The sequence below is a fragment of the Harpia harpyja genome, chromosome 23, assembly GCF_026419915.1.
Source record: "Harpia harpyja isolate bHarHar1 chromosome 23, bHarHar1 primary haplotype, whole genome shotgun sequence".
NCBI classification, from domain to species: domain Eukaryota; kingdom Metazoa; phylum Chordata; class Aves; order Accipitriformes; family Accipitridae; genus Harpia; species Harpia harpyja.
The window spans coordinates 13192649-13264737 of record NC_068962.1 but is presented as its reverse complement, the minus strand read 5'-3'; the positions used below and the strand labels follow the sequence as shown (position 1 = coordinate 13264737).

General features: G+C 43.5%; 2 protein-coding genes and 1 long non-coding RNA gene across 4 annotated transcripts; 1 reads left to right on the top strand and 2 right to left on the bottom strand.

The window, feature by feature from the left end:
* Positions 1-14218: 14218 nt before the first annotated feature.
* Positions 14219-19463, bottom strand: PHLDA1 (pleckstrin homology like domain family A member 1). Its single transcript, XM_052774309.1, has 2 exons — positions 18786-19463; positions 14219-17933 (listed from the first exon to the last, which is right to left on the bottom strand). Exon 1 carries the CDS (start codon positions 19232-19234, stop codon positions 18791-18793), a length of 444 nt encoding a protein of 147 aa, XP_052630269.1. The 5' UTR covers positions 19235-19463; the 3' UTR covers positions 14219-17933; positions 18786-18790.
* Positions 19464-27188: 7725 nt separating this feature from the next.
* On the bottom strand, positions 27189-57994 carry NAP1L1 (nucleosome assembly protein 1 like 1). Of its 2 annotated transcripts, none has more exons than XM_052774308.1 (15): positions 57858-57994; positions 45018-45052; positions 44236-44324; positions 41538-41640; positions 38147-38288; positions 37602-37682; positions 37219-37344; positions 36648-36719; positions 35848-35987; positions 33889-34034; positions 33784-33803; positions 32386-32508; positions 31340-31372; positions 30886-30936; positions 27189-27912 (listed from the first exon to the last, which is right to left on the bottom strand). In XM_052774308.1, the coding sequence occupies exons 2-15, from the start codon at positions 45032-45034 to the stop codon at positions 27877-27879; spliced, it is 1179 nt and encodes a 392-aa protein (XP_052630268.1). In that variant the 5' UTR covers positions 45035-45052; positions 57858-57994; the 3' UTR covers positions 27189-27876. The 2 variants fall into 2 exon arrangements, with proteins under 2 accessions (XP_052630268.1, XP_052630267.1); XM_052774307.1 differs by having other exon boundaries at positions 37219-37347; positions 57858-57991.
* A 1362-nt stretch (positions 57995-59356) lies between these two features.
* Positions 59357-61515, top strand: LOC128135402 (uncharacterized). Its single transcript, XR_008233073.1, has 2 exons — positions 59357-59628; positions 60805-61515. It is a non-coding gene; the product is annotated as an uncharacterized LOC128135402 (long non-coding RNA).
* The last annotated feature ends 10574 nt before the right edge of the window (positions 61516-72089 follow it).

The following is a 72089-nucleotide window of genomic DNA, read 5'->3' as shown; positions in this document are numbered from 1 at the left end:
TGCACAACTTCAAAATTATCTTATATCCCTTTCTCAGTTATTGCTGGTCGGCTCAGTAAGATAAGCCTGCTGCCTTTCAGTAGGCACAAAGGAAGCAAAACCTCTAAGAGTTACTGCATACCTGAACAACAGTATCGGTAAGCTCCTGAGGGAAACAAAAAGCAGAGTCTCCAGCCAAATGTTGACTGTAAGGATTTAAAACTCTGCTGAAACATGTGTTTCACGTTCAAGCTTTTCCTGTGAATTACGGTTAGCTGTTCTGAGTATACTGAAGATATACGAGAAAGTCTTAAAGTCCTAAACTGAATGGAGGGATTATATTCATTAATACTGTGCCAGAAAGCTCTAAATCCCTGAGGATGAGCAATACCTTCCTGCATACGTGACAATTGCCATTGCGATTTGGGGTGCCTCTTTGCTAATCGCAACGCAGCCGTCGGCACTAAAAGCATCCAGCCCAGGACGTTACGTCGTTAAGGCAACCTTTGTCTTTCTGCGGTGATTGGAGGTGGCTACGGATTGCTTTCAGAGGAAACGATCTGGCCTTCAGATGCGTGAAACGCTGAGACTTCGTGCTGCCGGTTATTTTAAAACCAAGGACGCGTCAGTCACCATCAGCAGGGCGGCAGCGAGACCCCCTCAGCTGGGGGAACCGCTCTCGCGTCGCCCGCTGCGCTCGCAGGAGGCCACGCGTGGCTACTTCATTTCGTGCTTTCCGCTCTTAAATAAAACCTCCTCTCCCCGCTAACCCCTCGCAACCACAGGCAGGATCGCACCACCCGCCGCCCGCCTCGGCGGGGAGATGCTGCGGAAGATGCCCAGCAAAGCCCCGCTGCGGTGGGAAGACCGTAACGCGCAAGCACAAAGCTTTCCCGGGCAGCACCCGGCATCGCCGGCTGCCAGGGCAGGTGGGATCCCCGGGGAGGTGGGATCCCCAGGGAAGGTTCAACCGTCAGCATCCCATCGGTAGCAGCGCAGCCCCTCCGCTGCCGGGGTCCGACCGCTGGCCGGCAGCCCTCGGGGTCCCTCGAAACGGAGCCGCTTTGGCCGAAAAGAAGTTATTTTGCCGCAGGGTGTACCGCAGCACAATTTCTCAAGGGCAGCCGGGGCGGAGGGTGTTTTGCCGGCCGCGGAGCACGGTTTGGCCTGTCGCTACCTCTGCAGTGGAGAGAGGGCTGCCGGTTTGCCCCGCGCTCGCTGTGTTTGGAAGCAGCAGCCTTGGCAGGAGGTCCGAGGCTCCCAGCCCTCCCGCGCCCTGGAGCGAGCCCCCGGCAGCGAGCCCTCCCCTCGCCTGCCTCTTCTGCCTGCTGCAAATGAACGCGCCATATGCTATCCCCTTGTAGCTCATCTTCCTTTTAATTAGATTTCCTGTCTTACGCTGACAATTACCGCTGTAGGGCCGTGGCCTCGTGGCAGCGGCGCAAAAGGCCGAGCAGAAAGCCCCGCGCGGCTCTGGGACGATGCTCAGATGGATGCCCCGTCAGAGAAACAGCTGGGAACATTATTTGGAAGCGGCTCACCCAGGAACCACAGTCAGCAGACACGCTCCCCTTCTACTTTTAGCCCCTCAAACCTCTGCCCATCATCTCGACACGCGGAGAGATATGACTCCAGCTTCTGCGGGAGCACTCCCACGCCAGGGTGGGGATGGGATGGGCGCGCTTCCCTCGCAGATGTCCGACAGCCGAGAGGGACCAGGCAGCCGCAGCACGGGCAGTGCCGGGGCCGGCCGGGCTCTGCTCTGCCAAACGTGGCCGGATCCTGCCGAGTGCCCGAGAAAGCCCCAGCCCGGCTCGTTCCACCTGTCCCGGCGCTGGCGGCTGCACACGCGCCGGGACGAAGGGGCGCGCTGGAAATCTCGGAGTGGTCTGGCAAACAAAGAGCCTGACTCACCACCGCAGCTCCTAATGGCAGCAACTGAGAGCACGGGGGAAACAGGGCAGCGAAAATAAATAGCTCTGCTCTGGAGGAAGTTTTGAACGTTTTAGAGCTTGCAGCTGGGCAGCTCTTCTGGAAAACATTTTAATACAGGGAATTAAATGTTTTCCCTGAAAGCCTGCACTAAAACTGGATCTCTTGAGGGAGAGGATGCATCCTTCGGGTGGTAATTTGCTGATGCTATTTCAAAAGTGTTGAGGTGGGTCACGTACAACCTCTCTTAGCCTCTCAGTCCTTTTAGTTTTTATGCTCTGCACTGTGGGGATGGGCTTACTCCAAGTTTTTGCAGCTCGTAACACAGCAGTACCATATTGGCTCCTCGATGTTAAAGCATAGACAAGACCCTGCGGCAACATCACTTCTCCACTAACATGGAAATTTAATTCCAAGGGGTAGTCAGTCCAGCCTCAACCACTCTGTTTTATCGAGTTACTCCCTCTTTGGGAAACCTTTCCCCTTCCGTAACAAACAGGCATTTCAGACACACGCCCATCTTCCTAACAGAGGAAGGCATCCTAGGCTTCCCTCCACCTTTTCGCTATGCAATACTTGATTTGCCATCCAGGCAGTCATACCTGTGAGAACTTGCAATACTTCCAGGAGAAGCAGGGTTCCTCACATACATGGTACACGATACCTACAGAACCTACAATTTTAAGTAAACAAAGATATTTGTGACCAGGGATGTGAAATGAAGATGGTAACTCGGCTGCAATGTCCAAGGGTCACTTAGGACCTCAAGGTCTTTTGCTTGGATATCATTGCCTCTCTGGGCTGCTCTTCCATGACTCACTCTGCAAACCAACTTCGTTGCCACAGCCAGGAGGAAATGATTCATAAATATTGACCTTTCCCCTTGCCACCCCTGCAAAATGAGGTCTGTGTATAAGCACTCACGGAGCTGGAGCCATGGGAATTACAACTAGATAAACCATCCACTGACAACAACATCACGCAACCGCTTCCCTGCCTGTGCTAATGGTGGAGATGTTTGCTGTGAGCCAGACACACTCACAGAAGAAGAGATTTGGGGCAAAAGAGAACAATTGGGCAAGGAGAAGGTGAGTCAGAACAGGGGAGGCTGAGAGGGAAGGGTCAGAGCTGGATGAAATCTCTTGGTCTTCTCTTTGCAAATACTATGAAGCCAACGTCTCATAGAAAAATAGACACGCTTAAAGTTAATAAAACCAATATCCTTCATGCCACACTCAGTCTGTGGGATTCACAGTGGCAGATCAGCAGCCATTAAAGAATAATACTGCTTTGTTATTATTTGCAACATCCTCAGGACATAGGATGCCCAGTCCTGGGCGACCAGCCTGCCGTCGACGTGCTGCCCAAACACAAGGTGATGAGGGGTTGTGACCCAAAGCGCTCTCAGCCCGCGCTCCTGTCTCCAGGGGTGGGTGCAGCAGATGGGAGGCAAAGGCGAGGGGGAAGGACAGATTCCTCTTTGTCTCCCTTGTGAACCACCCTCACGACCTAGGAGGTCCTTACCGCTTCCAGGCAGACCTCTCATCGAAACTTCCCAGTTTAAACATCCAAGAATTGCTTTCAGTCTGAAGACAAAGACAACCAAAATGAACCAAGATTTCCATTTCTTTACCACACCCTGTTGGGCTTGACCCCTGCCCAGCAGAGTGGTGTTCCCAGGGCTTGCAGCATCCCTCATACAGCTATAACCAGAAACGGCTAATTAAACTGGCAGGAATGTCACCAGGACCTGGCAAACGAGACTTGTTCCTTAGTTTTAAGTCCGTACTCCTATGAAGAGCTGCCAGAGAGGAAGACAGTAATGTCAAACCGTTCACTCTCCTTTAGTGAGCGTTGCCTCGAACGACTAGGCGTCTGGGTACAGGTCACTCTTCGCCTACCAGATAGAGCGGACCCTCCACCTTTGGACTCGGTGATGGTGGATGGAGCGTAGAACAGCCAACATGCGCTCGCAGGGAAAGCGTCCGTCTTTAGAGGTGGGAATTTTCTTCACGCCAAAACATTAGGGCCGGACACAGCTCCGGCACAAAGCTGTGGCTAGCCTGCGGTGGGGTGGGTAGCCAGCATTTGGGACGGCAGCCCCCCGCACCGCATCGCCCTGGCACACCCCCAGGCAGCCAGCTCCCCGACCAACCAGCCCCACAGCCACCGGCGTGGGGACGGAGACTTGCAGCGAGGGCAGGGAGAGTAGGACCATGGGGAAACCTCACCCCATACGAAGGCGGATTAAGCGCCCGCTCCTGCTCCCAGCACCCCACGATGAATTTGGACCGTCACTTGTTTCCCCCAGCACTGGCAATGTCTTTGCAAAGGAGAAGGTGGCTGTGAAACCACCCTAAATGTGCTGCGTGGGACAGGGCTTGCGGGCAGCCTTGGGGATAAACAGCCTAAACGCGACCCTGGTAGCAGGGGCTGGCTCAGAGGCAGGGTAAGCAACAGCTCGGTAATTATTTAGACTGCATAGAGAAAAGACTTATTAGGCAGCTGTTGGCAAGCAGGCGGAGGTACCAAGATGAGCCAGGCTTTGCGCTTTAAGAGCAGCTCCGGGGATCCAGCGACCGAGAGCAGCGTTTCGGCCACTTGGTGCCATACGGCACCCGGCTCTGCCAGCGCGACAGCGGTTTACCTTCCCCTCCGCTGCCCTCGAGAAGCATGTTCCCAACTGCAGCATCCCGCTGCCGGGTGAGGGAGGCCAGCGGGGCCAGAGCTGGGCTACCGGCAGCCGGGGAAGCTCAGGCTGGGACAAACGTGCCCCTTCGGACACGGTGCTCAGAGCAGCCACGAGTGCTGACGAGGGCAACCCTGGGCTTCGCGCCTGCAGGCACGCGCGGCAGCTTTGCAACGCGAAAGCAAACGGGCTGGAGCAGGGATGAAGGTATGCCACAGTTGGGGCTGGGGAGCCGATTCCCACCCTTGGGACAAATTTTGAGCAAGTGTTGGCACATCAGGGTTTGCACAGTTTTCACGTGAGCAGGAGCAGCCTGGGTCTGTTGTTGCAGACTGCCCATTCCCTTTGGTATGTGCCCTCTCGTAGGATGCTATCTAATGCTGCCACGCTTGTTTTTCCTCACATTTTTATTATCGGTATCATGAGAAACAACTCATAAAACTCTGTCATTTCTAGATTGTTGTTGAGAAGAGGCCAATAGCTGTTCTGCCTGCAGAGGAATGTAAGTAATGAAAAAGATGGCAGAATTTAATCATTACTGAGCAACACCTATTTTGTTATCACTGACCGATTTTGAATTCCCAAAGACAATCAGGAAAGCGCAACCATGTCGAAATGGCTGCTACAGACTCGGGCCCAGCCCAGATGTCCCGTCAAGTGTACACAAGTGGGGTCTATGTGTCAAACAAGCTCTTTCTTCAACATCTAAACAAGCACTGGAACGCCTTCCAGGACCTGCAAGACTCGACTGTCAGAAACCACCCTATCAGAAGGTGAATACCCAAATATCTGATGCTTTTCTTTTTTGGTGCCTGCCCCTCCTTCTCCCGATAACCGAGCAGCTAAAACAAATTATGACAAATGCAACTGAATTATTTTTCAATGTCTCTTTCATATTGGCAATTGAACAGGATCTGTAAACTTCCTATTTTGATCCCAGAATTTCTAAAGGGACAAATCCTTCACTGAAGTCAATGAAATTTTGTCATAGATTTCAGGGGTTCCATAATTTCACCTGCAGAGCTTTCCTCTTTATTTTCCTGAATGCCCCGTTCACTTTAGCTGTTCCTTCTAAATTTTTGGAAAGGTTTCATCAGTGCTGTTACCACGGCAAAGGCGGCCGCACCAGAAGCCCCAGGAGCGCGTCCACTCCCGGTGGAAGGGGTCTTCGCGAGGTTGGGTGGCATTCAGCCAAGGAAAGCCAGGTCTGGTCTTTGCTAAATCTTCCACCAGCATGTTTTGAAGTCTATTAGAAAGACTCCCTTGGATATGGGCGCAGGATCCGATTACAAGGCCGGGAAGGGGCAGGGAGAGGCCCTGGCATCCCGTATCCTCAAGACCTTTACGTGGAGCTGCTGCTTTTAGAGGTCACCGTGCTTCTTAAGCCATTTCACCAATGCGTCGCTCCCACTGAGGGACCGAGGCTCTCCATATGCCCCTGGTAATGCTTAGGCTGAAGGGCAAACGTTAAGGGATGGCGTGCCCTTCCCTCTGGGGCAGCCCGCGTGATTAGGAGATCGTATTGCCAAGGAGGCCGCGCAGTTAATCAGAGGAAAGAGTGTGAATTATGCAGGGTCCTCCGCTGTTCGCTTTCCACTGACGCGCAAAATGACCGCCAGCAGCAAACCCATCTTCCGCAGAAAAGCCTCGGAGGGTGCCAGGGGACCACAGAGGAGGAATCTGAGCTATTTCTCAATGTCTCCATCAGGGACTCGTCTCCTTTGTGGGCACCTGGGCTCTGGTACCTGCCAGGGAGCCCCCAGTGCCCCCCCACTCCCATGACCCCCCAGGGGGTGGGCGTATTTCCACTTCTGCGCACGCCTCCGTGCACACAGACCTACAGGCTTTAACTTCACAAGCTGAGCAGAGCCCAGAGCTTTACAATCCTCAAATATAAAAAAATTGTGGTAAGAAACGCTCCCCGCCATCCTGAGCTGCAAGAAGATGTGGGAGCATGACAGCTTCTCGAGGGTGGGCAGTTATTGAACATCTCTGGCTGCTCCATAGACTAATTTTTCATCATTCCTGGCACATGTCTGTGAACATGCAGGGTTTGAACAGCCTGAGTAGGCGGCGTGCAAACCTGGGGGCTGGAGATCCCTTTGAAGCTACTGACAAATTTAAGAGCAAGGTTTCTTGGAGGAGGGAGGAGAAGTACACAACAATTGAGCTTTCCTCATCAAAAAGCCATTAAAGGATGCAAAGGGAGAACAGCGACAGGGTTCGTAAAAGCTGAGGATTTTTATGGGCTGGGAGCAGGCAGCAATTAAAAGAGCTGACTGCAGTTCTGAGCTATTTAGCCTACTGACATTGTAGCATCTATAGCAACACTGTTAAACAGACCAACAGCAGTAAATTGCAGATATAGCTTTCCAGTGTCATGTAGTCAACATCTGGGAGCTGAAAGCAGCTGTATCCCCGTGCGCAGGAACAGGGGTGTGACTCACAAGGGTCCCTAAATCCAGGCTAACCCTGCCAGCTCCAGAGAAAGCTACGCTATTAGGACTTCGGCACTCGCATAAGAATCACACTGAACGAGGTCCTGGCCCTCTGACATGCATTTCTCCATAAACTGGGAATTCTTTAGGTTATAAAAGCATTTTCTTTTCCCAGTGGTACATACAAACCTTGCCACCCCAAGCCTGCCTCTCCCAGGTGGTGGGTCAGGGAGCTACTGGATTTTACAGCAGCTGTGTAAAGTCAAGGTTAAAGAAAGGCCACAAGGGCACAGGACTGGAAGACCTGTCAAGAGCATCACATAAATAAACCATGCTTTTAGATCCATCCCTGCTTTCAGCACACCTTAACTCTTGCCTGCCACAGAAAGACAGCAACGACAGCAGCAAAGGCAAACCAGATTTTACCTTAATCAATCAATGTGCGGGAAGCAACGTTAGCAGCTGCGAGAGGGGAAGCACAATCCCATCACCTTAATGTCTGCGAATGCTTTTTTTCAATGACTGCAGCAAAGGTATGGTAATAAAAAAAGACACCCCTGAAGGACATCGGTGCAGGATCGCTGTTGTGGGGCTTTGCCTACCCAGTACCCCCGGGCCGGTTCAGGGCAGGCTGAGACAGCCGAATTAAGAGCCAGCCCCAGCTCTGCCGGAGTCTCATTTTACAAGGGCAAACCTAATAGATGATGGCTGCGTAGGGACTGAGCAGAGGACATACGTGTGGCCGCTCAAGGGCTACCGTATCTTTGCAAGGCACTAGCCTCATCAGCGAGGCACACAAAATGGATGGCGGAGCAGCTGCTGGCATCGTGGTTTGCAAACCTCTCCCACTGAACGCTGCGTGCTCCGCTCAGAGATGAGGCAGGGAAAAGAGGGCTGGAGAAGGACTAAGCATATCCAGAGCTCAGCAAAACTACATAACTTCTCCCGAATTCAGCTTGATTTAAGGTTTCGACTTCACATTGAGTGAATGCTTTGAAAAAAATCCTTAAGTGAATGCTCTGAAAATTAACCATTAAATCCGCTCAGATTCAGTTAAATTAAAACATTAGGAAATCAAAGCCAGCAAAATGATCTTTGTACCCATGCCAGCTTTGCAGATATATATATATAATTTTTCCTTTTATGCAAGCTTTGCATTGTGTTAGAGCCCTGCCATTGCCCAGAACAACAATTAAATACTACATTAAGTCTACCTGCGTAAGCACTTACCCTTGCTTGCTGAGCTTCAGCAGCAAAAGAGATTGCTGCAGACTTTCAGCTAACAGGAAAGTGACCGAATCGTTTAGAATTACCTTTGGAAAAAGAAAATACCTTTTGGCAGGTGGCTCTGTGGCTGAAACACGCAGAATTAGGGAAAACCTAGGAAGAAAAGACGACCCCAACCCTGCAAACGAAGGTGCCGAGCATGGATGCTACACTCCCGCATCTGGGATGGCCAGCACCCTGCTCACGGGGCGAGAGGACTTCTGTTCTCGGGGTACGTTTATCTCGCACGTTCAGCTCAGGGGACCTTCCCCCCCAGCCCCAGTTCAAGACAGGTCAGCGGAGCTGTTTCTGAGGTTACTAGCGGCAGAAGCGCAGGGTCGAAGGTGCTTTGGAGATCCCCGTTACACTTTCCGGAGAAGCCCCCGTTCAGCTCCTCATCCTCGGCGCCAGCGCTCGCGCACGACCGCGACGAGGAACGGCACCTCCGCCGAATTCGCCGGCAAGGCGACGACACGGCGCACCCCTGGGAAGGGCAGCGAGCGCCTTCGACGTCGTTTACGACAAAGCCCGTTCCTCTTTCGCCTGCACAGAAGCCTTGGGAGCTGGGGCATGGCCCAGGAAGGCTTCTCCCATGGGAGACAACCAGCACCAGCAGGACAGAGACAAGCCCCGAGCCGCCCCGGCTGCCTGCCCTGAGTCACCCCTGCCCGGCGGAGCCCTCCTCGCCCTCCCTGCCCGATGACTAAGGGCGACGGGGAGGACGGCAGGGAGCTCGTCGCCCCATGGCTGCAGTTTCACAACCGCCAGACGTCTGCGGGCCGCGACTGCGAGCTCCTTAAGCCCTCGGGAAAACACGGAGGGACAATTTCCAAATTGTTCGGGAGCGATTGTAGCAGCTTCCCTGGGGCGGCAGCTAAGGGCTCCTTTGCAGCTGCTGCTCTCGGCTCTCTCTGGGCTAATTCTTAAACACGGGAGCGGGCCCACGGATTAGCTGCAGAAACGATCTGGGTTTCATCCCAGACATACCCACCTAGCGAGCCGTCAGCCTCCCTTTTACGCAAGCTACTGTCTTTTCTCTAACAATGAGAATGGGGGGGGAAGAATGGCTTATTGTTGATAATTATCACCATTTTATAATGTCTTACTGCCTTCTCGGCCATCACATACCCCTCTCCCTTCACACCCGACCACCCAGCTTGTGCCCGCAGAACCGTAGCAGTCACTTTGGGCTCTGCAGCTTCGTTCGTCTGACTCCACCTCTGCTCAGAAAGAGATCCGAGGCCGACCATCCTTCATCTTCCTCAGCTCTGGAAAGACAGCCGGTCTATTTTAGAGTGTGTGTGTGTCCCCCAAAAAAACCAACCCGGCAGTCTTTTCCCAGGCCGGCTGGGTGCCCTGGTGAGGAATGCTGACAATCTGCCGTCCGGGAGCGGAGCTGTCAGCGTTACTTCCCTACCGCCGAGCCCTCAGTCATCACTTGCACGAAGGATAAGTATGCAGCCCGCTGCCTTGTGACAAGAGCTGTGACTTTGTTTAGGAGCCAAGCACTAGGAACGAGTACCAGGGAAATGGGGCTTAGTGGAACAGGAAATATTAACAATCGGTGATAAAAATGAAAAAAGGGGCCAGCACACATCTAACTTGGCTGGAGGCAGCACTCTATGACTGGCTAAGAGTAGTGACAGCCCCCCAAAAAGCCAATAAAGAAAGAGCTTTTCCACTTCAAGGCTGACTTTTAAAAGAACGGGGTAATTTTTCTCATGTTCATCTGTGTGCAAGAAAAGCCTTTAAGCAAGGTCATCTGCATATTGCAGTAACTGCTGGCACAGGAAAGGGCACGGAGGAGTTTTCAGCGCCACAGACAGTGTAAGGGGCTGTTGCGAAAGCCCACAAAGATAGACTCACACAGCTCCAGCACCCTCCAGCAGCGGGTTAGGATAAGCCGGTTGTCTATGAGCTACTACAGCTCTGTACATCAATCCTTTTTTTTTTTTTCTAGTAGAAAAACACGTGATTCGGATAAGTGTTTCTGGCTAAAAGGTTTTCTCTCAAAACTCCTTATTTCTGACTGAAATGGTCAAGTGATAGTGGAATTGTAGAGAGAAGAAAGTTATTTCCCTCTTTTTTTTTTTTTTTCTTCTATGTGTGTTTTAGTTAAGGCAGTTAGCAGGCTGGAAAAACTGCATTAACACCGGATTCATATCTATACAGTCCTTTCAAGTTATTATGGGGCTGATAACCTCTCTTTGTCCTTGTAATCCACAGTAAATAGAGGAGCTTAACCGCTCCGGAAACGGGTAACAACTCGCAGATCCCTTTGCTCCTCGTAGGCTGTTTGCACAACGCCTAGTGCTGGGAATAACCAGAAGCTGATTTAATAATCCAAAGTCATCCAAAGACTCTGCTAAATCCCATGTGAAACCTAAGCGTTTTGTCTTGCTCTTATCTCCACCAGGCAAGTAGCTGCACCACGATGATTTATTTTTTTTTTTAAGGCTGGAACTTACCTGCCAGGGCAGTCACTCATTTGGGTGCCCACCCAAGGACCTGTGGCACTGGTGGGGGGCTTGGAAGTTCCTTACCATGCACAGAAAATGAAGTAGCCTCTGCTGCGAGAAGCAGCGTTTCTCAGGCAGGGACAGGGACCCTGCCTGCAGAGGGAACGCTGCTCTCCATCTCCCCAGGCACGACCTTGGGCAGGCGGGACAGGCTCTCCGGTCCCGAGTTTCCTCTTCTCCAAACCAGAGATATGATATACAAGTGGGCTGAGGGCCTTGCAGAGAGGTGCTATTGCCGGTACAGGGAGTTATCGTCCCCAGGCCCAGGTCCAAAGCACAGAGCAACATGAAGGAGAACCGTTCCCTCAGAAGACCCTGGCTCTGGCACCCACGCCAAGAACAGGCTGCATTTGTTCTCCGAGTCGCAGGTTCACTGCTGTTACTACATACCGTACTTTTACCTTTATAAATGGCAGTAGGTGCAAAAGATCCCAAAGGCTGAGCGACAAAATCCAACAAAAATTACAGTTCATGAAATAATCCCCTCCTAAACAGTATATGACCCAATTCTTGAGCATCCTGCCGGTTATAATCAAAGCCATATGTACAGTCATAAATATGAGAAGTATTTACAAAACACTGACAAGATCTTAAAAACAAAAGCAGTGATTTCCTCATCTCACTGGAAGCCTTACAAAAAGTGGGGTAGATTGTCTCGTTTAAAATATTCTGCTGACCACAGAGAGCTGTATGCTTCAGTGTAATGGTTAGTCATTCTATACGTATTTACTGGTTCTGTTCATCTGCTGTGGCCGGTTACAAACTATTCCAAGACAAAGATTATGAAGCAGGGTCAATAAAAATTTTGTTTATGCGAAACCCACTGTTGTCATAGCACCATTTTACACAAAAGGTAAATCAAACCCCCATCCAAACAAGCACTTCCCCTGCACTGGTGGCTGGCATCGCTAGAGACATCTAGCAGAATGACTGGGAAGGGCTGGAAAATTGGCCAATTTAAAGTTTCTGTGATGAGTCTATACTGGGGAAAATGCCTCTGCTTTGATGTTTTTCTAAATACCTAAAGAAAACAAAAAAATCCCAAGCACTTCGGCACAGAAGCCTCACCTCTGGCTTTCCCTACAAGTCTCCCAAGGAAAACCTGTAGGTGCTGCAACCAAACCAGGCTCTTGACACGGAGCGCGAGCTTCACGTGGGTGCCAGCTAGCAATACCACCTCATCCCCCAGCACCTCACCCAGCAGCTGATGCCCCTTTCCTTGTAAATTCAGCATGTAGCATTAGGCCAAGACCCCACAAGGAGCTGAGCCCCATCGTGAGGTCCCAAGCAGCTCCCAAGTCCTTTGGGTGTCAGGACACCTTGAGGGGGTTTCAGTTCTTAGCAGGACCAAAGTCACCCTCTTCTGCTCTGCCCATCTTCAGCAGGGAAGGCACAAAGCAACGCTGTGAGCAGGGTGTAACAGCTGTGCGGTGTTTCCAGGGTCCTTACCTCACACATCAAAAATTCCCCAGTGGAAAGACAGAAAAAACATTATCACATAAGCTTTTTTTAAAAGACTTGACAGTCTTCACAACAGTTGATTAAAAAAAAAAAAAGAAAAAAAAGGCAAAAAAACACATGGGTAGGTGAGGAAAATCATTTAGGCACTTTCTAGGAAGGACCGAGATGTTCTTGCTTAGAAACTGGCAGTCAAAGAAGTAAAGGCTTTGGTTTGGTTCTGATTTGGGTTCAGTTACAAAGAAAATTGTTCCATTTCAGCTGTGCTGTGAATTCAATGAAATTGCAAGAAACCGTTCTAGTCTAGATTTCATTTCAGAGGGGAAGAAAACATTTAGATTGGTCGTCTTTCACATTTTATTTTGCTCAGAAAACATAGGTGTTATTCCCTGTTCTTATTCCTCTCGCCCTCATTTCATTGGAAAAGATGAAACACCAGAATGTCAGTGTTATCCTGATCACACCCCATCACTTCTGGCACAGATTATGGGGTTTCATTCCTGGGTTTTCTAAACAGAAAAAAGAGAAGCAGCCACCAGTTTTGCAAAAGGTCAAAATCTGTCTTAGTCTGGAATAATTCCTGTTGATTTCAGTGGATTTTGAATCAGGCCCAGATTTTATCTCTGTACCTCACATTGATCCCCGAGTTTCAGCATTCTTCCTATCCTACTTTGGATCAGAGAAAACTTTTGAGAAAACCCTATTAAGACAATATTGCCCACTAGGAAAACAACAGCCCAGTTTCTAGGACCATTTCATATGTACCACGAATACACGAGCAGCCTTATTTTATACCCTCTTAGTCAAAACTTAAAGCAGAGAAACATGTTTTCGATGCACCTTTACAAAGATAACACCATTGATGCAGGAGCAGAAACAACGACAAATTATTAAATTCTTGTTCTACGGCATTTATGCCCTTACAGAGATACTTATTTATCACTGTTATTAAAAGTTCATAAGGGACATCTCTAAAAGCTGTAAGCAACAGTGGGCCCTTGAATAGACAATAAATCCACAAATGCTTAATTGGCTTTTCAAAGCTGCCGAGCACCAGCGCTTGTGAGAGGTCAGCTCTTTAAGCCATCGTTTGCCTATCAAATATTAAGTTCAAATGCCTACATTCTGGATGGTTACTATTGAAAAGAGAACCTGTACTTGTTACAGCAATAGCCTTCTTACAGAAGAGGTTACTGACAGCTCTCCGGTGAAGGCAAACGGCACCGGTAAGTCTAAGTCAACGCACACTGTGCCACGAAAGTCAATACGCTATCAGAAGATGCTTAAAAATGAGGACCTGCTGCAATACAAATACACCTCGGGAGTTCAAGGCATGCGAAGGGCTGCAGTTCTGCGGAGACCCCAGAGCAGCAGAAGCCATTGCACATTTTTCTTGTCATACCTCATTTCTTTTCCCACTGAGCTAGAAGAGAACGGGTCGGAGGATACGCCGAATGGTGGAAGTGTTCTTTTTGGAGTACTTTCAGGTTGCTTGAAATTCAATCACAGTGCTTCAGGTACATAAAAAAGAGCAACAAGGCACATTTAATGCTGCATTTTATATTCCTAATGTCACACAGAGCGAGGCATTCACAGGTAAAGATTATGAGCCTGAAGTCTGTGTCCCAAAGATCTGTTGCATGTGGACTGTGACGCCCAGCAGAGTATTCCTGGAATTAGTAGGACTCTGTGGGTGCTCACACATCGCACCCAGCAAGGAGCAAAACTGAGAACTCTGAGCCTTGTAATTGTGCTATGTATAAAGATTAATTGGAGCATCTAAGTGGGTCTTTCTTTCCTTCAGAAGGTATCTACACAGGTTCAAGGTGTTCCTCTTAGGCCCTTAGACTGCCCTTAAGACATTGGAAAAGCTTAGAGCAGGCTTTAATCATAACAGATAACCCACCAACCAACCATTCCTTCAACATAGAGAGCTCTTTCAATAGATACCTCTTTATTTGAAATGGAATGCATCTTGAAAAATATGAAAAATAAATCACATCTCTCAGAAATCATTTATGAGTCATATTTACACACAATTTTTTTTTGACGACACCGATATTTCTGCTCACAATAGGATATGCTAGAAAACATTTGGTACATCACTGCAGCTATAATTCAGAAGCTGGCATTTGCATATCATGAACCTTAAAAAAGAGGAATTACTTCAGGATGTCACAGAGACAACATCCACTTGATCTTCCTTTTCCCCCAATTTCTAAATTTTCTTGGTCACCACAGCTTGAATTTTCTTGCTGAATCTGCCCCTTAATTGCCTTTTTTTTTTTTTTTAAGACATGTAATTTTGACCTCTTTATGAACAGACTGTCCACACTTTTGCTACCTATACCAAGCATTTGCCTGTGTGTGTTTTGCTGGCATTTTTGTTTATTCTCTAATGAATTTACTCCAGCCACATGCTGTTGGCTTTTTCTTTTTTGGTAAGAGGAAGGACGACCCGGTTTCTTTACTTGCAAAGTTCCAGTAAGATGGAGCATAATCTGCTGGACCTACTTTCATAGCCATCCCTTACAAGGCAGTGATGACAGTATTTAATCAAGTAGCTCCAACGAAGACTATGCAGTAGTAGAGGGGCAAGCCAAAAAAAGCCCAGAACTACCTCATTTATAACATCAAAGAATTTCTTGGTCTAAAATTACTATCAATCAAAAAAAAAAAAAACCCCAAAACCCCAACCAAACCAAAACCACCATGGAATTTAGAGCGTGAGAAAGTTGTCGGATCGTCCACGTCAAGACAATTTAGCCTTATTTATACTGACATGGCATGAGCCACACGGTCCGACTGTCCCCAGGGGACCCCAGCCAATTTGTTCCCATTCAGTTTCCAGGAGACAGTCCAGCAGTACAAGGGGGAGGTTTGATCCTTACCCCCATCCCACCAACTCAGGCTGCAGGCCCAGGAACAGCTCAAGGTGGATTTTGTGACGCGACCATCTCCCACGCTATGAATTTGCCTGACACCAACGTTTTTAAAGAGGTGACACAGCAGGCAACGACAACTGGCAAGAGTTTGCTGGTGAGCTACGTCAGACCAAATGGTTTTGAGAGCATCCTTCAGACGAACTTAAAACAAGAAACGTAAGGTGCAAGTGGGACATTGACCTTGAACCGGTGAAAAAGACCAGCAAATTCAAAACGAAAGCTGTTTTCTCAAACCTTAATGTCAATTATATCACTAAAATTGTCATCTTTCATTTTCAAAGTACAAATTCTTCCAGAAGAGCAGTAAAATTTCAGCTTTGGACTAGATCCATAGACTTGTGTGGCATTCAGGGGCTTGCATCCACTGAGGAGAGGAATATCTGCCTCTCCTAGAGAAATACGTGTGTCTCTGATCACATAGGAATTAATTTTCATCAATTACATTTATCCTTCAGTAGGCTAAAACGTATTTTAGTAGGTGAGATATCAGCGATACGTCTGTATATCTGAAAAGGTGTATTAGTTACTCAGTAAACTGTAATTAATGACTCTAAAGAGAGGAGCCAAATTACAAATTACTGTCTATTTTGTGAGTCTTTGACTAGCTCATTAGAGAATCCCCTTGCAGCTCTAACATCCAAGCGTTAGCAGAATGATAATGGCAGATGTACAGAGATGTGGAAATTGGCTATTATGATTGCCAAGACAGCGAATCTAATCCTAGAAGATGCAGGGCACCTTCGATTTCAATTAGTCTCAAAGTAATAACTTTGTTAGGACAGCTGCAGTCTACCACCCCAAGCTCGTCACGCAACCTCGTCAAGGGCCAGATCGGAAAGAAGCGCTTGGCAGTAACCGCAGAGGACCGCCGAGGTCCGGGCTTTAGTTCTGCACCACGACGCGTTTTGCACCTCTGGGTACGTGACCCCGACGCCCGGGGACAAGGAACAAAAGCGGAGGGCTAAAAGAGATCTCGACTTATTCCTTACAGGCCTGAGCTTAAGCTTAAGGTGCAGGGGAAGGGACAGTCATGTGCAGCAGCCAATTCCGAGATCTTCCTTTGAGCGTCACTTCAGGTTTTTTGCTTTAAACACTTCGAGAAACAGCTTGAACCGAGAATGCGGGGCTTTCACAGTCAAGCTACACCTCGGTTACACAAACAGAAAAGTCCTGGATGTGTGGCTTTAAAACATTTTGTTTACTTTCCTGTAACTTGTAAAGGGGCCAAAAGCTGTTTTCACCACTACGCTAGTTAAAATAAATAGCTCCGCGGCTGCAACTTTTTACCTTTAACCAGAGATAACGGGCCGCATCGCTCCGTCCGGCTCACAACCTCCCCGCTTCACTGAAGCCAGCGGAGCCGGGCCGTAGCGGCACACGAGGGGAAATCACCCGTCGCCCGAAGAGCCCGGTCCTCGAAAGCCCGCGGGGCTGCGCCTGGCTCCCTCCTCTGCTCCGGGGCGAAGAGCTCCCAGCCGCGCTCGCCAGCACCGACAGCCGGACTCCCACTGACTTTTAAGAGGCAGAGGAAGACACACCAGCTGTGCAATTAGCCCTTTGTTTTCCAACTTCACGGCTTCGTCAACGTTTTTAGAGGCGAGATCGCACGCCTCTCTCGACATCTGACAGTGCTAAAACACCAAAATTCATCTAGTTTATCTCAGCTAGAGAGCAACTTTCAGCTTATGAAAACTGTGACCAAAATAACCCATTTGCACACTAAGACATACGTAAAATGGATTTTAAACTAGGGGCTACTTTAATGCAAGACATTTAAAAACCGCCGTGAAAATTCGATGCAGGTTGAGAGCCCAGATCGCTTACAAACCGACCGTGCAGAGGGAGCCCTGAACTCGGACGCTAAGAAATGTTCACAAACACTTCTTGGCTCCGGCCCTCCAGCCTAGGAGCAAGCACATCCAAGGGGTAACCGGAATCCAACTGCGATTCTGTATCGCAAAAGAAGTTGGTCGGGTTCCCCTCCACTCATACATTAAAACAGATGGGTTTTAATCTCAGAATGACAATCAACGTTACCTTTTCGAATAACCAAGCGTGAATAAATTTTATCATCTTCCACCACGTGTGGCATTTTAAAAGAAAATCATTTAAAACCCAGACTATAATTGTTATTCTCACTTGAGAGAATAGTTTTCAATACGCAGTATGGGCTTCAGCCAAATTCCAAACCTCACATCACATTTTCCATGTTAGTGTAATACAGTGTGTTTTGGGTAAAAAATGAAAAACTCTTTTGTCAAATTGCACACAGCTGAACTACCCAGAACTTTTTAGTTCCTTTAGGAAGCTAACATACATGCTGGTTTTTCCCCTCTGCTTTTTAGATATGGCCTACATTCAGAAATGTCTTGCAAAATAAGCCTTTAAAAAAACAAAACGAAACCAACCAACCAACCCTAATAAATAAAATAAAATACATTAAAATAAAGTTACGGTACATCATGTCTCCTAGAAGTCCCATCACACCAAAGGATCCTTTCCAAGGTTCATAAATAATCGATTTGAAATGCTTGTCGGCACCGAGGGCGGCAAAGCAGCAGCAGCAGCTAGCTGGGGTTCAGGATGTCGAGCCGCTTCTCTCCAGCCTACCCCCATCTCCGGCGTTTGCCCAGTTTTTGACCAACTCAAGTACGTCCGCGACGAACGCGCTCAGTCCCGCTTCCCCGAAGCGCTTCCTTAGCTTCACCTGCAATTAAGAGGGCACAGCACGAAGGGCAGGCGGTGAGTGGAAGAAGCGATGCCCACAGAAGGTTCTCCCCCTTCCCCGGCAAACGCACCCGCGGGGTCGGCTCCAGCCCCGGGGGCACCCGGTCCCGGAGCGGGGTGCCGGAGCAAAGGGGGATCCCGGAGGGTGGCAGAACAAGGTGCCGGAGGGAAGGGGGTCCCGGAGGGCTGCGGAGTGCTGGGTGCTGGAGGGAAGGGGGATCCTGGAGGGTTGTGGAGCGGGGTGCCGGGTGCTGGAGGGAGGGGGTCTTGGAGCGAGGTGCCGGAGGGATGGGGAGGTCCCGGAGGGTTATGGAGCAGGGTGCCGGAGGGAGTGAGGCTCCCGGAGCGCTGCAGAGTGGGGTGCGGGGCGCTGGGTGCCAGAGGGAGGGGGGTCCCGGAGGGTTGCAAAGTGGGGTGCTGCAGGGAGGGGGTCCCGGAGGAAGGGAGGGGGGTCTCGGAGCGGGGTGCCGGAGGGAAGAGGGCGTCCCGGAGGGCCCCGGAGCGGGATGCTGGAGGGAGGGGGTGTCCCAGAGGGTTGCGGAGCAAGGTGCTGGAGGGAGAGGGGTCCCAGAGGGCTGCAAAGTGGGGTGCTGCAGGGAGAGCGTCCCGGAGCGGGGTACCGGAGGGAGGGAGGGGTGTCCCGGGGGGCCCCGGAGCGGGGTGCCGGAGGAAGGGGAGTCCCGGAGCGGGGTGCCGGAGGGAGGGAGGGGGGTCCCGGAGGGCCCCGGAGCGGGGTGCCGGAGGGCAGAGGCGGTCCCGGAGGGAGGGGGTGTCCCGGAGCGGGGTGCCGGAGGGAAGAGCGGGTCCCGGAGCGGGGTGCCGGGGTCCGTACCTGCCCTAGGCGGAGTTGGAGGCGCTGCGGAGGCGGGGGCCGTGGGGCTGCGCCAGGTGCTGCTGCTTCTGCCGGGTGGAGCGGACGGCGAGGATGGCCTGGCGGTTCTTGTACTGCACCATCTGCAGCGTGATCGCCGCGTTCCAGCCCTGCTCCTGCGCGCACCGAAAGTCGATCTCCTTCCCCTCGGCCATCACCACCGTGAAGTACACGTACTTGCCCTTCCGCTCCACGCAGTCCACCGTCTTCATGTTGGAGAAGTGCAGCTCCTTGATCTTGGCCGCCGGCTCGGCCGGCAGCGGCTGCTGCGGCGGCGGCTGCTTGGGGGGGATGAGGAGCAGCCCCTCCTCGGTGAGGATGCAGCGCTTCTTCTTCCAGAGCTGCAGGAGCCCGTCGCTCCTCTTCTCCAGCACGCCCTCCTTCACCGCCTTGCAGCCGCTCTCCAGCATCCTTCTCGCATGGGCCGGCGGGGCCGGGAGCCTCCGCCCGCAGGGGCTGGGGTCGGGGGGCAACCGGCACCACCCGATGACTCTCCGCCCCGCACCGGCTCCGAGGCGGAGGGCCGGGACCGCCCCGGCCCGCAAGAAGCGGAGCGGCTGCCGCCCGTACCGCGGCGTGGCGGGGCGGTGCGGCGCGGCTGTGGCTGCGGGCTTTTTTTTTTCCCTCCCCTCGGCTTTTGAAGGCTCTTTTTTTTTTTTTTTTTTTTCCTCCTCTTCTTTTTCCCCTTTCCCACCCCGGAGTGACACCCAGCGGAAAAGGCGGCTCCTCCCGCCCAGCAGCGGGGATGCCCGGCGCTGCCGACGGCGCGGCCGCGGAGCGGAGCAGAACGGCTGCCCGGCCCCCCCCCGCCTCCTCCTGAAGAGCGATGGGAGGAGGAAGGCGCTGGGGGAAGGCTTTATATTTTCTTTATATCTTCCCCCGCTCTTCTATTTGCCCATTTTGCGCGGCAGCCTGCCTTTGCTTTCCCCGGGGCGTTCCAGCGGTCGTTGTTCGGAACAAACGTCCTCAGCCTCCTTCCCCCGTGGGGAAGGACACCCCGCCCGGTCGTGACTCAAGCCCAATGAAAGCGGTGTCAGTTTTCGGCAACACCCCGGTATTTGAGCGATCGCCGCTCCCTTGAACAAAGGAGAGAGCCCGACACACAGCCCGGGGCAACAGCCCTGGCCCCACGCTGTCGCGACTGTGCCGCGGAGAAGCAGCTTCTTACCGTATATATCAAATACATCTTCTTCACCCGCGGCAGCAGTCTGAGTAACGGCTGAAGGAAGCAACAAGCCATATCACTTCCCCAAGGAAACCCTAGAACCTCAGTACCTGGAAATTTTAAAAGTAGACTAGGAAAAAAAAAAACAAAACAAAAACCCAAACCCCAAACCCAAACAAACTGGCAAACAGCTAAGACCATTTTTCTTGTTAATCTGCTTTGTTGCCACACATTTGCTTATTGTTTGGATTCTGCCCTGAGGTTAGCTTTTGAATTCATTTATTTGAGTAGAAAAGTGACCTAAGGTTAACATTAAACTATTTTAAGCCCTTTCATGTATTAGGTGTAAATCAAAAGCCCACAGAACTGAATTTGGCTGACAATGCCAATGTAAACTGAATGCTGGAAGTTTCATACTATGTTTGAGAGCACTGGTTTTTTGAACATGTATTTAACATGGCCATAAAAAACCCCCAAACTCCCCTCACAGTAATCTTGGCAGCTAGGAAGCAAGTCATGTGCTGTAGCATAGGTCAGTGGGAGGACGTTAGAAAAAAAAAAAAATCAATATTAATGATAGCTTTAAAGGAGTTTCTCTCTGATAACATTTTAAAAAGGATTTCCTCCTATAATCTTTTCCTCTTGAAGTTCAAAGTTGATTTTGATAAATCATTGAAAGGTAAACAATTAAGGTAATAACAGCAATTAGAATTATTTAGCTGTTTTACCTTTCCTGAGGTAACTGGAAGACACTCAAATCAATAACAAAGGCAACTTGCTAGCCACAAACCGAACAAAAAAAGGAGATGAACACTCATTTATCTAAAGAATAGTCCCTTCTCCTTAGAGCTTAATATATACCCTAGAAGATACAGGTCATTCTCACAAACATCTTATGCCTGTTTTAACAGGGGCACATGCTAATTTTCAAGAGATCTGAACACCATTCACGATTATCTCAATCTGCAGTTCATCGCCATTTGAACCTAAATTCCCCAGCGCAAATATTTGCATCTTCAGCTGCTGCTGCACGTACAAGGAGCCTCACACACAGCTCCAGCGAGGTAAGAGAATCTCCTGCCTTTTCACCTGACGTGTTTTGCATCCAATTCACTGCTGATTAAGTGCGTCACATGAGCAGAGATGTAATTTTGAAGTTGTCAAACTAAAACATAAACTGGTTAAAATGTATTCATCTATACCAAACAACTTAATTAAAATACTGAGTTTATGTAAGGCATAGGACATTGAACTAAACCTAGAGAAGACTAATTTCTAATAATTCACCTGTTCAGTTTTGGTTCCTGCTCCGTTGCTGTAAGAGAATAGCTGTTTGCTTCCAAGTAAACGCACTAGCCAGTAGTATGGAAACTTGCATTACACTTAGGAGTCCCACACGTTATTCTGCAACAAGCATTCAAGAACTCCCCCCCCCCCCAAACACTGCACTGTAACACTTAAAGACATTAACATGTAATCTGTATCTGTATGTTTTAATGTGAGCTTTTTTGCTGGTTCTCAGTGCCAACAGTAATTAATCAAAGGAAAAGTGAGACTAGTGTGGAAGGCCAAAGATTTTCATCAAATATACAGGAAAAAGGGACTATATTCATTCTACTTTGGCCCCATGGCATAAAGCTCTCCGAAGTGTTGAATGTCAGATTTTTAACCCAGCTCTAAACACTGACGGACATACTCTGCTAATGTATAGACTCACAACAACAACTGTTTATTCCTGGTGAAATTCACCTAAGCATGTGATCAGAAGTAAACATGCAAAACATCCATTTAACACTTGTACTCTGTAAGCCAACAAATATTAACAGCCATTTAAAATACACTACATTTGACCAAAACCACCCGATCAGCCAAAAGCTAGGAGACTAGGGTAAGATGAAATACTGACAGTTTCATGGCAAAAGAACAAGATAACCCAATTTAATTGTGCAGAATTTGGCAGTAAAGGATAACAAACTTCATTTTCCTAGATGGAAGTCAAAACTGAACTTCTGGAAATGTTTCTTACATTAGTGTTTTGTAAAACCACATTCAACACAGTTAAGCACACTACATTATCCCACTGAGATTTTACCTTACTTTTCTTTAAATATATATTTAAACCATTGCAATTATATTAAATGTTCCATGCCCGCTACCTTTACTGAAGTTTCACTAAATACAACGCATGTTCTGCATCCCTTCCTCCTGAAATATCTGATGTACAGATGCCTCCTACTGTCAAATCTGAAATACTACAACCTGAAAAAACAGAATCTCATCCCTGAAAGTCTCTACACCAAAGATGCATTTATCCCTTACTGAATTTTTCCTTTTCCATGTTCAAAGTTGATACTGGTGGCAACAGAAATGTTTGGCTGTTAAATACACTGGTCTCCTATATCATAACCTCCCTAACTTAGACTCAAGTAGTTGAAATTTTGTATGTGTAACCTTAATTAAAGAATAATTAAGCTAAGAGTAATTAAAGTGTTCTTTTTAAACCCTGAGGCAAGCTAAACATTGTTTGGGGAAGCCACCATGAAAGACCAAAAAGCCCATAATTTTACCAGTGTTCTCCTGGGCAATGCATCTGCAGACAGCAGCTTGACACCAACTATCAACTACTAGTTTCAAAGGGTCCTAAACCCATCCAGAGTGACAATCCGTAAGCATCAACATTTCTTCCATTACTGAGAAATGGCTAAAACAGGAAAAGGTCTAAGAGGGAAACCTAAGGCAAATATGAGCTGGTCATTGCTAGACAGAAGGAAAATTAGGAAAAAAAATAGCCAAGGGTTGAGAAATACATGACAAATAGACATGCTGCAATGCGTGATTAAAGCAATTAGTCAATAAGTGGTTACTTCTTAAAGTATTTTCTTGACCTTTACCATCTCCCAGTAATTTCACTGGAACCTGCTGCTGACCGAACACTGAAGCACTCACTGAACCTGTGATCTGGGGGGCAGATGTTTCCTTTTATAAACTCCATCTCACAGACACCTGTATATACCCCACAGTAAACCAGGCATAAATAGATGAAAGATTTACCATAACTATCAACCACGTTGCCCTGGGCCTTAGCATTCCCTATAACCAACCCATGGCAGTACCAAACAAAGGAACTGTGTGCAATGCACAGACTATTGGCTTTGCAGCTGCTCCAGCCCGGCTTTTTCAAAGTCCCTTGCACTTCAGAGATAGCAGTCTTCCAAAAACATCAAAAAGCACTTAAGCACACATTGTAGAGCAAAGCCAGCCTGTAAGAGGGTTTAAAAGTTTCTCAGCTTTGACCACCAGAGTAAAACATGCTGCGAGTTCTGAATATACCGACTGCTTCTCACCAACTGCAGGGTAAACATAAGTTTGGGCAGATATTTGCAACACTCGGAGCATACAGAAGCCAAGCTCACAACAGCAAAGTTCAGGAGCTAAGCCCTCTGCAGCTGCAGACAGCTCTTCTTGTCAACCCAGCACTCTTTAGCTAGACACCTGTGAAAACAAGAAGAGCCCTTCTGCCACATCCCCACACTCCTTGTGCACCCACTACTGGTATACACCAAGCAGACCCAAATGTGGAATAGCTTACCTTTTGCTTGGTGTGCTCTGCCTTGCCTGCTTTACTTGCTCTAATTTTCCTACAAAACCTGAGACACAGGCCACATGGAAGACTACTAGGTCTGAGCAGAGGTCTAACAGGAGGATTTGATGAGTGATGAGAAATCTTATCCGACATGCCATGTGGACAAACTTCCAACTCCTCTCGATAGCATACAGAAGGCTTACTATTTCCAGCAGATGGATTTATGCTCCCTTTAGGTAAGCATTAGTAATTAAAAGTCTTTACTTCAACAACCTCTTGAAAACTTGCAGGGAACCAGTGCATCTCAAACAGAACTAAGCAGTTAAGAAATGAAACCCAGTGTGGTAGCAATGACTTCTCTGACCCGTACAATAAAGTCTTGGATTGGAGGAGGCTACATCTACAGAAGGAAGGAGGAAGCACTGTAGAGCCGAGTCTACCTACTCCAACAGCGGTGCGGCTCTAGCCCCAACCTAGCAGGCCATTAAGGCCACTACATACAGAAATGACTTCATTATCAGACCGACCCCTTTGTACTGAGGGGTTTAGCATTTTATTTCCTTAGGCCACCGAGTATGTCAGGACAATCCTCCTCCCCAACACAAGGCATCTGAGAGGCAACTGCTGCACAGACACCTTTGGAAATAGAAAGTGTCTGGCAGACATACGCAAAGAGATGATTAGCTTCAGTTCCCTACTAATTTCTGAATCAGGTCTTCAACAACAGGCCTTAAAACACAGTGCAAGTTTAAGTACCAGCTTGAAGACAAAGATGAACACATTCAACTCCTGCAGTTTTCTATATTCTGCTGTGGTTATTTTTCATTTAACAAATATAAACACATCATAATTAGAATATCTGCTACATAGCTTGGGAAACATCAGTTTCAAGAATCCAGCTAGGAATCTCAGCTTATGAAGCTAGTTAGCTGTAGAAGACATTGGTAATAAGCATTGCTATGCCTAGTGTTTAAATAACCCAAGGTAACACTTTTAACTGCACCTGACATCGCCCTTCTCCAGAATATAAAAAAAACCCCTTACAAATACTAAGCTTAAATCTGGTTTACTACTTTATTTTAGAATACTGTTTTATTTTTTTAACCATTAACAAAGTTATACCAGAAGGAAAACTCTTTAGTGCTACTGTAATCTAATCCGCATTTGCTGAAAGTGTATAATTACCAAGAAGCAGCCCTCTCCATCAAGCACAAGCTCTGAGTACCCTTCCCTCTCATCCAAAGTCTCAGTTAATTCTCCTACCTCTTTCTTCACATTTTTCCCTAAGATAATTCTCCCTTCAATGCAGTAACAAAAACTGGACAGAAGACATCATTTACATGGATCTTAAATTTTGGTGCAGTACTTCAACAACTGACCAAGAAATCGTATTTCAGTGACACATTTGCCTAGCCTGAACTTGTTAACAACAAGGTAACTTATCTTCCTCAAACACTGAATGAACAGTTTTCTCTACAGCTGGTATAAATCCATGACAAGTGAAAAGAATGAATCAATACTCCAATCAATGTTGAAACTTTAATGTTCCTGCTACATACTGCCTTTCAGAATTGCTAAACAAGAATGTTGTTGATCACAAAACTACATTAAGCACCAAAACAGTATTTATTTAACTGATGCCATAAGAACTGGCACCTCAATTTGTACGATTATATCCTTCCTTTTGCTGCAGTCTGGAGAGCACAAGAACTGCTGATTTAGAACTAGCAAGTCAATCTAGAAAGAAGCTTACCAAAAAAATCTGTCAACAGAGATGGACTCATTGCTCTGGATCTTGCAGGCTGCAGGTGAGCTTTTGACATCTACCAACTCCCCTTTTCAAATATTGTATCCCATTGTACGATATGAAGATATTAATGAGAAAGCAATCAAAACACAAGCCAAATTTCTTAAGAACAGTGACTTCTGAAATTCATCGGGCATCTTTTAACAGTGCTTTCCCTTTTTAAAATACAGTTGCCAGATGCCATTAGTAAAAATGGGCTAGATCTAAGTAAGGACTTCAGATACTTTTCATGCCCAAAAGTATTAATGACTGCTCAAGCTCATAACTTACCATCAGTTTGGTCTCCACATGCCCTGAAGCTCAAGTTTAGACTTAATCCTGGCAGACATTCAGAGAAGAGACTAAGTGATACCAAAACACCTGGCAGGGTCAGTGCCTCAAAGGATAAGCATATTCTGTCAGGATTTATGTCATCACAAGAACACAGCCACATCTACTTTAACACACAGTTAACGGAGAATGTGATGTTAACCTTTCATTATTGTGTTTTTCTACGCTATGGGTTACCTAAAGAACACTTAAGAGCACAGCTTCAACAGTACTGTTTTATATACAGCTACAGATAACAAGAGCTCCTTCTCCCAAATCCATTAATATCTAGAGAGGAGAAAGATGAAGCCTGACAGGGATTCTGGAATTAAGCAGTGTGGTATTTAAGTCTTCAAGGACTAAAAAAATAAATTAAAAAGGATCAGTTTAGTCAGAGCACACTAGACCACCTTCCTCACAGGGGGGCTGAGGATTCAGAAGGGCACTTGGGATAAGCTTCATTCTGTATTACTTACCTACTCTCCAAGCAAGAGACATGCTAGAGAAACTCTTCCACCAGCCCCATCCTCGTGTGGCTGTTGCCTCCTGCTTGCCCTGCTCTTTTCAAACCTTTAAACCTTTATGACTAAGTCACTATATCGGGGGGGGGAAGTAGCTACTGCAGAAATAGATCCATGGCTAGGCTGGACATTTCTTTCCAACCCTGTGAGGACCTTCCTTGTCCCTCAAAAAGTTATCTGGTTACTTGCTTAGAAGATCAGAACTTCTACAGTTATGTGAAGGACAAAACTGCACGGAGTACAGTGGTATCTTACTGACTGGGAAAATTAAAACGGAAGACATCAGTTCATAGTCTCTTCAAGCTGAGTGCATTCAAATCCACATCTCAAGAGCACCTCCACTGCTAGCCTAGAGGCAAGGTTAGTATGAGAAAGATCTTCTAGCCCATGTTTCAACTGACAACGAACATCCAATATGGAAAAAGCACAAACCAGAACGTGCAAACATAAGCATAGCAAACAGGACATTAGGTGAGGAGAGAGGAATTCCTTGGGGTTTGTTTCCTCTGTAGATGCTTGATACAGTGAGTACAAACTAGAATATAGCTAAGTGTTCTAGCACTCCCTTAGGCTGCAGGACAGATTTTGTTCAGGACAACCTAGCTCTGCCTACACAGACTGGAAATCCAAGGCACCTTTCTTGGCTCCAGATTTCATACTAATAACTAATGCCTTAGTCACGCACGGCAATACTGAAGTCCTTTATCAGATCTAGCCCCACTTCTAAAAACTTCTCTTCTCAATATGGCAGTGTTGACCAATCACTGAAACACCTAGCTCAGATTCACAAGCATCACACTGCAAATGGAAAGTGTGGATCAAACTTTCCAACTATTGTGTTTGTTTTTAAAATGCTATATGATTTACTTTTCAGTAACTCTCAACTTTTGTGTCTAGTAAAAAGTGAACTGCAGCATGAAAGATATGCCTTAGCAGTTTACACATGCAGATACAAACATCATAATAAAACAAGACTAGCTTCTGAAAATACTAGGTTTTATTCACACCCCAGTGGTAAACAATAACCTTAATATGATGACTAGGTTTCTTTTGTAGATCACTATGTCACATAAAATACAAAACCCATAGCATAAACAAGCTGACAGTTATGAATGTTTAATGTGGTCTCGTTGGAAATTAAACAAGTTATACTAGTCTTCTCAAGTAGTCAAATTCAAAATGCATCATCATCTCCTAGTTAGTACAAGTCACTGCCATTTCTATAACAAAGTAATGAAGGCACAGCTAGTGCAAGCAGACTTAAACCCGTTCAAACTACTGGGCTGAAAAATACTTTGGTTGGTTCTTCAGGAGAGAGTTTCCTCTAAGCAAATATTGGTCTCAGTTAACAGTTCTGATAATCTTCACAGCTGCAGTCTAATAGCTACATGACAAAGACTTCACAAGAACCAAACTATGTAGCAATGAATTAACATTCATGCTTTAGGGGATTTACTGCATTCTACATATTGGCAGAAAATTATACTGTTAAAATGCTAGGTAGATTGAACCTACATTTTAAACTGGTTCTTATGTGTTTGATTTCTTTTTTTAACAAATTGGTTACTTAATTCTACCGAGATACAAAACATAAGGCTGTAAGTAACTAATAGTTGTGTTTAGGCTATTACAGTGCAGGTAATCCTCAAGGCCACATACACACTGCTTCACTGCTGCTTGCATTCTGCTGGGTTTTGATCCTTCTGTTGAGAAAAAAGGAAGTATCAGTTTACAGATATCAGTATTTTAAAAGAACTATTAATATTGCTAAGTATACTTTCTCAAGTTGCAGTAGTCAAATTCTTCCTTCATCTTCTCCCTTAAAGTAATTGCCTAGTATCAGTAATACTGCTGGTTTTGGATGTGGCAACACCCACAATGCATTTATTTTGGCTTTTATAGTGTATAGGTATGATCCAGAACAAAAAAAAGTTCAGAGCTAAGTGCAGTGGGATACTCTGAAAGACACTAAAACTGGAAAAAGGAGGAGAGTTATGCATAGTAACAAATAACCCAGCTCAGAAAAAGCAGCCAGGCCTTCTACACAGTTTGAGGCAAAAGAAACTTCCTGTGGCCAGTAACAAGGGCGCAGCCTTACTCCAAAATCCACTGTAGAGCAATGCATGAAACACCAAATCATAGTATGTTCTTAACACTCTGGAAACATCTTTTGCAATAAATTCCAGTTGTTAGAAAATTCTAACATGGAAAACTTCTTCTGTTCTATTGAAACAGACAACCAACAATATCTCACAGTAATATAGGAATTCAAGGAAAAGGCTTTCTGGGGGCAGAGTTTAGCTGCAAGTTTTACTCCGCTACCTTGGTCTGGGGTCTGGATAGCTATTCTAGGACCACAGTGCTTTAATAAATTCAGCTGGCTTTCAGCCTGTGATCAGCTTACAACTATTTATTCTTATGTCGATACACTGTAGAACCACTACTGCCTCTAGCTCTTTGGCAGTTCTCTCTGAAACTGAGCATACAGTCTTGCCCTTTCTCAGTTCTGTTTAGCCTAGAAAAGCAATGTGAAATGGTAGAAATAAGAAGCCCATCTTGTAGCTGTTTCATTTCAATTTCAAAACTGTCTTTAATAGGAAGCAATCTGAATACACGATAGCAGATGAAACATCACCAACAGGCTATACGTTTTGATTAACAGTTCTATACCCTACACCTTTCTAGGTACAATGCTAAGATTATGTAATTCTTTCAACAGTACTTTGATTGTAGCTCAAACCATCCCTTCTGAAAAATATGCTGCCTCCTTATCTGAAATTGCAAGCACATTTCACAGCAGACATTTTTAGTTCACACAGACTTCATTTTCATGACTGCAACTTTCACCTACCACCATCAGATGCTTTCAGGTGGCCAAATGTACCTTTCACTCAGCTAGGAAAAGACTACAAATTGAGTGGCTCACAATCACTTTTCCAGCAAACTGAGCCTGACTAGTGATTTGCCCTTCCCATGGAATAAGAAAGCTGCCAGTTGCTCTTCGCCTTTCACATATTAGTACTTGGCTGTAGATGCATTCCTGAACATTGACTTCTGCCACCTCAAGCAATAAAAGACTTGCTATTATTTACCCTGAAAAAGCCTTAGTTTTGTACTCTTCTGGGAAAATCTGTGCTGGAGTCAGTGTATTGGGTTTGCATGGCAACGTTTTGGTAGCAGGGGGGGCGGGGGCTACAGGGGTGGCTTCTGTGAGAAGCTGCTGGAAGCTTCCCCTATGTCCGACAGAGCCAATACCAGCCGGCTCCAAGACGGACCCGCCGCTGGCCAAGGCCAAGCCCATCAGCAACAGTGGTAGTGCCTCTGGGATAATGTATTTAAGAAGGGAAAAAAAAAAGTTGCTGTGGCACAGAAACTGCAGCCAGAGAGATGAGTGAGAACATGTGAGAGAAACAACCCTGCAGACCCCCAGGCCATTGAAGGAGGGGGAGGAGATGCTCCAGGCACCAGAGCAGAGATTCCCCTGCAGCCCATGGGGAAGACCACGGTGAGGCAGGCTGTCCCCTGCAGCCCAGGGAGGTCCATGGTGGAGCAGATCTCCACCTGCAGCCCGTGGAGGACCCCACGCTGGAGCAGGGGGATGCCCCCGAAGATGGCCGTGACACCATGGGAAAACCCATGCTGGAGCAGGCTTCCTGGCAGGACCTGTGGTCCCGTGGAGAGAGGAGTCCACGCTGGAGCAGGTTTGCTGGCAGGACTTGTGATCCCCCATGCTGGAGCAGTCTGTGCCTGAAGGACTGCAGCCCATGGAAGGGACCCACGCTGGAGCAGTTCATGAAGAACTGCAGCCCACGGGAAGGACTCACATTGGAGAAGTTCGTGAAGGACTGTCTCCCATGGGAGGGACCCCACGCTGGAGCAGGGGAAGAGTGAGGAGTCCTCCCTCTGAGGAGGATGAAGCAGCAGAGACAACATGTGAGGAACTGACCGTAACCTCCATCCCCCATCCCCCTACACCACTGGATGGGAGGAGAGAGAGAATTCAGGAGTGAAGCTGTGCCTGGGAAGAAGAGGTTGGGGGGGGGGGGGGGTGGTGTTGTTTTAAGATTTGGTTTTATTTCTCATTACCCTCTGGTCTGATTGGCAATAAATTAATTTTCCCCAAGTCAAGTCTGTTTTGCCTGTGACGGTAATTGGTTGAGTGATCTCTCCCTGTCCTTATCTCAACCCACAAGCCTTTTGTTGTATTTTCTTTCCCCTGTCTAGCTGAGGAGGGGGGAGTGATAGAGCAGCTGTGTGGTGCTTAGTTGCTGGCTGGGGTTAAACCATGACAGTCAGCTTGTGACAAGTTCCCAAAAACTGAACCTGGATTAGGTAGTTCTCCGCATGTCCTTACAACCATTATAGAACATTCTCATCATTAGCAGCAACTTGCTGCAAGACAAGTTTAGAGAAAACCAAGCCTGACTAATTTCAGTGGTCAAAGCCAAAAGTTACTTTTACAAAACAATTCTTGGAGAAAGAACTTTTTAAAAAGTTGCTCTACCAATATTAGTCTGTCAGAACTGGGACTGAAACAGCCTCAGCCAAAACAATCACCATAGGAACTACTGATTAAGTACTTAAACTAAAAAAAAAAAGAAATCAAGATTTAACCTACATAAAATTTCAAGCGTGTATGCATACACAAACTTCAAACATTCTTTTTAATTCCTTACTTTTGGGTCATAATCAGGATCATTTTCTTCATCTGCTTCTTCTTCCCCCTCCTGAAAGAAAGCACTTGTTTATATTTCTCTAGCTTATCCACATTCAGCTTCCTAAGCCATTTTCAAGACAATTAAGATTAAATTATACTCTTAAATACATTCATTACCACTTTAAGTTATGCATATTGTATTAGCTTGCCCTCCATTAAGCACATCATCTTTTGACATCAGTTGCAACTTAATCTGTACGACACCTTAGGGTTGTCTTCATTTGGTTTGGTTTTTTTGTTTGTTGTTTTCGTTTAAAATATTCACCCTAGATCCACAAAATGATGTGTTGTATCTTACATTCATAAGTACTAAACTTAAGTGTCCAAAGCATTCAAAAACTGAAGGAAATCTTATTCCAGAGAACAAACTACAAAAGGGAAACTACTTAAATCAAGGCCATTTGTCAACTTACCTCATCATCTGCCTCTTCACCTTCTTCATCATACTAGGAGAGAAAATAAATGGTTTTGACAGTCATAAACGCAGCCATTTATGGCTCAAGTACAGCCACGTAACTCAAGTAGGTGCCAGAGGCCACACTGTATTGTGCTCTACGAGAACTTCCTATATCTGACAGATTTAAAAACACTTTTTGCATGAGCAATGTTCAATCTCTTAAGCTACGCTCTGGCAGAGAAAACTGTCTACCTTAAGTTCCTCACATGCAACACTGGAAGAACTTATTAGACTGTGATAAGAATTCTGGCCAGTAGGGTGTCTCAAAGCCTAAGGCAATCTGTACAGTCGGTCACTTCCCTCTTCCATCTTCCCCAGCCAAGGCTTTGGGCTAAGGGCTACCATTTTACATTCTAAAAATTAATTTTAAGGCAGGACTTATCTATCTTAACTGTCAAACTGTCCTTGTTTGTGCAGAGGCAGGGGAGAAAAAATATGTTACCCTTATAAAGTTCTGGGGTTTTGTGGTTTGTTTTTCAAGCTTAGCTCCTTTAAAGCACTTAATTCAAGCTTTTGCAGAGCTTGCTTTGAATATTTTGGCATGCTTTGAATGTGCTTATCTATCATTTTCTAATAACGGTGAGCTCCTGAAAGGATCAAGCTTGAATCTCAAGGAACTTGGTAGCCCAGCATCACTGTAAGCACAAAGAACAGGGTGAGCAGCTAGAAAAATAGACTAATTTGTTCTCTGGCAGCTCATTACAGTTCTATCAAAGTATTGGGTACGCCACCCTAGGAATGCCTTATACACAAAATGCTACTCGGACATCCTCTAAATGTTGAGCTTCTACCACTACTTTTGCCACAAAACTCTGAAGTCACTACTTCAAAAATTAATTACTTTCACACTGCTCTTCACTGAACACTCTAGGAAGCTCAGCTGAGCTAACATTGATCTATCCCATTCTAAGGATATCAACATTATAAGTCAGAAATTACCCAAAGTCTTTAAGCAGCATTATTTCAAAGTTTTTGAGCATTTTGAAAGAACTTTATACTTACATCATCATCATCATCTTCAATAGCTTCTCCTGTAAAGTACAATACTGATCGGGGGACTATACGTTCACGCAAGAAGTGACCTATTTCAAAATCTGCAGCAAGGATTGCCTCAGCATCATCGTCCTGCATAAAACAACATTATTTCCTAAACCATAAGCTGGTAACTACTTTTGACACAAAAACATTTTTGACACGAAAACATGTTGCACAGATGATGTGGCCAGATTTATACAAATCCCATGTGATGACTTTTTTGGTTCAGGACTTGCTTTATAGAATTGAAACTGTGGAGCCAAGTTTTACACTTTAAACAGCCTACCTGCATTATGCAGTGGCAGGTTGCTTCTTCAGTAAGCTTAATTACACAAAATTCTGCAGTTTTAAGTTTTAGACTTCCCCCAGCCCCGACTTGCTTTTGTTCTAAGTAGAAAAATTGTTTAATAACTCCCATAGACTTTCAATTTGTATGCACAATACCCTTAAGAACTAAACACCAGCCATATGAGGCTATCTAATTAAAGATTTTACAAGCTACTTCTGATTCCTGCAGTGTATCTCCTCCACGATTCCCATTAAACAAGCTATTGGGAAGCACCTGAACACCTAAAAATGCTCTCTGATCCAACCACAAGTTTTCATTCCTTTTGTTTACACCATGTGTTCTGCTGTCTGCCATCTCAGAAGTTACCTTCAATTCAAAAGGCTACTGTTTTGTGGTTTGTTTTTTTTTTTTTCCAATTATGAACATACAGCTTTTGCTGTCCATGCCAACTGGAGTTCTAACAGCATGCTTCTGGAGGCTTTAACCAGATTTCCCACTCAAGCTGCATAATGTATTCAGCACTTAAGTGTTTTTGGTAGTTTTTCTCTTTACAAAAACATGGCTTATTGCCACAGAGTTTTCTACTAGTGAGCACACAGAAGAATAGGCTCTTGCAGTTTTCTGTTCTTGTTTTACTACTTTCTCCAAGAGTTAATAGCTTGGGAAATTTTTCACAGCATAAAATACAAACCAGATACATGCAGCCATTAGAGAAGATCACCCAAACAATGCCCGAAGGGAGAGACTTAAACACCACCCATTAGACCAAAGGCTAATAAAAAGATCACTACATTTGTACAACTGTTAACAATTCACATGGTAGCTTTCAGGAAGGATAAGCTGCTGAAGTTTACTAGCCTGAACTCTACCATCCAACAACAAATACTCCTTCTAATAAAGAAAACTCAAATAGATACTATTCATCACAAGCATTCTCAGTTAAATACAGAAACAGTTAAAGCTGAAGCTGTTTAACAAATTCCTAAACAATTTCAGCAAACACTTTGTATACAAAAGCATGAATTCTTCTACTGGTGTTTCCCCTCCACCTCCATATTTTAAACAAGCCAACTTACCAGGTCTCCACTTTCAGGAACTGTAGAAAAAAAAAAAGAAGAAACAAGTAAGTGAAGTACATACTACATTTAAAGTTAATGCAGATAAACTAATGTTCAGTTTACCTTCAGGAGGACTAAAGAAGTTGAAGAATGAGTCATTGGAAACAGTTTTTGTCACTGTTCTAACTGTTCCACGACCCTTATGCTTCTGCTTCTTCTTAATGGTTTTCAAAGTAACATTCTTTCCTTTTTTCCAGTCTATTTGGCAACTGAAGAGGAAAGAAACAAAAAACCCAACCAGCTGCAGCTTAATACTATTCCACTTAGTCTCAGTAGATACCTGTAACATCACAACTGCAATGAATACAGTGAATATAAAATATTAAGGTAGTATTTATTCAGTGCTATCTTTTCATTAGTTTATACATTGAGAACAAGAGTAACAGGTTCATTTTAGGATTGAAGTGTTTTCATCCAAAACTTTCTCCTTCCCCACTCAATCTCTGAAATAATTACCAATTTTCAATAGCTACCAAGTTCTACCTACTTTCCTATCAAAGAATAGCATCACACCATTTTTAGAGCTACCTATCCATTATAAAGTAATGTCATATTTAGTCACATTAGTGGTAAGCCATGGTTTACCACACATTGTAATCAGCAAGTCTTTAAAATAATACATCAAGCAGGTGCGTAGATTTTGGTTGTTTTTTAGCTGTTTGCAGGCTTTTTGCCTTCTTTTGTTTTGTTTGTTTTGGTTTTTTGTTTGGTGGGGTTTTGTTGGGGGGTTTTTTTGTTTGTTTGTTTTGGGGTTTTTTTTCTAAACTCTGTCCTGTTTACAGAGCAAAGTCATTCCCACAGGCTTGTCTCACACTCACAAAGAATTCTGGGGACATTAAATGAAGAAGTGGTATCAATAAGACTGTTTGCATTTGCAGAAGTTTCTGATTAGATTCCTTTAAAGACTCAAAGGAAGGGGGTGAGTTGCTTTGGGATAAGAAGAGACTCTTAATTAAAACACAAAACAAGGGCTAGGAATAAATCACTTTCACAGAAACAGAGTGTCATGTTACAGTGATCTCTGCCAGGATTTATGCTTTTCAAAAACAGCCCAAACTGAGAAAGACAAACAGTTTGATCAAAGCTACTCAAGCATTTAAGATTAAACCTTACAGGACATCTGCAGAAATATATTATATTAAGTGACTGGGAAATGAAGTGGTAAATAAAAGTCAGTATCAGTAACTGCAGATTAATATATGGGTAAAACCAACCCTGACTATGCAGTGATAGGCTGTAAATTAGTTGTTTTCACTCAGAAGAGCAGTCAGAACATTGAAGAGACATTAACACGAAAGCAACTGAACAGGCCATGATGCATAGAGCCCTGATCTACCCACAAGGTTAATTACACACAACTCTGGTTTCTCTCGTCCTTCTATTTACAAGAGAGACACATAAAGAATAAAGAGATTTAGCGTGAGGAACAACAGCTAATTTAAAACAAAAGACACCACTGAGAAAGGAGTGTGACAGCTCTTTAAAACCATGAGAAACCTGGAGTTAATAGGAGATGACTGTTCTCCATTTCTCAACTAGATCAACTGAAAGACACTGAGGCAAACATTCAACACGTATAAAACAAACTGGACAACTGCAATATAGGAAGTAAAACTGGAACAGACTTCCCAAAATGCTGCATGTCAGAAATATAAAAAGATTAAAAGAAGTGATCAAACAAATTTTGAAAAAAGCTATTAAGGCCTACAAAAAGATAACATGATCCACCTTCCAATTCAGCCTTAGTGATGGCAGAACAGTATTTCTAGATAAATACTGATTAGATTTTTTTATTTGTGTGCATATATAACATATACTTACAAGTTATATTATATAAACTTATACAGTTTTATATATTATATTGAAGTTACTGGAAAACACTAAAAAACTCAAGTTGAACCCAGTGGTTTATAGGGTAGCAGTATCTTTTCCAGTACCTTCCCAAGACGCTGTAAGTCTACAGTTGGATAGTGCTAAGGAAGAAACTGTTACATTGCCTTGAAGTTATTTATTAGCACTTACCCTGTACAACCCATGATTTCTGGTCCATCAAAGGAGAAGGGATCAGAATCATCTGGCTCTGACCTCATTCTATACGTCTTTGTCAATACTTCATTTGTGAAGTAGTCATTTGGTTCAAAATGAAATTCTAATGTGAAACTCTTAAAAAGAATTGCAGAGCAACAAGTTTAGCAATTTAGCAAAGCATACCTTTAATTTCTACATACCTAAAATCCAAACCCAAAAATACACATGCAATGGAATATATCCATCTCCTCCAATACTGAAGAGGTGTACATACGCAACTTATTCTAGAATTTGCTGCCCAAGTTGTACATTAAACCTTCAAATGTCTTCTGTTTACCACGTTGATCTTGTGCTTTTTAGTTAATATACTGCTTGCAGTAACGACACAAGATCTCCCAGTGTACCGCTGTCCTGGTGCTAACATAGAGAGAACTAAATTTAAAATTTTAAAACTTAGCAAGCTATCTGATTTCTGGCAAGGAAATTATATCCTATTATAACAGTTATACAAAAAGTACCTGAAGGTATCAAAATGTAAAGGTGAAACTGAGTCATCAGATATTAAGCCCAAGTTATTAACTCGTCAGAATTTGAAGGTTAAATTAAGTATAAATTCATTCACATGGTACTGCAAGACTAGTACTAGTCCTTGTACTGTTTTTCAGAAGACCAGAAGCAGCTGCATATTTCTCATGATTGCCGTAAGACAATTGGCTATCACAGACCATGCTATTAATATACAAATAAGTCTGAAGATAACACAGAAGTAATCTTGTTTAATAGGTTAAACTAACCATAGGCTGTCCAACTTCTGAAAATTTCACTTTTATATCTTTTAAGTGTTTCAGGATAGGTTCATCATGTTCCTGTAAAGAAAACACAGTTTATTCCATTTTCATAACATTAAATTGTACACAGACTTAAGACCCTGCAGAGATAAAATGCCATATTTAGAATGAGTTTTACATAGGACAAGAACCTTGTTACAGCACTGAAACATTTTCACAAACATGACCAGCAGATGGCAACAATGGCTGTACAGGGTTTCCACTGCAGTACACAATCTAAGTCCATGCAAACACCAAGTATAATTTTTAGCAGTATCTAGTACACATCTCATACACATGCTGCTGTAAGCACATAAAGTGTATTAGTAAGAAAATAAGTTCAACAAAAAACACACTAAGAAGGTATTTCAGAGTGCTCTGTGCTCTCAGTTGAATAAAGTACCAGAGATGACATCCAAGTACTTGTGCCGTTTTCGCTCTCCAGACACATCAAGTAATGTACTGTTTCTTCCCCTTTCTTAGAGACACTTGGATTAAGTACTAACACAACTTTAAACAAGCCTGGACCACCACTTACCTGAACCATATCACTGAGCAAGTCCACGTTCTTGAATACTGTCAGCCAAAACTCAGGAATTCCTTTAGGGTCTTCTTTTTCTTCATCTTTTTTTTCCTCTTCAAGCTTGGCTTTCTCTTTCATTTCCTCCTTGATAGAATATATATGTTAGTTTTTCTTCATTTTGAAAGAGTGCCCACAAGGTTTGTTAACAGTTTTAAGTTGATACCAGTACAGATTAAGGTTCATGTGCATGCTTTAAGCAATCATTAAGAATTATTATTGTTGTTATAAGCAAGTAATCATTAGGTACCCAATTTTTTTTTTTAAACTTTGGTTACTGTATTGAATCTTGTTTCATGCTAAAGCTTGAGATATTGATGAGAGCTGATTAAGATACTCACTGAAATTTCTTCTTCAGCATCTGCTTTCCATTCACATTCTTCCTCTGTAGGTTCATAAATTGCATTGATGATTTCACTTCGCTGGAAGATTAAACCAAGAATATTTTCACATTTCCTAGTCATGGCAACCAGCAATGCCCTAACCACTAATTTCCTAATCCTAAAGTTACACAATTAGTAATACATTAACTATTTATCGAAACTTTTTCTTCTAGCCCTAGAAGGCAACTAAACAGTTACAAGCTTTTCAACACACTAAAATAAGCACCAAAGGTAACCAGAAAGGTTACCGTATCATCTGACATCTGCTCAACTAACAAGATGAGGGCTGGTATTATTGAAGTGATTTTGGTAACCACGGAACAGACTGAACTTTTCTCCCCCGTAATCTTAGTTGATATTCACATGGATAGTAAAATTATCAACTGAATTGAATGGGCACATATGAGACCAAAGTACTTCAGAACTTGCATAAACTTTCAGTTTATATTCCCTTGTGTTTTAGCTAAAGCTTATAAGTACAAATCAGATTAGCATTAAAATACCTTGTCAAATAAGGGCTGATAGAGAGCAGCATACTTTCTTTCCAGCTCATGAACTTCCTCATAGAACTTTGCTTCTATCTGTGCACACTGAACTTGAAGGTTCTTGAGAGCATTCACACGTCTTTTAACAACTTTAGGCAAGCTGAAAAATTCAGTGACAGAACTGTTACTAACACTGCACTCTAAGCACATACTGACCCCTACCTTAACCAGTCCCCTTGCAAGTTAACCAACTTGCATCAAAACAGATTTTACACTATATTTGAAGCTTTAGAAAGCTGTACAAATCAAAACTATAACCCACTGCACCATGCAGATTGAAACTGTTAGCACAGGCTCTTAAACCAAGGGTTTACCTCGGTCGGAACCAGAGTATTCCAAACACCTGGGTCAATCATGAGACAAACTTGCACAATAAAACTTCATACTAAAAACAAGTTTTACATTATTAATGAGCGGTATAGTAAATTCATACAATTGAGCATAATTAAGAAATTAAGGTCTTATCACTAATTGGCTTGGTTTTATGAAAGAAAGTTCAAGACAATTGAGTTATTCTTCGCTAAGGAAGCTAATCTTCAAAATTCACATTTTTGTTTCACTGAGGAAAGCAGCTGGTACTACTGTCTTCTAACATATTAATTGTCACTCCCAAAGTGAGCCAGAACTGTTTTGCTAAATGAGCCACTGTATCACACGTGCAAAAGGAAAGCAAATAATGCAATCCTCATTATAAATACTTGTCAGCTACAACTCTTTAATACTAGTTTCACTTTAGTAAACTACACTAACACAGACTTACTGTTAGGACAGAAAGTCACCTACATCAAGGCTACTGGTGAGATTCATGGGGCAGATTGCTCACAGCCTCCATGGCCTGTGAGGTGGCCCAAACCCCAGCATATGGCCACAGAAGATTACTATGTTAACTTCCCATATTTATTTTATTTAAGCAGTTGTGCCACGTTATTTAGAACACAGTAGTACACAACTGCTTTTAATTGTTAGGACCAGCTTCAGGTTAGAGGAAGTAGCCAAGCATGCATTAGCTTAGTTGAACACTGAAGGTTCATATTAATTACTAAAGCTATCTTACTTCTATTAGGTAGGATAAGTACATGTTCCAACATCCTTGTTCACTTTAAAATGCAGACAGAACCCTTCTCCCTGACAGCTTTATGCTCAACACGAGTGTACTACTTCGGGTTACTAAGATAATATGCATATCACCATTAAATCAACAATTCCCTTAACCTTCCAATTTGGGCAAAAGTACATCTACTACACAAACTATCAAAACCGCTTGAATTTAGTCATGTATGCTCATAAAGGGTTGATAACATTCTTGCTACTCTGACATTTTTCCAGGAGTTAGTCAAGTTAATCATTTGCTGTAATTTTATCTTCAAGTACAATATCAGAACTAGCAGCAACTTAAGTGGCAAGTTCAGTTAGTTCAAGAAAAAAGCATTAAGGAAGAAAATTAGTATGACCGCACAAATAAATCATACAACAATTGCCCACTTAATGCCACATGCATATATCTAGACTTAAGAGTACTGGTCCTAGCAATTGCATATAAAGCACTATGAAATTTCTAAGAGGTAGTGCCATACATGCAGCATGTCCAACTCTGTTATGTCAGAGTAAAGACTTTAACCCCTTCATTAGAGAAACTAGAATCTTTTGCATGTGTCAAAGCTACACTTCATTACAGTCCATGCCAACTAGTCCAAATTTCACAGTTTGTACATCCACTACCTTTATAAACTCTGTGTATGTTTTAAAAAAAGAAAGGTAGTTTCATGAAAGAGACAGCTCTTGCAAAGTAAATCCAAAATGGAGAAGCAGACCAAGAAACATGAACTGGACTGCACAAGTACAACAATGGCAAGTAAAACCTGTTGCTCAGAATACAAGCCATTAGCAAAACTTATGATTACACAAGAACACAACCTCCTGCAAGCAGCTGAGGGAAATTCTACTCTATGAAAGTAAGTTTCATTAAAATTATTGTGGCCAGACACAGGTGAAGAGGTAAGTTATTGGATGGCTGCCAAGCAATTAGCATATTCTAAGCCTGAGCAGACAGATGCTTTCCTGGAACCTCTTTACTTTCCTACCACCTTATGCACCTAGTTCCTTAACAGCCCACATAATCCCAGATTCCTACTGACTTCTGTGCCATCTCAGTGTCTAGATTCTGTAGATAAATAAGCTCAGAATCACACTTGGGAAGGTGTGTAAGAGGCACCTGTGAAGTATGGTTAAGTCAGCATGCATATGTTGAGAAAGTGCACACTCAAGTTACACACATTTTCCAGTTATTTTCATACTGCAAGTTAGGTAAGAGTTTGGTACAATGGCAAAGTTGCAATGCTTTTGTAATCAAGAATGCACTACTGTACTTGGAATTGATGAAGAAATGGTACAATATCTTAGAGAGCAGCTGACTAGAAGAATGCCATGTAAATCAATGTTACCACTTTTGTTCACTTCTTAGATCAAGGACCTGAAAGATTAGTAGAGGTTAATTAATATCTGTTGAAAACCAGAAGAAAAATATTGGGTATGGAATGCCTGTAGTGTACAGTATCTAGAAGAGAAAGAACCTGGGTACCCTTTGCCTCCATGCTCTTTCCTGGGCCAGTATTTATTAGGGAAGGCTGTTAATTAAATGGGCTTTTCTTCCATGCTATCATCTGTAACAGGAAAGTGGTATGAGTAGGAGCAGCAGCAGCAGCAGCAATGCTTGTTACTCAGTAGCTGCCCCAGTTCACGTCAACAGCAATGTAGGACCCTATCACAGCAAGAGAGTTGCATGCTTTACAGTTCTTGTGGATGTGGTGAAATGTTCATACACAACCAGAAATTACATAAGAGCGCCAGAAAATTCTATCTGTTACTGTAGATAAAGAAAATTTTAGCAATATATTGTTGCAAGTTTTGATACATAAGACGACCACATGAAGTACAGATACAACATTCCTAATTTTATTAGCTACTGGTTACTACACTCTAACCAAAAAATTACTATATCAGAGACAGTAGGTCTCTTAAGTATTTGTCCATGCTTAAGATAACTGATGTTTCATGATTAAGGCAAAGCTACAAAAGCCATTCCAAGTAGCAGGAAAGTATCTTCTGAAAGTGTGCCATATTGTAACTACAGGGGACAGGGTCAGCCACTGAAAATATTTTAGCATTCTTTTCTTCATAAAAGCTCAAATAAAAACTCTTCAATTCTGAGATGCACTACAGACAGACTATATTAGTCTTCCTGCTGTCTGGGCAGCACAGTGGTTTATGACTATTAATGCTACAGACAATACTGTTCAGAAAGCAAAAGAACCATTTATACTACTCTGCTCATACTGAACAAATACCGTACCTTTCTATATATCCTGTAGATGTTCCTACCAGACCATCAAGTCTCTCCTGTAGGGCTGCAAGAATCTGAGGATTCTGCATCATCTGCACAGTCAGCTGCCGAGCTAAATTAAAGAAGAAAATTACATAAGTGCAAAGTGCATCTTTTGGACTAATCTTGAAAGAAAAGTTACTTAAATACTATGAAAGAGCAGTAAGTTTATTATATATACACTTGTAAATAGAAACATAGGCAAAGAAGTATTTCAAACACCTCTCCATTTTGGAAGCATGGATCAAAGCCATCCTATTCTGAACATGGAAACAGCACCTGGATTAAAATGACCACTATTGAGCAAGCTGAGCTATTCTGTTAAACGGGAAGGTTTTATATGATGCCCCTAAAAGCAACAGTTTTGCCTTGACTGCTTTTATTTTGAAGTCATTACGGAAAGGCAACGTAGAAGAATTTGCGCTTTTACTTTAAGAGGGGAATAAAAATTGGAAATGGGATTTTCATTCCATTTTAGGTAAATGGAAAGAAACAAGACAGTTTCAGACTTGGATTTAAAACTGCTTTACATATCTACATTTACCTCATTTTTCCTGCAAAAGAATAAATTATTCATCAGAATAGTCTGACATTGACTACAGAATATCAGTACTAGGTCCTTGAAGTCTATCATCTACATCTTTAGAAAGCACTTTGTCCAAATGGGAAACCCGTTTTAAACTACAATGTAGAAGTACATTTAAAAAACATGCAAGTTCCTAGCCTAAGTGTTCTCATTATGCATATTAACATCAACCTTTTTACCCCTCCTCAAAATCTGTGCCTCAACCTGCAGAAATAAATTTCACAACTTCATATTTTTAGTAAGAATTTATGATCAGTTTTTATCATGCTGTTTTGCTTTCCTCCCCCTTTCTTAAACATATGCAGATAGGCAAACAAGTACTTTGCATTCCTTATGAGATACTAGGTTTATACAACATTCTTCTGACACCTTCAAATTAGAGTGAAGTTTTTGAATCCTTCTTGATACACAAGGCTTTTGGAAATGGCATACCATTTTTCATTTCCATGCCCTTCATTGCAGTAACCACATGTGAATATTCTCTTCCACTTTTATGTCCTAGCACTGAAATTACATGCTGAAAAGTTATGTTCCAAGCAACATCCAAAAAAGTCTTGTTTCTCCATAATCACTGCAATCAGTTTATATTTTAGCAGTAGAAGCTGCAATTACTTCTTAAAGGTACTACCTCACATTAGTCAACACTACTCCTCTTGTCAAGGTATCTAGTTTTCTCTGCTCCTACTACTCATTAGTCTTTCCTATACACTTGAAAACCTACTCAATTTTGCCATTTGAGTATGTTGCCAGTTACTTTTTAATACCAAATCAGTATACACATCACACACATGGTATGCCAATACCAACAGCCACATCTCCTCAAATTGAAATCCAACCACATATTCTGTTTTGCAAGTTCTTGGATCCATGAACACTATTTCTTCAAAGAGCTTTCTTCTAAAAGCATGAGCGCTTTACTTGGTGTCCACAAAAGGACCTCTGACATTTAAAAATTGAATTATCTAGATTAAAAAAAGTAAATCAGCAAAACCTAAGGAAAAATTGTGCATGAAAAAAATATTAGAAAACTAGACAAGCAAGAATTACATATGTAAAAGAACAGCTTAACACTGTGTCAAGTTTCCCTACTACTGAAGCATGTTTCTGATTTATAAAATCCAGTTTTCCTCCAAGATTCCTATAGTATAATTTCCCCTCAGATCCTCATCTACAATCACGGGGATTAATCACTAAAAATACCCATTATTAATCTCAAGGTTCCTTTGGGACACCTGAACACTTACCATTTAATTATTGTAAGCTATTCTTCAGCTGACCAGTGTGTTCCCCAGAATTTTGCATTCCAGTTTTGAAAATACTTTTTCCAATAGATACAGCAAAGCCTCTAACATCATCCTGAGCAAAGTTATCCTACTTTTCTTTAGTGTTATTATTCTGTTCAAGTAATCACATAATGTGGCACTATCAGCAGTCCAAATCATTTTATTGCAGAGATTATCAGTTATTTCTCTTTTGGCTCTTCAGATTCTATCTGTGCCCCCAGCCTTTAATTACAAAGCATAAGTAAGACTGTTCAGCACAGAGAAAACAAGTATTCTGATACATATTCAGGTGTTTTTGTTGAGGAAAAAAAAAGAAGGATTTATTGATTTTAAGAGTGGTAACACTAAGTGTGATTTTTGTTCTGTTCACAAACAACTCAGCACCAAATTACTAAGCAACTGTTCAAAAAAATAAGAGATACACACACATATGTATCTGATTTTTTTTTTACCCAAAGCTTCACATTTTAAAAGCTTTTAGCTGTTAGTTTTGAAACAATCTAGTCACATACCCACAACAATCCTTTCGTTTCCAATTACACATCCTTACAGGGGGCCAGTGCTGCCTGAACTGGTACTAACCATGACTAAAATGAGTGACTGCAGATAACTATTAAAAAAAAAAACCAACAAAACACCACACAACTGGAAAAAAAAGTCCTTGCTTCAGAATTTAAATACAGTCGTGCATCAGCAGTTATGCTTTGCCATTTCCTATTATTTTAAGCAGTAAACCCCTTTTTTAACACATTAGGAAGCACATATGCAGCTGCTTAGAAACTCTTGTTTACAACACTACCTTTGCTGTTGGCATCTTCACCAGTTTCTTCTTCTTCTACCTCTTCAACATCTTCCATGTCTTGTTGATCAAGTTCAGACTGTTCTTTGCTATTAGGAATATTCAATAACAGCATCAAGAAGTTAATTTTATAAAATACTATAATGAGCTTAAAGAGCTCAAATTAGAGATCATCTGGGTAGAAGCAAACTATTGCATCAGTTTTGATCTATGACAAACTGTAAGTCTGAATAGCCAAACAAAGCCAAATTTGTCTTCCTGGATTCAAGTTTCACATTTGACAATCTCAGAACAGTTTGAAGAACTAGCAGCTTTCCAGAATTTTGAAGATTCCTTTTTACAAAAGGATTCTTTCAGCCTCCTTCTGCTCTACACATTCTCTTTATTAAGATGTGCAGGCCTTGAGAACTGAGGGTAGGTTTACCTGAACTATACTTTGAATGCCGCAAAATATGAGCATTCAAAGTATAGAAAAAAACCACTACATACAGTGAAACAATACTAATGGGCAGTACTATCAGTTTTTCCCCTCCAGAATTCCAACTAACATAGTAAGTTGACTGCTGCCTTGTCCCAGTTTTAGATTTACTTACAATTAGTATCCCAAACCCATCTGGCATGAGCAACTCAAGCTTTTCTCCCACATGCTATAAACCTCATATCCTGCCACAGTGCCAAGATCACCACCTAGACCCTGTCTATCAAGTGTCTGGAGATCACAGCCATCTGAAGTACAGCATAGGACACAGTCAGAGCCTCAGTAACCTACAGATTTTACTTACTTGTCTATATCTGCCATTCTGCTGGATTTCAAACCCTAGAGGAAAAAAACAAAAATGTAAGAACAGCAGCACTAGACTTCACTTACAAGGTCTACAGGCAAGTGCCGTAATACTAAAAAGGGAAGAAATTTGTTACATTTTGTATCATAGGACTGTATTAATATCACAGATTGAAAACTAGTCCTGTCTAAGTTTAAAAGCGAAATACAACCTGAGAAAAACTGAAGCAAAAAGGGTGCTAGAACCCTTTTGGTAACCATTTACTCATTTCCAGCATGTAATTGCAGACAGAGGATACTTATAGCTAAATCAGTTTGTTTTAATACTAAAGACACCTTTTTGTGGATTTACTTCTAATCCCAACTTTACAAACCCAATCCAAGTAGCTCCTCAGAATATCCACAGAATCGCAACATTTAAAAAAAAAACTGATGCCAGGTGCCAAGGTATTTAATATGACTAATTTCCATGTCCTGAATGATCAGAATTTTCTTAATTAAGTATCTCAGTATCATCAAAAACACATTCCAGACAGCAACTACAAGCATACATTGAGACTATTGCAAATCTTGCATACCATGAAGCACCTATGTTCTCAAATGTATTACAAGATGAATAATATTTTCTACCAGCAAAACAGTACTTAGGCATCTCGTCTCCAAAAAGATGTTTCAGGTAGCCTGAAGTCAGAGACAATACCACACACAAGAAAACACTGTCCCATTACTGCCATCTTAGGTCCAATGGTTCAGGAGACACCAACTACCAAGAATAATTCAATGGCCCAAGAAGCATGGAAACCACTGCTTTAGAGTCCCCATTTTAGCTGCTGTCCAGTAAGCTAAACAAATTCAAGTTTCCTTCAAGAAGTTCAACTCCTTATAATGCATTCCAATGAGAATTTTAGTCAAAGTTTGAGGTGTGTAGTCCAGAGAAAAAAAATGAAAATTGCATTTCATCTGTCCAAAGCGTGTAACACAAGAGCACAATGCCAGTAAGATCAGAACATTAACAGTCAATATGAAGAGACATGTTAGAATCTAAACCTCAGAATTTAACACCTCCATTCTACGTAAATATGATCAAAACATTTTCTGGTGTCATTAACTAGTTCCCAAGAATTACATGGAAGGAAATAGCTGATGTCTCCATTTAGGACCACAGCTTTACAGTGCTAATGAAGTATTTAGGGGACTGCACGCAATCAAAAATGTTCAATTCCCTAGTATGCTGAAAAACTAGAGAACCAACTACTTGTCCATTTATTTCGGAAAAATAGTACGGTATTTGCTATCAAATAGAATGGCAGCACTACTGTAAACCAAAGGACATCTAACAATTCAGTAAGAAATCAAGGAGTTCCAGTAACATTTTTGACTCATTTTAAGTTTCTTGAAATTCAGACACATTTGCTTGTCTCGTGACTTCAGGTTTACACATGGATGCAAGCTGCCTTTATAACAATTCCAAAGAGTCTCCTTTGGATACCATTCTCAAAAGATAGCATGGACTGAAGACCTACAGAAACTGAGAACATACTACAATTATACAGAGACATCTAAATGTGAGGTGTTTCTTGAGAGACATAATATATTTCTGATTTGCAAAACATTTTATCCATGCAAAATATACAACTTTTTCCTTACACACGTCCTCTTGTTCTTCATGTAGGAACTTTTCAGGGAGACTGGTAGAATCACTGTGCAAAAGAACACAAGATGCACAGTTCACCTGCCTTTCACACATTTTTATGCAAGTGTGACAATCACATTCACAAACTATTACTGCTCCTTGCAGAGATCAACATTTCCTCTCTCCATTCTCCCCATCAAATACACAGCTTCACTTCCCATAAAACTAGAGGCAGTTCTTTCAACAAAGGTGTGACCAGTGACAACACAAATGCTGTGGTCTCACCAAGCCAGTGGGCTAGATGAAACAGTAGCTGAAACACCTCAGATACAGGTTTGCTGAAAGAGACCAACTTCTACAGTTCATTTAAACATTTTTTTCTAAATGAGGACATGAGATTGGCTATGACCAAGTCATGCCTAAAAACTTTAAGAAGTATCCATCCCACCTCCAACACTGGCCATTAGTAGATGCTTACAAAAAAAAAAAAAGAAAAAAAAGCAATGACATGGCAAGAATTCCCCCACAAACTCTTCTAGCTTTCAATCATATTCAGAAAAAAAAAAGCTGGCTCAGGAAGTACAGGTATTTGACAATGTCATAATAAATTTTTATTTCATAAACTAGTCCTCATCTTCCCTGAAACCATGCAGGTAAGCTGATGTTACCACTCAAGTATCAAAGTGCTAAAATCCTGTTTGTGAGTTGCAGCATTCAGCTCAGAGATCATAACTAAGTCAGATTTTTCTACACTGGGCAATAGTGTGGCAGAGAAAGTTTCACCAGCAATCTCTGTTCTTGAATTCCTCAGCGGGTCCTTGTTTTCACCATTCTGAACAACTACTTGTCATCAGCAATCTTCAACCTTTCACTGTTCAACCCTCTTTCCAAGATCACATATGACTATGCTGAAGGCATTCATCTCATTACAGCACCCTGTGGAAGTCCAGCATCTGCCTGCCTCTCTCCTCATTGCAAGGGACAGTTACTCACCCTCTGCTTCCTGGCTTTTAAACAGTCCATGCAAGCACTGTATGTTTTCCAACTATGGCCCAGTTTACTCAAAGACTTTGAATAACACTCTTTAAAGATTTTTTTGGAAATTAAAATAGACTGTATCAAGCAGCTGTCAACTTCAGAGCCTCCCTCCAGTGTGTTCCTATTTGCCTCATCCCATTTTTCCTATTCTCCTTGCATCAGTCTTTTTCATGTCTCATCCTTTGATCTTCCCTCCACTTTTTATACAACTCAGTATCAGAACATTTGCAGTTGGAAGAGTTCTTCTGCAAACTGAGGAGATACTACTGTTTGTCATGACACTGTCATCTGCCAGCTCTAGACAACAGTTCTTGTATGAGGAGGCTACAAGGCACTATGCCAACAGAACTACGTTGGCAGACATTTAGACTAATCTGCGCAACCCACTAGCATGGATATATAGTTGCAACACATTCAGTTTATTGTCACTTACTTAACCATAAGCTTCTCTGCAACACAGTTCTACTGGTAAAAAAAAAGGTAGAGGCAGAAAAGCACTGAGAAAATGCATTCCTTAAGAGCAAACAGCCTCCGCTATTTTTGCACAATGCCTAATAGAAGGTCCCAGTCTCGTATCCAGAGCTTCAGATACAGTATGTACCACAATCAGTAACACTAAACTACATCACTGCAGTATTTATTTTGCAGTATATCCCCAAAACTAAATCTTTGTATATAGTACTCACACCACTCAGCTTTCCACAAGAAAGATGCAGCCACCCTTCCCAGTTTGTTTCATAGGTGCATTTAGGATTGTGAACAGCTGCTGCTCCTTGGCACATGAGCAGCAAGAAGCATTCACTGGTATCACCCAAAGTAGTCCCTGGGAGATACCAGTTGTCAGTGCAGCATTATAACAAACCTGGCTACAGCTGGTGTGTTACTTCAAGCCTCAGTGTCTAGGTGATTGCTTTGGACTGAGATACTACTGAAAATCTAGGCCTCCTGACTGCAAGAAAAGGCTTATGAGTACCAATAAAGGGTAGCCTCCTCCCCTGTTCAAAAGCCAGCAGGCAAATAACCTCCTTATTCGCAAAATATTTTATTTCCCTGTTACTTACAAACAGCTACAGCCAGCAGCATTGCATTATGGTCAAATACAGAGGTGCCTAGAGGCTTCACTTACAATGTTTTGCTGCTCACTGTAAAAATATGCAGAGGAAAAGAAATAGTTCTCTTATCTTTGCAGGGCTTTAAAGAGAATGTATAGGAAGTTCATACTACAAAAAGGAAGCAAAAGAACAGAAAAGCAAGCTACAGTGAAAGTTTTCTAGAGGCTGAAGTTTAAAATCTCTTTCATACAGGTAGCTTAAGCTTGACCACAAGCCTGCCTGCCATCACAAGAAACATGTTCTTTTTTGAAACGGAAAGCTCAGTAGACTGTTAATCCAGGACAAGCGTAGCTGCAGTTTTGAATGCATCCTGCAGAACTACTAAAAATTAGCAGAACTCCCTTAAAAACTTAAATCTACTCAAAACAGTATGAAAATTTGCTATTTTCATAATGTTTAAAGGACACTTCACCTCTTTAATCCATCATGGTTTTTAAGAAATGTAGTTTGATACATGCAGAAACTAATAATGATATTGTCATGTGTTCATCCTCAGGTTACCCGTAAGTTTTCAGTTTTCAGGGGTTATAGTTTCTTCACTAAGTAATTTTGCTCAAGTAAGACAGAAACACAAACTGTAAATATTCAGCCCTTCCCAGACTTTCCTTTTTTCCCCAGTCTGCCTTTATCCACACAGAAACCAATCTGAGTTTGCACAGCAGCACCAGCCACGTTACAGCTAGGACACAAACGCTCTGGTGAGAAGCCTTTCCTTTTTGAAGGTCAGCTTTAAGCACCCCAAGTAAGCATGACAGTATTAGATTACCCTGACATCCACTCAGCCTCAGGAAGACAGGTCACAGCGAGGTGAATTAGGAGTCAGCCAAGGAGGCAAGACATTCCTGAGACACAGTTCCTCCAGCAAAACAGCAGCCTTTTTTTTTTTTTTTGCACAAGCCCTAAGGCTGGCAGGCCACCAACAGATCTCAGCTGTTCAGCATCTCTGTGGATACCGTACCACACAAGGTACCCACTCCCTTTCAGGAAACACCATTTCCCCTCCTCTAGGGAAATTGCTCACACAATTAGCTTGCAATAGCAAGTAGAAGAAATTTCTCAAGTAGTTCAAGGGACACAAATGGGCTTTTTGAGGATATTGGACCCAAGCTACAGCCAAGCCTTGTTTACTCACCTCTTTAAAAGAAATCCACCCTTTTGCCCAAACTAATTTCCTTAGTAGTCAATAATTCAGAGCACTGCAAATAAGTCAGCCTGTCCACAGAATAGTATATCAGCCTCTTTATGTCTCTGGCAAGCTTTGGGCAACTGAGAGCAATACATTAACAGAAAATACCTAAACCAAATGAGCCCTAGGTGGGATTAAGAAGCTGCAACGTAAGGTAATAAACTAAGTGGACTAAGTCAGATGTCAGTGAAGAAAAGAGAGATCCAGCTGGAGGACAGCTAGTTGTATAAAAAAAGTATCAGGATTAAGTCCTGTAAGCTATTTGCAATGCATGCAGAAACTAAAGGTGCCAGACAAATGACATCATACCAGCCAAGTTCAGCTCTCACTACAGACTGGGAAACTCGAGAGCAATATATTCACTGAAAGTTACTTCAAACTGATGTTCTTGCCTAGCATTCCAGGAGGGCAACTTGTAACATTTTTCTTTACATAATCAGCACCAAAAGAGAAAACACAAATTAAAATAGTAGTATAGATCCATCAAAAGATGCTCTTTGACTGTAGCAAAATAATTGTTTGGGGTTGTTTGCTCAAAACCACTAAGAGAGGTTTGTAACTTTAAAGAACTCGGATGCTCTGCATAGTGCAGTTTCATTCACATCAATGTCAGAACTGGGTGAATTGTTTAAAAAGTACACAGTACATGGCACAGAGTTACACACTTCAAATTTTTTGGTACTAAGACCTAAAAAAACATATCAATCATTCCACAACTGTTAGTAGAAGCTATGGTACCAACCACCAGGTAGGAAAACTGTTAAATGAGAAAGGATCACACAGTTCAGTAGTAACTAGGAGAGCATGTAGCTCCTCTTCAAAAAAAAAGTAATTGAATCATGTATCAGATTAAAAAATGCCATTTCAAAAGGGAATCAAGCAGAAGACCAAGTGTTTCCTTTTTACTTGTGTGATCAAATTCATGAAACACCTACTATCATTAGCATGGAAATTAGTCCTGAAACAAGGGGATATCGCGCCTATCATTAACATGGCAGATAAGCAACATGTTACAAACAGATTATATCATTCATATTATGGAAAAATATGCCTTCTTAGGAAAGCTGAAGGTCAAAAAAAAAACCCAAACCAATCTCAATTAAGTGAGCAGGGTAGTCCTATGCCAGAACATCAAGATACCACATCTATTCGATGAAAGACATTATCAGACACTGAACTCTCCAGAGAGAATTTCCTTTTATTAGTGCCTCAAAGTCCTTCTGTTAACAAAAGATTTCTGAATGTTAATGTAGAAGAGCAAAAAATGGACTAATTTAAATTTTCGAATCTCGAGTAGATAATTAAGACTGTCTGCCCAAATACAAGCACAGAAAACAAGTGTATGAGATAGTACTAATATAAAGGCTATCAAGGTCTGATAAAAAGACTAAGGAGCTAATGGTCAATGGAAGCAAGGAATCCACATGCCTCAGTACAGTAACAATAAGGTGCCACTGGACCCTTGCAGTAACTCAAATCCCTCTGTTTTGTTGCAATTTATTGTGCAAGCACCAACTCATCCACTATGCCCAAAAGACAGGCACAGTCAACAGCGGAAATACTAACTGGCATGGTGGTATATGGGAATCTTTAGCAGAAGCTTGAGTAAGGTCTTCTGGACCAAGCAGAGAAGGATTAAAAAATTCAGATGAGTAGTGGTGTTTCACAAAACACACTCAGAACTTTTAGCTACACGCAAGTGCTAAATTGACCAAGACAGGAAGCACTCACATCACTGCAAGGGAAATATGTCTCCTTCATAAAGGGAACACCATGCTTCGCTGCTGAACAATCTTCCAGTCAGCTAAAGCCAATGTAACTGGCAAATGCTGCTGGAAAAGCTTATCGTGGTTCTTTCATAGCTACGCATACCCCATTCTTTTCATCAGCAATGTCTGAACAGCTGTAAAGTTAAAAAAAAAAGTGCTTTGTACAGGGCTAGACCTGCAGTTGCATGAGTCACAACAGGGTCAAGAGATGGAGGCTGCCACAGGCAAGTACCTTTTGTAGCAACTCATGAGTAGGGTTAGGCAAGTTTGAAGTTACTGTGCAACTGTATGCTACAACATCTTACCTTGTGATAACATGGCAAAATTCAGAATCTGGTTGTAGAGAATAAAAACACTAAATTATGATAATGCTGAAACAACACAACACAATTAATTGAAACTGTCTGCTCTCTCCCCTTCAAGTGGTATATTTTGCTCTTCCTAGTAATTCCTGAGGTATAAACACCAACTTCAGCCATTTGCCAATGCAACTATTTCACTAGTGCTTGCAGGCCTCTGTACAATACATGTTATGGCATGAAAACCCAGATTTTCCACATTTCAACTTTAAAGTGGTCTACAACTTGCATAAGAACACCAGTTACATGATGGGAAAAATTTAAATTCTTCAAAACAAAATAGAGTGATCATATATAGAACTCAGTTACTAGTAACTGCAGGGTTTGCTTTCATTCATGTGGAAACACTTTTTAGAGCTTTCCCCTTAACTGATTTTTAAATCAGGAAATGAAGATTCAGTCAATACTGAACTCCTCTATTTTTGTAGCATTTTTATTGAATTTTAGGTAGTCCCTGTTTACTCTTGCAGCAAAAAAAGACAGTCTCCATACAGAGAAGGAAATGAACTACAGAATTACAATTTAAAATCAGGACTGAATTATATCTGCATGTTTGTCTCTGCTGCTGATCTGAGCTCCCTGATCATGTTCTAAAAATAGGGTAATTAACACACAATGTGGCCTTTGTTCTGGATGCCAAGATTCTGTAGCAGAAAACCTACCAATTTCTATTTAGAACAATCTTTCATTATCAGAAAAGTAATACAGAAGTTTAAATTCAATCGGAAAAACCTAAACAAGGATTTTTTTATTTTCTTTTTAAACAAACTAATCAGTATAGCTTGTTGCAGTTTCTCCTTTCCACCACTGATAATGGGAAAACAGCAGCCATCCTGAAGGGCTGAAATCAAAATCTTCATATACAAAAAGATACTTAAAACTTCTTAAGAGAGTATTTGTGTACACCATTCATGTTGGTACAAATATTCAGGTTTTTTTAAAAGTATCAAAGCAATATAAAAACCGTGTCAGGTAGCAGGCTGCATTTTAGCAGTTTAAAAGATCAACTTTTGCATGCCACAACATCAAACAAAGGAAGAGAGAGTGTCAGTTGACTGCTGAGATTGTCACATAATCAAACACAACCATACTGGCAGTTACGCTGCTATCTGCAAGACTCACACTGCAGCATTAAAGTTTTTATCCAATGTGACTTAAAAATCATCTAAACATACTTATCTGAAAAGAAAATTTAAAGAACACTGAAAAACACGTACAGGTTTCAAAAGCATGTTTTTTGCTGGAACATCTGATAAATGTAACATTGTAAATTCATTCACTCCCCAAGAAGCCACTGAAATTCCTAAAATATATTTAGCAACTTTTTTGTTAGCTTTAGTTCAATATTTTTTCCATGGAAACAAAGCCATTACTAAACTGCAAACCTTAGAACATCCAGTTTTCAACTAACAAGCTAGCATTCACTAAAAAAGAACACAGCAACAATCTAACTTTGACACATTTTGGAGGCTGTTGGGGTGAGATGTTACAAGTGGTAGTAAGACCCAACAGAAGTATACACATGGTTATGGTTTCAGTAAGTCACTTTCAAATGACTACAGGTGCAGAGATTAAAAAGCACTTGTAAACATATACTACCCCTATAGAGAAAAACTTGAGCCAAGGAACTTGAGCCTTATTTACAAAGTGATCTTCACAAACATTTTCTTGTGAATTTCACTCAATCATGCTTTTGGCACCAGTAGAAGTACCTGATGCCTCCATAACAGTGAAGAAGGCGATAAAAGAATCAAGAGGCCATGTCATGAAGATCCCACAAAAATAGCGAGCATGTTTCTGATGATGCTACCTTGCACATACAAGGAACACAAAAAAGCACTTACACCAGCTCATACTTAACCATCCCAGGTCAAGACGAGTAATTTCCAAAACTGAAGTATCACAGAATTAAGAACTCCTTAAAAGGGTGATCCAAGCGAGGCAAAATAAATAGTACTAAAATCTAAAGTAACATATATTGAAAGAAGCAAACTAATTTAGATTTCAAAAGGTCTAAAAATTGCTGTTGAAAGACACAGGTATAGTTGCATGCAGCCCACTGAAGACTTCTACTCAACATGCAGAAGTAGTCAAGATCTGAAACGAACGCATGATGGCCAAAACACACGATGCAAAATATGATCATTATATACTTCAGTAATGTATCTTTAATAAAAATACTGTATTCATTGCTGAACATTGTGGAAGAGAGGAAATAAATCAGTTCAGGGCCTAGCAACATGAATACCTGAGGAACAGAAGCAGTTTAAATCTGAGATTAATGGTATTTGAGATGTGAACAATGAGAAGTGACAGAAAAATACCTAAAAGCAAGTTCAAAAAGAACTGATTAAAAATTGGTTTGGATGTAAACAATTAATTGTTTTATTTCATGACTCCTCCTGTGTCCCTCCAACTTAACCTTTCAATACTTTAGCCAGGTTTTCAACTACAGCCAGAACTAAAAGGAAACTTTCCCTGACAGGCAAGTCATCCCACACAAAATGTGAAAGAACTGTCCCTCCTTCCTTTGAAACACTGCATATTAAACAACATCTAAAGTAGTGGACTGAACTAATCTTACTGCAGATAGTCAGAAAAGACAACAAGCATTTATGATTCTAACCTGGGTCTTAGAAGCCTAGGTGTTTTTCCCATTCCAGATTCCAGGCACCTGCTTAGTCAAATCTCTTAATCAGAATGTCCAACACTCAAAAATGAGAATAATTCTAGTATCTCTCAGGTTCTGGGTGAGGGTTTCTTTGCTGTTTGGTTTGGTTGTGATTTGGGGGGTGGTGGTGGTATTTTTTAAAGGATAAATGTCAAATCAGCAACTGAACACTTCGCGGCTACAGCTACATCCAGAAACTGAAGTTTTTATATCTAAAAAGTTGCTTTCACCTTTTGATCATAATGAGCTACTAAGGACAAACTGGTAGTATTTTGTTCTAAAGTCTACAAAGACCAGGTGAAACAGCTGATGTGCAGCTGCCTACTCATCACCGCAAGTTAAGCTTTGAACTGAAACATCACCATTGTAAATTATGTCTATGCAGAAGTACATTTAAGCACACATTCAGCCCCCAAATGCATCTGTATTTTCCAATACTAAAATCTAAACAGCTTTCCATCTAGGAAAGATCTCCAGTCTAACCTTTGACAGTAGTTAAGATGCAGATTGTGTTTTGGTAATACATAAGTTCATTTAAAAGATTAATCTTTAGGGAGAACATAAATTACATCAAATCTTAAATTATTTATATTTTAAAACTAAATACAAAATATGAAAAGTAAATTAGCAAAGTCATCTTTTTTTTTTTTTTAATGCAACTGAAGTTTTAGTCTGCAACACATGTAGTCTTCCTGAAAACCTAAGGTCAAAGTTATCACTAAACACGAGGCCACATGCGTAATTAAGATTCTTCCCTTTGCGTTAACTTTGTTGAGTGTAGGAGGTCCTCAAAAACCTCATGCATTGTTTCTAAATAGCTTAATTTTTCAGAGGGCCATCAAATGAATCCCCAAGCAACTTCTGCGATGCCTTCCAGGCACGTCTGGTTTTCTAGACAAAAACATTATGACACCAGGCCTACTCTCCAGATTAACAACATTGGGTGATGAGGAACTGCAGTAACCTCTGAGCTGAGTGAGGATCAGCTAGACTGAATTAACTATAATTATAATCACTTTTGAGCTCACAGTAATTTACAAATGAAAACTGACCTAAAAGCATTAAACCCATCATCACAACCATTCCTCGGATTAAACACCACTTGTACTGTTCTGCTCTACTATTTACTAGCTGCTTTCCTAATGATAAGTTAGATGGAATGCAGTTGCCCAGACCAGAAGCTAACTCAGAAGACTCCTCAGCTCTAGTAACATACAAGCAGCATTAAAAAGTCTTGTTTCTGTCTGCAAAGTACTGTCTTCTCTATAAGTGCCTACTAGTACCACACAAATACCAAGGCACTATCATTTCATGCAAAAACCCAGAGCTGAAGTTCCACTGAAGTTCCACTGAATGTGCACACAAATGCAGAAACACGAATAGGCATTTAAAAAACACCTGCATCGCCATTTTCTGCAATGTGTCCGATTCGTGAAGTTTCACAAAGAAAGAAGACTCAGACCTCTAGTCTGAGATACAGCATGCTTGCAGCTGTGTCACAAGAACCTGAGGATGAATTGGGTTACAACCATATTAACAAAAAGGTGTAGATACCACAGACACATTCATTGATTACACCCATTGGTCTACTGGAACAAACTGTCTTTCACCAAAGGATTCAATGAAAAATCCAAAATAGAAGAAGTTTGTCTTATTTCCCCTGAGATTTTTTTAGTACTGAAATTCAAATCCTCAAGCTATTTTATTCCCCCAATGAATACAATCTCTGCCGCAATGAGTTAAGTTCTCCATGTTACAACTACTTCAATTTTTAGGAGCTAAGTGAATAAACAGATTTATACCAATGTGACTAACAGTACAGTAAGCCAAAGTTTCCTTGACGATCTGGAGTTCTGTACTAAAGGACACAGTCTCAGCCTGGAAAACTCAGGTCTCACTCAGGGCTGTGAAAACTCTGTTTACTAAGCTTCATAACATACATGCCACAATGCCTTGCTTTCAGTTTTACTTGTATAACTGACAATGAACATGCGTGCACAAGAAGCTCCAAAAAAACCCAGACCACCCATTTCCAGGGTGCTCAGGAAGCAGATCACTATAATGAGTCCCCTGCCTGCTCCCACAAACAGTTTTTGAGTGAGGTAGGGGCTAAATGAAGCACAAGGGTGGTGAGAGCATTACTGTGCTGTACACACACAGCAGTACAGCAGATCCAGCACTTTTGGTGCTTCCTGTAACACAGGGCTGGCTGCACAGATGCAGCACACTACTTCTGCGCACTTCCAGCAGCCCCAACACTCACTTCCTAGTCCTGTGAATGTCAGAGAAGGACCAGGGACTCTGAAAAAAGACAAATCTACCACCTGTGCACAAGACCCTCGTTCTACAATCTTCCATCCTCAGAAACCACAACACATGATATGCAAGACCTGTCACAAAACACAGAAAGGAAAAACACAGAAAGGGAAGCGAGATTGCTAATACACACCACTCTCACAGGAGTAAGTGGGCCACACAAACAGAAGTTCATGCATCAATGGCCTAGTCTAAGCACTTATATCAACGTTTCAGATACCTACCTGAAGCCTGAGTGGCCTAAACTTTTGGCTGGTACAGAGGCATCCAAGTCACTCAAATTTCAATGTATGTAGATTTCAAATTCTATTCTGCCCTAACAATTAAGGTAATTTCTGGATCTACAAGAGACTGGAAGCTATTCAGCTTGCTTCAATCCAAGTACCATGCTTTTCTCATTCTTTAAAGAGTGTACCATTGTAAAATGGGGACAACAGGAAAGCTACTAACAAGCTACTAACAAGCTACTAACAAGCTACTAACAAGCTACTAACAAGCTACTAACAAGCTACTAACAAGCTACTAACAAGCTACTAACAAGCTACTAACAAGCTACTAACAAGCTACTAACACCACCACCTGGAGCTGTACACAGCCTTAGCTCTTCTCTCAAGTTTTATTTCAATGAAAATAATCAGGCACTGTCTCCTGCCTGATTAATATAACATCCAGCAGCAGACATTAAAACCCCGAAAAAGAGGGTGACCTGAGGAATGCATTTGTCATACCTTGCATGCCCACTGCCCACTTCTCTTACCTTCCTCAAAGGGGTTAGAACATGAAATGTAAGCTTGCCACCATAGGGCTTCAAACACAAACGGACACACACACAACTGCAATGTGCTCGGAGATAAACTGTGGAAGATGCCGATGTATTATTACTATGCCATAGCCACTTGAAAAAAGGCTTGTGTTCCCTTCTGCAAGCAAACAGGGAAGGTTTTGTATTAGATATTGAAAGCCTCACAGGTACCGGCAGTGTGAGTCTCCTGAACATCCAATATGGAGTAGATGGAATCTGTTTTATACGTAGCTAGGTCTATATGAATGCTAAGCGCGAGCCAATACTCCCAGCTGTAGTTACTAGATCTTTCAGGTAGTTTCTTAACCTTCCTTGCTGACAGACCCATGCACCTCTTGTACCCGCTACTGTGGGCGACGGAGGCACCTCCAATCAGGAGAGCAAAGGCGTCGTTCAGGCACCCAGAGAAGCGACATGTTGAACTCCAAAAAAATAAAAAACCCAAACCCCAAAACCCCCTCAAAACGCTCCTTCCTGAGGCAGGAAGCAGGAGCTGCCCGTCCCCTGGCTGGAGCTCTGGGTCCCCCTGCCAGCAGCCAGCAGCACAGCCTCGCCGCAGCCAGAACAAGGCGCGGGAGCCAGCACAAGGCCACACCGCGCTGCCATACCCCCCCCCCCCCGCCGCCCACCCCTCCGCCATGTGCCCATCCACCGCCCTCCCGCCCTGCCCGCCCGCCCCCCGGCCCCCTCCCGCCTCCCTCACGGCGGGCGGACAAGACAGACGGCCCGCCAGCCGCTCCTCCCCGTACCGCTTCCCGGCCTCGCCGCCCGCCGCCGGCCCCGCTCCGTCCCCACGTGTTGCCGGGCAAACCCGCCTCCCCTCAGCGCCGGACCGAGCCCCGCGGCCCTGCCCGGCCCGGCCTAGCCCAGCCTAAGCCCGGCCCTTCCGCGGGGGGCGGCGGAGAGACGCGCGGGAGAAGGGAAGGGAAAAGGGAGGGCTCCCCGCCGGCGGCCCGGCCGAGCAACCGGCGCTAACCGGCGCCTCCGCCTCACGGGCCCGCCCGCCAGAGCCTCGGGGCGCCGCCGGCCCCCGCGCACCCCGGCGGCCGAGGGGCCGCGCTAGGCCACGCCGGCACCCGCGGCCTCCCCCTGCGTGGGAGCGGGGGCCAAGCGCCCCCCACCCGCTTCCGTACCCCCCCCTTCCACACACACACACACCCCCCCCAGCCCGCCCGGTACCTGCGCGGGCCGGGGCTGGCGGTGACTCAGGAGCGAGGAGGAGGAGGAGGAGGAGGAGGCGCGGCGCGGCTGGCGGTAAAAAGACCCGAGCTCCCGCCGCTGGCGCTCATATAGAATTAACGTCACCACGTAAACCTCCCCCACACCCCCCTCACCCTCCTCCTCCTCCTCCCTCCCCCTCCCCCCCGCGCGCGCCCCGGGTCTCCTGGCAACGCGCGGGCGCGGCCTCCCGCCGACCGACCGACCGACTGACAGACCGACGGACCGGCCGACCGACCGCCCGCCCGCCTCAGGGACGCGCCGGCCGTTGGGCCCGGCGGTCGGCAGGCGCAGAGGGAAGGCCCGGGGCGTGTGTCCGTGTGTCCTCGCACGTATCCGCGGGCCGATTCCGGCATGGCGCGGGAAAGGACCTGCGGCCCCGGCGGGAGGGGGGACCCGCCGTGGAGTCCGGGTGGGGTGCTGCCCCCGAGCGCTTCGGTGCGGCTTTGAACCCGGCCCGGGAGGGTTTCCGAGGGCACCTGAGCGAAAGTAGAAGTCACTCCAACAGGTAAACCCCGTCCACGCAGGCTACGGGTGCCACAAAACCGCAGCCGGCACCAGCTGCCCTGAAAAGACCAGGCTGGAACCATGGTGGCCCAAACGCCGTCTCATCAGTTTCGATGCCTTGGCCGGGGTGCACAGCCAGAGGCAGCAACAGCTTCAGCCCTCCCGTTTTAACTTGCCGTGCTTGCCTGCCAGAGACCCAAGCAGCCTGGTTTCCTACAAACGTCTCTCACGCCTGGCCGCAAGCGCCAAGGGAAGCCTTTCCTAAAACCGATTCCTTGCTAGGGTCTCTCTCCCACGCACGTGGTCTTGAGTGATAGCAGGGAGCGCACATGGAGAAGACATCTGTGATCTGCGCTAAACTCACAGAAACGTAAATGTCTTGGAGACTTTGAGCTCCTCTTGGCTGGAATGAGCCGATGATTCCAAACATATAGGCAGATGGGGTGGACAGACACACAGAGTGGTGGCATAAGAGCTGTTTGCTGAGGATATATATCACCATATATTTAACGTGTATTCTTTACATTTTACTAAATTCTTGCATCTACTTGTCCAAAGCAATCTGCAGTCTAAATGTAGGTATTTAAATAATGGAAATGACAACAAAAAGCAAAAGAAGTGGTGGATCTGCCTAGCATCTGGAACACAATCTGCGTTAAGTACAAGCAAAAAATAAAGGATCCTGTTCTTCGCTGTACGGTGCCACACCAGTTTTGTTCCAGCGTACGGCAGTAAAATCTCAGCCCCCAAAAGCAGATGTCTTTGTGGTAAAGAAATCCCATCTGCAAGACAGAAGTTTGTGGAGACAACTTACGGATGCCCTATTCCCCAGCACACTGAATTTTGGGAGGTGGCTCTTTTTATAACATGCAATTTAAAATAGCTAGAAACTGCAAAAGTGTAAGGAGGCAAAGGGAAGATCCAGGCAAAAGGTTGCACAGCATAGTCCACGTGATAAGAATTAGGGAGAAACAGGGATGGAGATGTTACGTGATTCTGAAATGAAAGTACCTGTAGCCCCCGGATTTTGAGATTGTACTAGATGCTAATTTTTTATTTATCCGAGGTGTCCGGTGCTTGGGAATATGAAGAGACCAGAGGTGTACAGAAGGCATTTGATAAAAATGAGCAATCAGTTGGTATTTATTGCAACAGCGATTATATGCTATTATTGCAGGCGTTCCCTTTATTCAATCAGCTAAAGCGGGAATCGCCAGTAGAGAAGTCACTCACGAGACGGCAGCTAGCCTTGCTTGTCTTTCCGAGACCTGCCACCCCGTGACATGCAGAACCCTGAGGTGAGACCCAGTGACCCCTACGAGGGGGAGGAGCGATGTACGGAAGAAATGAGATATGCGGAAGCCAGCAGTGTGGAGTGGAGAGTAAGCTAGTCAACAGCAGGGGCCAAGGAGCGTGGACGGGTCTAAGCTGGAAACGTACCTCTAGACTGGAGGGAAATGCCTTTTCATCCAAAATTCACAGATGTCTTTTAGGGGTTTTGCATTAGTCAGGTAAGTCAACCCCTTCTCATGAGACAAAATAAAACCCAAGTCCTTATACTAGGGCTAATTAGCAGGTTTTGAAGATCCAACAGTTACGGAAACATTTTTCAATAAGAAGCAGTTTCTGTGAACAGCTAAGTAGGAGGACATACGGACACACTCCTGCTTCCACATGGCTCCTGCCATCACATGTGTATGGAAAGAGGAAAAGACAAGCCTATTTCTTACAATACCTGAATTGCACGCACATGCAAGCTTTCTAGTTTGGGTTTTTTTGCTGTCAAAACGGTTCAACTTATCCTGACATTTGTACAGTTGTGACAATGAGACTGAAGAAACTTTAAAGTTAGTCTTGCGTTGAAATTAAACATGTACTTGAGTTTTAATGGCCCGTATATTTTTCCTTGCTTTGAATTTTCATCTTCCTGTGTGTTTCCCATGCTTTAGAGCATGCTTTGCAACTTATATTTTCAATATGGCTGCATAGTTGGAGTACTGCCTTGGTATCGCACAGGAAGTCAAACTAACACCATTTTTTGAATAATGGGAATCAAATCACCTGAGAATGCACTAGATACTGGCACAGGTATATTTTCCTCATAAACGAGTGTTAATTTTCAAAATGTTACATCCTGAAGCTTTTTTAAAAGCCTTAAAATGTGTGTGTAAGAAACGTGCGGGTGTGGTCACTGAATGCATAGAACTTCCAGCTTCTCCAAGCTGGAAGAGCTTTGGTAAGAGACACTAGGAGAACTGCCCTGCAGCATAGAAGCTGGGGCAAGTCTCCTGGGGACAGTGACTTGAGGTCAAATTGCTGCTCCAAATCAGAGGACGAAGAGTTTGAACCGGGTCCCTCGCGTGCTAGCCGAGTGTCTTGCTCATGGAGCTATTCAATATCAGGGAATCTGACCTCTCCCTGGAGTGCATAGGCCTTATCAGCTGTGCTCACTTTTGAGTCCTTCCCCCCACAGCTTGCATCGCTGACTCGCACGTTGGCTGCAGAGGGAGGCTCAGGCAGGGGCTATCTCCAGAGGCCATGAGGACACTCAGGGACGGAGCACCGGCCTGAAGAAGGTCAAGCACTGCAGCTGTTGCAGAAGGCTAAGCCAGCATTTCTGTAACAGCTTGTTGCAACAAATGAGTTTGGTGCTCACCTCCAGGCTCAATCTTCCTAAGCACTGCATGGATCCTGTGTGCTTGAGCTGCATTCAGGCTAGAGCTAAGCTAAAGCGGCAGGGCTTTAGCTTAGGAAAATGTGCTGGTCATGGAGCTTGGTATGCTTACTTCGGATCAAGAACTCCTCTGTGGCAGGCAATTCATTGAACATTTAAGCTGCTCTCAGTCCCTTTTGTACTAACAGAAAAAGGCAAAACGTCCGTAGTATGGACCTGGATCTGATTACACGAACTCCTAGACACTCCTTCAGAGTACTAGGCACGCTTGGCACCTACCAAAGGCTCAGTTTTGCAGGACTCAGGACCCGCTCAGCACTGCAAACCTGCAACGTATGAAAAGCTATGACCACACGTTCTGATCATAGCTGATTTCAGATCAGCTCACCCCCAATTGTTTTCCAAAGTACTGATTGCCCAAGGGTACCCTTTCCTGAAATCTCTTGGCAGTGCTCCTCATGCGAGCACTGAGTTACAGCGAGGGATGATATGAGTGCTCCTTGTCTGTTATGTCTGTGGTAGCTGGCTGAGTTACAATCACCATGGAAGTTATCATCAGTCACCGAAAATGAGAACACCCTCACTGAACTATTTACAGAGCAGAAACCCCAAGGTTCCCCAAGTGCCACAAAGAGATGCCTTTTCCTCAGTACAGTTTCATACCGCGATGAAATCCTGTGCGGAAGTACTAGGTTTACCAGTACACAATGGAAACAGTGAATCCAGCGTATTCCTTTTAAAAGAGTGAATTGCTTTCTTGTGGCAAAAAGCAATTCTTTCAACTCTTACTGAATGATTATTCCAAATTACATGGCTAGCCTATGAATGATACAGTGCAGAGCTGTTGTTAGCTCTTCCACATACTGTTTACTTTTTGAGGAACTACTTGTTTTCCAAAGGAAAGTATATCATTCCAGAAAGCAAGTCATAGTTTATAAAGAGTGCCACAGACAGCATAGAAAGTTCTGCTGAACTATCACATGGCGAATCATGCAAATCCCCGTGTAGAGCTGAATGAACACCTCTCACTGATTTCTGTTTTGCACTTGCTTCTGCTTTTGTGAAATGAGAGCAAATTTTCCCTCAGGGAACACATTTGCAGACAGGGGTAACAGCAAACTAAAGAAATACAGTGTGTGTAACCTTTGAGATACTGTAATAAAAGACAAAGAAAAATGACATGGTTTGGAAAAAGTGAAATGCTGAAATGTGATTATACACTTTTCGACATAATAAACCGTCAACATCTTTCATTTCTTAGTATTTTTAACTCTCCAGGGACTAAATCATGACTCTTACATTATAGGGATTGCTCATAGATACAGAAGGTATAAACCAAAAGTAACAGGAAAAAAAAAACCCAAAACAACCTAGGGGAGAGATGAAGAAAATAAGGATACAGTTTGGAGTGATAAACTGGGGAAAAAAGTAAACGATACAGGTGTATTGAAGTCAGTGAAGAAATGGACGTACAAGTACTTTAGAGGTAGTACAGAAGTTAAAATCTCAAGTTCGGCACACTTGGTGTTTTTTAAGGTCATTGCTGGGCGCTAGAACTCACTGCAGGTTGTTTTTTTTTTTTTAAATACTGCACTTAACTGTGAAATAATTCTATCGGAAAAAAAGCAACTGTGCTAACTGAAATATCACTGTAGAATAGACTTTTTAAAGAAGCTGTATCTGGAAACTGATGAATTATTAAATTACTACATTAGAACAAATCTTTTTATAATGCGTATAAATTAGTTAAGTCATAAGAAAAAAGACATTAAACAGAAGAAGCTGTATCTCTTGTAGTGCCTGCGCTCCTCCCGTAGGTCCTAATGTATCTAACTCTAACGTGACAGTAAAACTATGTACAGAAGAGTCCTTATTTCTGGTATTATTGGTCACTTCACATGATAAAATAAAAATGAGGGAAGCTCTCACACTTTTCCTGGGAAATCAGCACAACCGTGTGCGTCTCTGAAATGCCTGTACACTGATGCATTTCTGGAGCGCGTTGATGGTTACTTCCTGGCACAGATGATCAAGGAGCCGATGATGGGAGGCACTCTGCTGGCCCTCATACTTATAACCAAGGAAGAACTGGTCAGGGGCGTGAAGCAACCTTTGGGAGCAACCTTGGGTGCAGTGACTGCAAAATGGTGGAGTTCAGGATACTGAGGGGATAGAGCAAGGCAAAACCAGGCTCATAACCCTGAACTGCAGGGCAGCAGCCTTTGGCCTGCTCAGGGACCTACTTAGAGGAATCCCAATGGAGATGGACCTGCAGAGAAGAGGAGTCCAGGCAAGTTTGCTAATTTTTCAAGGACCACCTCCTCCAAGCTCAAGAGCCGTCCATCCTGACTTGCAGAAAGTCAAGCAAAGGTGGCAGGAGGTCTGCGTGGATGGACAAGGAGCTCCTGACAAAACTCTGACATATAAAGGAAGCATAACAGGAGATGGGAGTAGAGACAGGTGACCTGTGAGGAATACAGAGACACTGAGCATGCAGGAATAGCATTAGAAAAGCCAAAGCCTACCAGGATCTGAACCTGTTAAGGGACATGAAGGGCCACCAGAAGGGCTTCTGCAAGTATCTCAGCAGGAAGGGCCCAGTGCTGAATGGGACCAGGAAACTGTAACAAAAGACACAGAAATGGCCAAGATACTCAATGCCGCCTTCACCTCAGTTTTCACAGGTAAGATTTACCTTCAGGAATTCCAGGTCCCTGAAAACAGGGGGAAAGTTTGGAGCAAGGAAGACTTATCCTTGGTGGAGGAGCATCAAGTTAGGGAACATTTAAACCAACTGGACACACAGATGTCCATGGGACCTGATGGGATGCAGCCATGAGTGCTGAGGGAGCAGCTGATGTCATTGTGAGGCCACTCTCAATTGTCTTTGAAGGGTCTTGGCAATCAGGGGAGGTTACTGAGGAGTGGAAGAAAGCAAATGTCACTCTTATCTTCAGGAAGGGCAAGAAGTAAGATGCAGGGAACTATAGGCTGGTCAGCCTCACCTTGATCCCCAGGAAGGTGATGGAGCAAATCCTCCTGGGAACCATTTAGAAGCACATGCAAGACAAGAAGGTGATTGGAAGTAGTCAGCGTGAATTTACAAAGGGGAGATTGTGCCTCACCCTCCCAGGAGCCTTCTGTAATGAAATGACTGGCTTGGAGGATGAAAGGACAGCAGTGGATGTTTATTTTTACTTATGTTGAAAGCACACTTTCAACACCGTCTCCCATAACATCCTCATAGACAAACTGATGACTAAATAGATGGGCAGTGAGGTGGACTGAAAACTAGTGTATGGCTGGGCCCACAGGGTTGTGATCAGCAGCACAAAGTCCAGCTGGAGGCCAGTTGCTGGTGGTGTACGCCAGGGGTCAACACTGGGGCCAGTACTCTTTAACATCTTCATTAATGACCTGGATGGTAGGACAGCATGCACCCTCAGCAAGTTTGCAAAACTTGATACAAAACTGGGAGGACTGGCTGGTATACCAGATGGTTGCGCTGCCTTGAGAGGCTGGATAAATGGGCTGACAGGAATCTCATGAAATTCAACAAAGGGAGATTTAAAGTCCTGCCTCTGAGGAGGAACAACTCCAGGCACCAGGACACGCTGGGGAACGATAGGCTGGAAAACGGCTTTGCAGAAAAGGACCTGGGGGTCCCAGCGAACACCAAGTGGAACATGAGCCAGCAATGTGCCAACAGCCGCCTGGGTTGCATCAGGTCTAGGGAGGTGATCCTTCCCCTCTGTTCCACCATGGTGAGACATATCTGGAGTGCTGGGTCCAGTCCTGGGCTCCCCAGTAAGAGATATGGACATATATATCGGGTCTGGAAAAGAGCCATGAAGCTGATTAAGGGACTGGGGCATCTCTCATATGAGGAAAGGCTGAGAGAGCCAGGACTGTTTACACGCAAGAAGAGAAGGCTCAGGGCAATTTTGTCAATGTTTGTGAACACATGCTCGGGGGTAGGAAAGAAGACAGAGCCAGACTCTTCTCAGCAGTGCCCATTGAAAAGACATGGGGCAATGGGCACAAATTGAAATATGGGAGATTCCATTTAAACATATGAAAAACCTTCTTCATTCTGGGAGTGATCAAGCAGTGGAACATGTTGCCAGTTTGAATCCTTGGAGATATTCAAACCCCAATTGGATACGGCCCTCGGCAACCTGCTCTAGCTGTTCCTGCTTTGAGCAGGGGTTTGGACTAGATGATCACCAGAGGTGCCTTTCAGCCTCAAGTATTCTGTGATTCTGTGATATTTACGTAAAAGCCTTGTTGACATTTGATGTTCAAGGATTTAAGATTGAAAAGCTGTGAAAGAAACCTCAGCTAAATTTTTCATAATGAAAAATGCAATGTAATACTGTCAATTTAAAACCACTGGAACAGTAGCACAGCATGTCTAACATACACAACACTCACATGTCTGTCTGATTAATTCCAAAATGTTCAGGTAGAAGGCAAATCAAAATTGTTCTCCATGATTTGCATGACAGATTTGCATGGGGAAAGAAAGCCTTCATACTCGGGGAACTGAAAGTTGGCTATATTCTCTGCTGTTTATTAGGTCTCTTTCTATAAAGCCATGCTGGCTCCTGGCTATAAATATAGCATTTTAGTGTTCTGCAGAAGAGCAGACTGCTTCTGCATCATTTAGTCTTATAATCTCTATGCATTTCAAATCATATCTGTAGACTAATTTAGGCAGTTTTCTTATGAAATATAACAGTATTTAAAAGCTGAGGGTACTGATGAAACTGCTTTGGAGTTTTTGCTTGTCATTTTGTGTTGTTGCTTTATTTTGATGCTTTTGCTTTTCATCTTTCTGTGTCTCCCACTGCAATAAGCAGACCTGCCATTCTTAAGAACTCTGTGGTATTGCTACGTTAGCTAAAAAAGGATGAAGGGCAGAAACTAGGCAGAAAAATAAAGGGAAGTTGCAAAGGATGGGAGAAGAGCAAAGGAGAGGAAGATTGGTGAGAGCTGTGGGATTTGCTACGTGAAGTAACCAAAGCCTTTAAAAATAAGAGGTAGAATTAATTCCACCTGTTCAGATGTTCTCAGCTTCAATATCTCAACTTTCCTGTGTTGTCTTAAGAGTGGAGAAAGATAAACTCTTGTACAGTGTAATTCACCTGGGCTGTTTTAATTGTCTGCTTGAAGGTGGGATGACTTGTGCCCTAGAAATACCTCTTTCTGTCTGCTGAAAATACAAGACCAAGAGGATGAGCTGAAAGGTAAGTGTGTGCATTTACTGAATCAACCTCAATTCTCTAGCACTATTTTGAACACCTGAGGTGAAGAAAAGGAAGATGAACAGCAGAAGTAGTCAGGGCAGCTCATACCTGCCACAGCTGGTGGTGCCCCAGAGCACCTGGAACACAAATTGCCCAGTATATTTATTTTGCATGTTTAGTGCTGTTTTTCCTTTCTGTTTTCCACAGTGGTGTCTGGGTCTGAAATGCAGACAGTATACCTAAGGTCTGGTTGTTTTGCCTGGGTTTGGGGCTGTAAGGGTGACATCTCCTCCCAAGGTCACCTGGCTGCCCTCAGTGCCCACCTGGGTCCCTTCTTCCTCAGATGCTCTGGAATTACTTGCTGGGACTTGATGGTGGCTGCAAAATTCCAGGTGTGGGCAGATGTGCAAATCTTATCAGATGTGTTGCTCCTTTCCATCAGTGGAGCTCTGCTGTTTTGGGGCAGATGTGGTCCTTGTCCTCAGGATACCTTTTCTCATTAATTTGCTGTGCCAGGAAGCCACAATTCTCAGTATTATTGCAAATGCTGGAAGAACAAGAAAGACGGTCAAGATTCCTGAACGGTCTAGATGACAGCCTAGAGCTGCTACAGTGAGTATGTGCCCCTTGGGTGAACAAATCTGCTGTGAGCTAGAAATACCTGGTTATAAAGGAGCATTTAAGCACGGGGGGTTCATCTGAAAAGGACGCCATACAGGTGAAGAGGTAATCTGATCCAACAGTGAAGCTACGCAGAGAGAAAAGACAGAAAGCAGACCTGTTAATCCAAATGTGCATGTGTTACATAAACAAATCCTTGAAAAAAACATCACCTTGGAATAGCTTTTCTTCAGCTCCAGAGGAATAATTAATAGTGGATAAAATATCAAGGAACTCAGAAGAAGTGGCAAAAAGTGGCTTTCTGCAAAATCCCTGAAGGGATTCTGAAAGAAACTTTCCCCTGGTGTCAAAGGCCCAAGTACCAATTCTCTGATTATTTCTTAATAGATGATCAGCCAGTCATGAATTCACTGCCAATGCACAATACAAAATAATATGATTTCAATATAAATAATTTTTAAGCACCAGCCATCACTGGCAATACAGATGTAGTTAAAAATTATTCCTACCTTCAATTTAGAAAGGGACAGGAATAATGAAATTCATTCTATAAAAGTGAGATGTCCTATGTAAATTCAGAGTTATATAAATAAATTTTATGGCAAGTCTTCAGTAAATTCCAGAATTCATAAAGTTCCAGAGAAGTTTTGTCTGTTTGTGAAGTAAATTGTACCTCGGAGATCTTGTGATTTCTCTACCTAACCAGTGTTACATTTAGGCTAACATTATTTTTAAACTATCTGTAGCTATCCAAGTAGTGGCATTTCATATATCAATATATTAGGTACTATAAAATACTAATATAAACCTTTACTACTATAAACTGCTACATTTTATCATGCAATCTAACAGTAAAGCTTTTTTTTTTTACATTGTTCCCTATTAGATATTCAGATGTGAATATCTGCATTAGAATATCATAGTATTTAGAATACCTCACACATTACAGAGCAGTTTATAACATTAAAGTGGAATTATTTGTATTAGAGGGATAGTGATACAATAATTAAGTCACTTGTAAATGGGATCTAAATTCATAGGTGAGCACTGCTCCAAATATTTATGAATGTCTAGCATGCTCAGAGCTCTAGTTTTTTTTAAATGATAAAATATGAGTTGATGAAATACTGCTTTGCAAATATATGCTCATGACATGCAATGAACTGGAGGAATCCTGCTTCATTAAATTGAGTCTGCTATTACTTACTCCAAAAATATCTAAATTTACAGCTATTCCTCCCAAATCCCACGAGGCAGGCGGCAGTAGCCAGCCCCCTGGATGCTGTTCAGTCTCGCAGGATCTCATTAGATGCTGAATATACCAGCCACACTTCTGTTCCTCCTGCCCACGTTCCTGCTCCTAAATAACCAGTCTGACCCTGGCCCTGCTGGCTCCTTGACCAGGACCAAACCGGGCAATCCTGACCTGTTGCCCTTCCGAACCGGGCCTCTGGCCGTGGTCTTGCCTTGCTCTTCGCTCCGGTGTGTCACTGCCCGCGATGGCGTTCGTGGCCTGCAGCCAGCTCGGGTCTCGCTCCCGCGCCGTTTCCCCTGGTGCTGGACTGCAGCTCAGTGCAGTCCCTGTACCTGGCTCCAAACGCAGCGTTAGCCTTCAGTTCCTGCACTCGGTAACTGTGACTGAGAATTGTTATTTCAGGTCAGGCTGCCTCGCTAGCATTACCCATGTTTGTTTTCATATTCCTACCAAGGAACTGAAAACATCTGCTAAGCGGTGGCTGGGAAGGTACAACGAAGTGCATCTGTGGGACCTGAGGGTTCTGTAAGGAAGGATGTAAAGTTTTACAAACCACGAAAACAATAACTATTTTCTGTTTGAACTTCGGTACCTTAATAAAAGGCACCTTAGACAAAACTAAGATGGGAGACCAGCTTCTCAGGAAATAAAAATGTATGTGGCATCCTGATTTTTGATTCACTAGCTGCAGCTAATTAAATGCTTGCAATATCTATGTGTATAAACACATTCTTTGCTCCCAGTAGCTTACTTATCACTGTGTATCTTTTTTTTTTTTTTTTGCTTTCAGAGTGTTCTGGAAAAAAATTTTGAAGCAGAGGCAGTGATAGGTGATTGTGGGCTTAGTCTGTGCATTACTCAGCAAGAATAACAAAGCTGGCTTGTTGACTGTAAAATGTTGTTCTCTTGTTGCTTTGGGCTTGGAGGGATACTGTCAAGGCTGGCTGAAGTGTTGGGGTATGTGTCTGTACACTCCAGGGAATCTGTGGAAAAAGCAGGTATTGAAAGTCCTGCACAGCCATTGGTAAAAGATTAAAAATCCTCCAGGGTTTAGGCTCCTCTATGGGTTTGGGAGCTCAGGGTTGCACTCTCCCACTTAGGCAACGTGCTGCCACTGACACAGGTACACACATGTGGCACAGGTGTAAGAGGCAAATAATTTTAAAAGGGAGCTTTACATTTGCTTTATCAGAGGTCAGGGCAAGCAGTAGGCAGAGCATGCATCGGCAAGGGACAGAGTTACACGCCTTTGCTCTGGTCCTTAGAAGCACTCCTGTATAGAGCCTGAACTGAACAGCTCGGCATCTTTCAGTGATACCTAGAATTGCTCCCTGCTTTGATTTTTCATCCTGTTAGTGTACAGCTTCTCCGTCAGTGGCACATCTGTATGCAGCCTTTGTTTAACGGGATTATTGCCCTGGAACAGTATAATTGAAGTTCTTTTCTTCTTTAGTATGAGCATGTGTATCGCATCTGCCTTGTCCGCATTAGTTATGTTTGCTGGGAGTATACGACCATTAAGTGGGTCACTTGGAGCAGGAATGCACTGCACCCTACTAAGGGATGGCATGCCATCAACCACACACTTACCGTCCTTCCCAGTTCTCTCCCACATTGGCTATTTTGATGCATTTGCCTTCATGGGTAGGAAATACCACTTACTACTCTGCTCCAATATTCCTGTCCACCAAGAGACATTACGTATTGTTCTGTACCATTTCTTATCTTGACAAATTGGTTTCTTCCTGTTGGAAACAGAAACTTCTGCTTGCAGCCCTGCGAACTGCAGCTTGACACTGCTTCTCTTTCTGTTCCCTCCTCCTTTCCACGGGAGCCTGGTGTGCTTCAGAAGTTCCTCAAGTAGACGGGTGGCTACTAATGGCCACTGTGTAATTTTAGGGGAAAATTTTAGGCTTGCAGGCTGTGTATCCCTTTCTTAACTTCATGATTACGGCATGCTTTTAGAACACTTTTCAGGGCTCTCGACCTTGCATTTAATCTGTGCTTTGCATTCAGAATAATCCCTGTCAAGCACAGGTGGCATTTTGCAGGAGCCATAAATGAAATGTACAGTGGTGAAAAATAAACAACAAGGCAAACTCTGATTTAAGGTATCTCTAGTAAAGCCCCAAAGACATTTTGGGTAGTAAGTATGTAGTGCTGGAAGGGTTTTCCAAAGGGAAAGGATGAGGCAGCTGGGAAAATGAGACTACCAACTTTTTTTCTTGTTCCTCTTTCGCCCTATCATTCCTTATCCTGCACTTAACCAACCACAGACCACTCTCAGTGCAGGTTTTTTCTGTTCCCTGCAGAGTCGATCTGAGAGGTAGGAGCTCCCCTACGCAGCACAGTCATTTCATTAAGACAGCATCCAGCCCAGAGCCCTCAGCAGAGGAAGACCATAAAGAGCATCAGCCTAAGCATCTAGCAAGGATTTCCTGGATTACAGCTCAAGCTGACTTTATGTCAAAGATTAAGATAGCAGATGAACCTAGAGAGTAACATTTTTCTCTGTTCCTGGTGGATGTTACTAGAGGCCATGCAAGCATTGTAAAGGGCCTAACCAGGTCGGATTGCTCAGCCTGAAGCTGAAGGAAGAAGAAAGCCATGTACAGGGAATGTGTAGTCACCCCTCTTTGATGACCAGCATATTTCATGGATAA

Coding starts and splice junctions, on each gene's coding strand:
- NAP1L1 (XM_052774307.1), bottom strand. Junction 37,683..38,146: donor ATCAGCCCTTATTTGACAAG/GTATTTTAATGC, acceptor TTAATCTTCCAG/CGAAGTGAAATCATCAATGC. Junction 34,035..35,847: donor GAAATCATGGGTTGTACAGG/GTAAGTGCTAAT, acceptor TTTCCTCTTCAG/TTGCCAAATAGACTGGAAAA.
- PHLDA1 (XM_052774309.1), bottom strand. CDS start 19,234: ATGCTGGAGAGCGGCTGCAAGGCGGTGAAGGAGGGCGTGCTGGAGAAG.